This window comes from Leopardus geoffroyi, chromosome D2 (genome assembly GCF_018350155.1).
Source record: "Leopardus geoffroyi isolate Oge1 chromosome D2, O.geoffroyi_Oge1_pat1.0, whole genome shotgun sequence".
Classification (NCBI taxonomy): domain Eukaryota; kingdom Metazoa; phylum Chordata; class Mammalia; order Carnivora; family Felidae; genus Leopardus; species Leopardus geoffroyi.
In genome coordinates this window covers 74,292,810-74,355,560 of record NC_059334.1, presented here as the reverse complement: position 1 = coordinate 74,355,560, position 62,751 = coordinate 74,292,810, and the positions used below count along the sequence as shown (strand labels likewise).

Genomic DNA, 62,751 nt, shown 5'->3' with positions numbered 1-62,751 from the left:
CAATAATAGTTTCCAAACATAGGAAACAAAGCCAGACAGAATCAAAGGGAGAAAAAAAGACAACTTCGCAATCATAATTGAGGGATTCAACACCTTTTTCTCAGCAGCCAATAGAACATCTAGACAAAAAACAAAGCAAAACAAAAACAAAAAAACCCCAGCAGACATACAAGATCAAAACAATACCATCCACCGCCTTGGCTTAATTGATATTTATTTACCCTAAACAATAGCAAGCTTTATTCTTTTCAAGTGTTCACGGAGAGCTCTCAGCCAAGATCCATCCCATTCAGTTAAGACAGTTAAGAGTCTTGTGTGTGTGTGTGTGTGTGTGTGTGTGTGTGCGCACGTGGATTCTTGAAGCCAACTCTATCAGTTGCTGAGCATACATATAAATAACGAGGCTACAATGGGGAACCAATGCATTTCATTTCCATTTGTTTCCGCGTCCTTCTGCATACTGCAAAAGAACATTCTCTGTTTAAAATTTAACCAAACCTATTGTGGCTGAGGAGGGAATGGCCAAGTAAACGTCAATTTACTTGAAGGATGCCTTGCCGACTGCCGATCGAATTAAGTCATAGATGCTCTAACTTAATAATTCAATCACCGAATTAACTGGCTTCATGCAGCATTATCTGTAAAATGCAGGTCTCCAGGTTTGGCCACTTTAATAGAATCACCAACCTGTCTGAGGACATTCGCTGTAATTGAAGTCTGCAGAGGGGCCAGCCAGCTGCAAAGAGCAGTGTTTCATTAGCTTTATGCTTTGATTTTCCACGCTCACTTGGAACACAGCGGGTGGCCACCCCCACGGCCACCCAGGCCTCCCACAGTCCACTCCCCTCACCACCAGCTGGGGAGAGCCCCAAAACACCAGGGCGGTCATGCCACTTCCTGGTCTAAACCTCTTCAGTGGCCTTGCACTTGGGACAGCGTCAAACATCTTCAATGTGGCCCAAGGGGACCCACCTGTCCAGCCTCAGCCACTCCCTCCATTTTCACCTGCCACGCCGCCCTTGCCTCTGATCCGAGATCAAAATCCCTCATACTCGCCTAGGCTTCCACATGGATTCAGGTGTCTTTGTGAGTCCCGAGGGCCCCGGCATGGCAGCTTGAGGACACCTGGCCTGAAAGGCCCTCTCCACTCTGGGCCATGCAGCCTCCATACCACTGAGGCCACTCTGCCCTGCCTTCCCTCTCTAGCCACAATGGGCTCTTCTCAAGGTGGGTTCTCTGCCTCAGGGCCTTTGCACACTCCCCTCCTTCTGCCTGAGAAGCTCTTCCTCTTCCTCTTTGTCTGGTTATCTTTCTCATTCCTAGTCTCCCATCTGTCCATACATCCTGTGCTCCTTCTCACCCCAGAGCCTTTGCTCAGGCCATTTCTGCGGCCTAGAGGGTCCTACTTAATTCCCCCTTAGCCTTTATGTCTCAGGTCAAGACACAAGTAAGTTAAAAGTACACGGATGGACTTTTAACATAAGCAAACCTCTCATTTTAAAGGATTCCATAGAAATTTAGTTATTTTATCTTTTTTTTTTTTTAATTTTTTTTTTCAGCGTTTATTTATTTTTGGGACAGAGAGAGACAGAGCATGAACGGGGGAGGGGCAGAGAGAGAGGGAGACACAGAATCGGAAACAGGCTCCAGGCTCTGAGCCATCAGCCCAGAGCCCCACGCGGGGCTCGAACTCACGGACCGCGAGATCATGACCTGGCTGAAGTCGGACGCTTAACCGACTGCGCCACCCAGGCGCCCCACAGTTATTTTATCTTTTAGCCATACGCTAGTTTTTATTTTTCTGCTTGCCAACAACACGCGTAAAAGGGAGAGCCAAATACAAGTGCGAATAATGTGCTATTTTTCTGTAACTAAAGTCTTGAAATGTTCTGTAGTGTTAAACAAAGTCTCCTCTTGCTGGATCCTAAATAAACTTTTGAAAGAAGAAAAGGCAAATGGATGGAAAAGTATTTCCTCTCGGGGAAGTCCTCGCGGACCCTTGCACGTATGACCCCCAGCGATGCTGATAGGTCCCTAAATCCATCATTCCTGGCACTTTACTATAATTGCAGTTTCAGTGAAGCTGTGATTCATGTCTGACTTTTGCATCCTCCTCCGTGCAAGCTGAGGTCAGGGCCTCTGGTGTTTTGCTCGCCACATCACCCCCCCCCCCCCCGGCCCCAGAGCCTCTCTGCCTGGCACAGAATAAGTATTCAGTGCAGGCTGTGGCTGACTCATGGTCCCGGATCATCTGAGGGTAACTAACTGAACTGCCCCCTTCTCTGACAGGTGTCTCCTCTCCCGCCCAGTACGTGCTACGCCCAGGCTGGCCCCTTGCCTCCCTCCCCTTACCACAGTCACCTTCTTCTACCTGTCGAAGCCCTGTCTCCTCCTGCCTGGTTTGACTTGAAAGCCCTTTTTCTCACCATGCCACTGATTCACCAACAAGCCCAGTTTATGATGCCATGAGGAATGGCTGTCTCTGCTTACTCAAGCCCCGTGTAATTGACTCATTCAGGCCCCCTCCCCTGCAGCCATCCTGGCCCCCTGATCCCCCGACCTCTGTTGTTCTTGACTCCGAGACTTTGCTTAGGCAGATCCATCCACCTAGAATGACCTTCCTGCCCTTGGGTAAGGGAGCCCAGCAAGAAGTAAAATGCCCAAGATGTCATCACGCCGGACACATTTTCCCCATCAAAGCACGGCCGCGGCACAGGCTTCCTCCAATTCCACGGAATGGCTCTTCTTCCCACTTAGCCCCCAATCCCCATCACCAACTCCTGCTCCGGCAGCCCCCTGCCCGGCTTCCCTGGCGCCGGGTGCTGCCTCCAATCCTTCAGGAACCCAGCGGATCTCCGTGAGCCACAGCTTCCAACGAGCCCTGCCCCAGCTCAAGAGCCTAAGGTGGCTCCCTGACACTTGTCTAAACCCTTGTGCCTAGTGCTTATGGGTCTGCAATTTCCCCACCTCACCCTCCAGCCCCCACCCTCTGCTCCGATTGGACCGGCCCCTCCAAGCCCCAGCCACAGACGTTATTCACGTTTTCCTCATCCCTCATTCCAAATATTCTCGGCCCCAGAGCCCAGCTCAAGTCCTCTCTCCACCCTCCCTGGGTTTCTACTTCTTTTTTTTTTTAATATTTTTTTTCAACGTTTATTTATTTTTGGGACAGAGAGAGACAGAGCATGAACGGGGGAGGGGCAGAGAGAGAGGGAGACACAGAATCAGAAACAGGCTCCAGGCTCTGAGCCATCAGCCCAGAGCCCGACGCGGGGCTCGAACTCACGGACCGCGAGATCGTGACCTGGCTGAAGTCGGACGCTTAACCGACTGCGCCACCCAGGCGCCCCTGGGTTTCTACTTCTAAGAATACATGAAGCCCTGTGAGCCTGCTCCCCACTGAAGCATTGCCAGGGTGCAGTGAGCCAATTGGTTCATCTGGGCTCATTCTTCTCTCCCCCCCCCCCCCCCGCAGGATCATTAACTCCTTGAGCGCAAAGAAAGTGATCTTTTCCTCCTCTGTCTCCCCGAAGAAACTTGCACAGAGCTACGCAGAGAGTGGGGCCACAGGACTAGCATTGGATGCCTGGTGAGGAGCGTTGGGGCCAGAGCCGACTCTGCCCCAGCCAGCTGGGCCTCGGTTTCCTCATCTGCTGGGCAGCAGATGAACCAGCTGGACGTGGCCTTGGGGTGCTTGAACACGACCAGGCTTGAGACGTGCTATCAGTACTTATATTGTATTTGTTTTTAAATACGAAATGTATTGTCAAACTGGTTTCCATACGACACCCAGTGCTCATCCCAACAGGTGCCCTCCTCAATGCCCGTCACCCACTTTCCCCTCTCCCACCCCCCATCAATCCTCAGTTTGTTCTCAGTTTTTAAGAGTCTCTTATGGGTTGCCTCCCTCCCTCTCTAACCTCCTTCTTATACTGTATTTTAAAAGACACTGAAGGGGCGCCTGGGTGGCGCAGTCGGTTAAGCGTCCGACTTCAGCCAGGTCACGATCTCGCGGTCCGTGAGTTCGAGCCCCGCGTCGGGCTCTGGGCTGACGGCTCAGAGCCTGGAGCCTGTTTCAGATTCTGTGTCTCCCTCTCTCTCTGCCCCTCCCCCGTTCATGCTCTGTCTCTCTCTGTCCCAAAAATAAATAAACGTTGAAAAAAAAAAAATTAAAAGACACTGAATTGTGAAGGCTTAGTACAAAAACTGTAAAGTGTTTCATAATAACTTCTGTATTATCTCCATGCTGAAGCGATACTATTCTAAATACCCTGGGTTAAATAAAATATATTATTAAAACGAATTTCGCCTGTTGCTTCTTCTTTGGATGTGGCTGCCGGAAAGTTTTAAATTACTCACACGGTTCAAGTGTGTGGGCCTCGTTCCATTTCTTCTTGGCAGTGCTGGGATGGAACATCAGGGCTGGAGGGGCCTTGGAGGTGACCGGGCCTCCGAGGGATGCCCTTTCCACACAAGGAAACACCCAGAGAGGGACACCGCCTTGCCCGATGTCACACGGGTGTGAAGCCAGCGCAGTGGAGACTGGAACTCTGCTCCCTGGACCTTTATGGTTTGGGGCAGCTGGTGTCTGATCCTGGGGGTGCCCACAGGTGGTCCTCAGCAGCAGAGGACTCGGCGGGGGTGGGGGGGAGCACAGATTGGGGACGCAGCTCTGTGGAGGCTCACCCCCACCTGCCCCCACCCCGCCCAGAGCTGTCTTTGCCCGCTCGCCATTCTGACTGCGCACCCAGACATCCTCAGGGCGGGAGGTTTTAGCGTATAATCAATAGTCCAATAGGGCAGGCTGCAAAGACCCAAACCTAATTATTCTGTTCAGAAACTTGTCTGTAACTAAAAGGCGTCTGAGAAATCACTGTCACCATCTTGGTGGGGGGAGAGAAATTCAGTCATTATGTCCAATTGGATTTATATTGACTGTTGTCTTCTTGTAGAAGATGTTGTCTCCATGTAAAACCAGTGCCAGATGCTGCAGGGAAACACGCACGTGTGCACACACACACACACACACACACACACACAGACGAGCGAGAGTTTTCCCTTTTCCAGGAGGCTTTGGGGAAGGTTCTGGCCCACCCTTTTTTTTTTAATTTTTTTTTTCTTTTTTTAATGTTTACTTCGGAGACAGAGAGAGACAGAGCACGAGCAGGGGAGGGGCAGAGAGAGAGGGAGACCCAGAATCCAAAACGGGCTCCAGGCTCCGAGCTGTCAGCACACAGCCCAACGTGGGGCTCGAACTCACGGACCGCAAGATCATGACCTGAGCCGAAGTCAGACGCCCAACCGACTGAGCCACCCAGGCCCCCCATCTGGTCTACCCTGTCTGCCCAGGTGGCCCCGGGCTGCTGCTACCTGCGTGACTTTCCAGGTCTCGTTTTTCACCTTCCAGATTTCGCAGCCCTAATTCCTCCGAGAGCAGAAAATGAATCCCTCTGAGACGGCAGCATGGACGAGGTCTCCTCTGCCAGCCCAAACATTCACCAAACCCCCTAAGTGGGAGGGAATGCCTCTGGCCGAGAAACCTTCGGAAAGTTAGTTAAGACGTTTCTACGTCAAGTCTCTTGTGGGATTTCAGAAGCGCAATAGAAAAATCTGGAAACCTCCCTCGTGTCGGAACATCGTGGCCTCCGAAATAGGTGGTGGTCACCCGTACGGTGAAATACCAAGTGGCCACTTAAGAAAACTAGGTAAGTTAGTGCAATCAGAGCTCACAGGACAGCACGCCTGCTACAATCCAATTTAGGAAAACACACACACTTATTAAAAAGGCTCTACGTGCACGTGGTGGTGTAAAATGCCCCCAGATCAGTTCTGGATGGCTGTTGCTCAACCCCCGAGGGTGCTGATAGCAATCAGTTCCAGGGACTAAAAGGGGGGGGGGGCGGGAACCTGTAGGAGGGTGAAGGGTTTCATTTTCCACTTGTGATTTTATGCCCTTCTATATTTTGGGAAGTGTTATTTACCACAAGCTTCCATTGCTTCTCTCTCATATTTTTTTTTAAAGTTTATTTATTTATTTTGAGAGAGAGAGAGAAAGGGAGAGAGAAGCCCAAGCAGGCTATGCACTGTCAGCACAGAGCCCGAAGCGGGGCTCGAACTCACAAACCATGAGATCGTGACCTGGGCCGAAATCAAGAGTCGGACGCTTCACCGACGGAGCCACCCAGGCACCCCTCTCGTATTTTTTTATTACGACAGGTACATACAGAAGACAGCACAAAACGTATTTACGGTGAAAAGAACCGCGGTTCCATGAAGCCCCAGGTCAAGATGTAAAAGCCCCAGGGGTGCCTCTCCTCCCTCTCAATCACCTCCCTTCCCCTGAAAGTAACCACTCTCCCGGCCTATTCGATTACGTTTTCCTTGTCCTTCTTCTGGCTCCTGCTGTGCACCATTGCTGGTGAGGTCAGCCATATCACGTATAACTGAAGTTCATCCGTGTTCGTTGCTGGGTAGTATTCCCTCATGTGACCATATCACATTTGCTTTGTTCATTTGGCGAGTGGACACCGGGGCATCCCCCGTTTGGGGCTACCAGTGGCAATGCTGCGGTGGAGACGTGTGTCCCACACCCCGGTGCACTGTTCCCTGGTGCACGCGTTCCTCCAGGGTCTGTACGTGGAGGAAGCCGCTGGACTATGGGGTAGGCACAGCTTCACTATTCCCTGGCAATGCCAAATGCTTTCCCAGATAGTTGTATGAACACATAATGCTAATTTTGAAGGTTTCTGAAGGCCTTCGTGCAAATGAAAAGAAAGGGGGAGGGAGGGGAAAGTAAGAAGCCTTCCTCGAAATAACCTCACCCCTGCCGCCGACCCGCCCCTGCTTGCACACCTGTATCCCGGCACCTAGGAGGCCGCGTGCCCTTTGTTTGCACCTGGCTATCCCACCACCTGAGAACTTGACCCCAAGTCTACCTGAAGCTTTGCCCTTCCCCGTCAGGCTTCGCTGCCTCTCCTCTGCTGCCTCATGGCCTGACCCAGTCAGCAACCTATCAGAGCCTGCCCACCCACCTCTCTCTGTGAACCTCCAGGGGAAAGGCTGTGTGTCACTCAAGTCATGACTCCGCACAGAGCTTCGCACAAGGCTTCGCACACTTGAGTATTGCCCAGTGAGTTTAACTTTAGCAACGAGGTCCTTTTGTGGCAGCCGTCCCAATGATTTGTTTCTAAGATTTTTATTGTGCTTTTGCCTTACTCCAGAAGTCATATATTGATTGCAAAAAGTTTCACTTTTAGGGGCGCCTGGGTGGCTCAGTCGGTTAAGCGCCAGACTTTGGCTCAGGTCGTGACCTCACGGTTCGTGGGTTCGAGCCCCGTGTCAGGCTCTGTGCTGACAGCTCAGAACCTGGAGCCTGCTTCAGATTCTGTGTCTCCCTCTCTCTCTCTCTGCCCCTTCGTGGCTCACATTCTGTCTCTCTCTCTCTCTCTCAAAAATAAATAAACATTTGAAAATATTAGAAAAAAAAGTTTCACTTTTAGCGGTTCAAGGGAGTCCAGTGCACGAATATGCAAGGATTCGCCTAATTGCTCTCTTTTGGTGGACACGCGCATTGTCGGTCAGGGATGGATAATGCCACAGCGCACAATGCCTGTGATCGCGCCTTTTCATATCCGTGCAGTTATCACCTTCAGGAAAACCCCTAGCAGTGGCATATGCGGTGGGATATGGGGTCAAAGACCAGGAAATTTCCCAGCGTGGGTAAAGCTCATTTCAACCTTCCACGGCTGGTATTTGCAGAGCACAGTTGTTAGGAGGGCTTAAGGGAGGCACTGGCTGGCATCCTCCCTTCCCTTTAATTTGTTCCCTCTAAGACCATAGTCACCTCCCCTCGTCTCCTGAGCGTCTGTGTTTCCTCCTCTCCAAAGGAGACGATTGGGACACCTGGGTGGGGCATGATCGACTTCAGCTCAGGTCATGATCGCTCGGTTGCTGGGTTCGAGTCCTGCATGAGTCTCTCTGCTGTCAGCGCAGAGTCCTCTTTGGATCCTCTGTCCCCTTCTCTCCCTGCCCCTCCCCAGCTCTCTCTCTCAAAATAAATACACTTAAAAAAAATAAAAATAAACAAAGGGAGACGATAATTACCACTGGCCGGCCCCAAGTAGCACAACGTCCAGAAGGGGCCGGAAGCCTCACAACTCCAGTAGGGATGGTTCCCATCTAGGGTGTGTCCGGGCCAGCTGTCCATGTCACAGAGCCTTGGTCAGGATAGCCAGAAGGCCCTAGAAGGATACTGGGTAAGGAAAAACCATACACGTGTAACCACACCACCCCTCCTGCCTCTGATCCACACTGCCAGCGCCGTGCCTCACAGACACCAGCCCCTGGTCCTGAACACCCCCGTCTCCCTGGAAAAGAACTCTCGTTCCTTTTAAAACTCCAAAGTCTCTTTGTTTTCTCCAGGAGAAATCTGCGTTTTTATTTTCTGTTGTCTATTGAACACCGCTCCAATTGAGCAGTTGCCAATGTTGTGCCAGAATATTCTCTATGAGAGACCAAGGGAAGAAAACCTTCGAAGAAATGAAACAAGGATGAGGCTGTTAAAAATGGTGGCATTCACCATCGGTCCGAGTGTCAGTGCCTCTCCCCGACCAAACCTTAGACAGGCTCCTCTGAGCCCTCTTTCCAGCAAGGCCCTGCCCTGGGACCTGTCTTCACCCAATCTGATCCAGCTGTAGCAAGAAATCTTCTCCATCAGTTTAGCAAGAACCGCCCCCACCATCCTTGATATCTGATCACCCTCCATATGGGAAAATTCCACACCCCTCACTCTTGATGTCTAATTGGCCTGGTCTGTCTTCATCTAAAATCGTGTTAAGCAGGGTCAGCAAGAACCCCCTCGACCCTTGCTGTCTGCTCGCCGAGATTTTCCCGTTCCCTGCCTTTGCTCCTTGGCTACCCAGCCCCAACTGCCTCTGCAGGATTTGGAAATGAGCCAGTCCCGGAGATCGATGTCCAGCCACCGAGGAGGGAAGGAGCCCCCATCCTTGCAGAGAGCCCTGCCCTGGGAGCCCGGCTGTGGGTGGACATCACCGTCCGCAGGCCCCACCCCCACTCTAGGAGGATGGTAATCACCCCGTCTGGAGTCACGGAGTTCCAGAAAGCTTCAAGGAAATGACACTAGAAAGGGCCGTGCGGGTGTGTGAGCACAGAAGCTTCCCCCTGGTGCTGGCTGTATGGATGCTTCTCCGGGGCCAGAGTGGCCTAGAGGAAACCATCTGTGTTGAGATTCACAAGCGAAAGTGTCATTTCCTCCAAATGTGTCGCCAGCTGTTCCCGCTTCCGGGGCTCATCCTCAGGCTGCGGCAGCCACGTTAAGAAGGTGAAACACGTCGTAAAATACGCGCCCACGGCCAGCTTCAGGTCTTACACGGCCCTTGCCCTCTGCCCCCCTGGAATGCTGGTGACCTCGGTTCCACACGTTCCCCAGAACAAGGGGTCGCTGAACTCACGTGCCCAGCAGCAGAGGTGCTGTCTCGGCTCCAGGCCCACGGTGCACCCGGGACCCTGCAGTGCAAAGAAGGGATGTGGCCTCCGCTCCCTGGGAGCCGCTCATCTCTGGATGCAGCCCATGCTGATAAGGCAAGAGAGCAAAATTTCAACAGCCCCACATAGTGGGATGACTTTGCCAAGTTCAGGGTGTTTTGAACACGAGCTGTTCTCTAATCCAGAATCTCTCTTTGTTTTTTGCATCCCTTTGGCCTTCAGGGGAAAAGGTAATGTACATTCCAGAGAAATAAATACAAGGCGACTCAGCCCAGGGGTAAAAATATCAGCTTGGACTTCCAATGGGCCCAGGCGGCGCGTGACCCTAAGTGAGATTGTTTGGTTTTGCTGTGTTCACAAAGCTTTCCTGCGGCTCCTCAAGACAAGAGACAGTCAATAAAACACCCTGTCCTCGACCTACTTCCCACTTCATGCCCAGACAGTGTAAATGGCTTTTGGGAAACACTCAGGTCACCTTTGTAATGGGGGCCTGGCGTCCTTCCGCCGCCTGTCGGGGAGGGAAGGAAAGCGACAGAAGGCTTGCTCTGCCCACTGCCCACCGGGCTCTCCTGCATTTCAGGAGAACACCCAGGAAGGGCCCGGATGAGGGGCGGGACCCCGAAAATAAGCAGCACAAACAGGGCTTCAAGCACCTCCTCCAGTGAGTTCTGAGACTGCGCAGTCCAGCCAGGCGGAGAGGGCAGACCCCAGACCGCCGCAGGGCAGGTGCGCAGAGGGCCGGGCGGGCAGGGGGAGCTCCGAAGAAGGCGTGTCCCGGAAGGCTGCCGGCTCAGGCCAAGTTCCACGGGGAAGGCTGGGATCCCAAGTCTGAGAAGGGCAGGTGCTTAAAGCCCTGGGTCTGCTCTCTTTCCAACACCAAACAAGGTTCCTCATCTTATTTCAGAGGAAGGCAGGATGTCAGTCATCCCGGTGAGTAAGCACCTAAAGGCAACCTCGCTGCTTCTGTGTATCCGTCTCTATGTGTCCTAGCATCCTGAGAAATCTGCAGTCTCCTTAGCTGTCAACATCACAGAACATCCCATCTGGAAAAAGCCATGGGGAAACCTTGGCCAGTGGTTTTCATTCCTGGCCCACCATCCTTTTTTTTATTATTATTATTATTATTGTTGTTTTCAGTTATAGACTTCTTTCTTTAAACAGAATGTTATAGGGAAATAGAGGATGTACAACAGAGCAAAGCAAACCTACTCGGGCCACAAGCTACCGCGGTCACAGTACGTGACTGGGATCCTCGCCCAGGTTTCAGAAAGCACCATATGAAAACCCCTGGGCCGAGTCAGCCCCCCTGGGGAAACTGAGGCAGGGAGCAGAGCTCTGGTCAGTGTGGTACCACACTGAATCCCCAGCACCTCCCTGGGCACTGGCACGTACTAGGTGTTCAGTGAGTATTGGCCGGATAGTAACACACGGGAGATACTCACCGCCTCTGCTTGGTCATCTGTTTTACTACGCAGGCGATTGCTTTTTAAAGAGACTACAGGGGGGCTGCAACCACAGAGAGGCCCCTAATTGCCTGTGTTTTGAATTTATAGCAGTTGAAAGGGTTTTATTCTCTGATCTAAATGGCAAGAACAAAAGCAGAGCATAAAAGGGCCGAAGAGGATGAAAAGAAACCACAAATGATATCCAAGATGGCGGTGCCCTTTGTTGTCAGGCGCCCAAGCCACTCCAGAGTTCTCGGCCCCACAGATGCACATCCATCACCATGGCAACAACCAAGCGCCCGGGGCCTCCCGACCCAGGACATCCCAGGGCTGGCCACACTGCCTGGCTTCCAGGGAGCTGGATCAGGGTCATAGGGGCTACGGTAGGTGGGGAGCCTGTGGGCCCGCTCAGTCTGGTCCCTCTCTCATCCATCTGTCCCGCTGGTTCTTCGTTGAGAGGAGGGGAGTGGTTCTGGGTCAGCACCTTGATCAGACATATCTTTACCTACCGTGTGCCTGTACATCAGAAACGCTCTTCTCGTTTCAAAAAATTTTTAATGTTTATTTATTTTTGAGAGAGAGAGAGAGAGCACAAGTGGGGAAGAGGCAGAGAGAGAGGAGGAGACAGAGGATCCAAAGCAGGCTCTGTGCTGACCGCAGAGAGCCTGACTCGGGGCTCGAACTCGCGAACCGTGAGATCATGACCTGAGCCTAAGTTGGACGCTCAACCGACTGAGCCACCAGGCGCCCCAGGAATGTTCTCTGTAAGGGCTAGGCTTCTAGTGTCCAGCCCACAGTGGTCACTGAACAAGGGCTTGTGAACAAGCAGATGGATGGATGTGCAGGTAAACCAGAGTCAGCAGAGTTCCTAAAACATAGAAATGAGGAGCCTTGCCTGCAACTGGCTGCATCCGAATCTCTGGGAGTTACGCTCAAGATGGTGGTGGGGGGTGCTTCTCAAAAGCTGCACATGTGCCTCTCAAGTCAAAGCAGAGAAGAGGAAGGCCAGGTGAAGACAGCCTCCCAGGCTTCTGTCTTGAGCAACTGGAAGGCTGGGGCTGCCCCTCCCTGGACGGGGAAGAGGGGGACCCGAGGGCAGGCTGGCTTCCCTCTGGGACATGGCAAGTTAAGCTGCTGGGGAAGCAGACATGAATCTGGGGTTCTGGGGTGAAGCCAGGCCCGGAGATGGTGTTCATATCCACGAGAGGGGATGAGACCAAAGGGAGGGAGTGGAGCCAGGGAGAAATGAAGGGTCTCAGGGGTGAGCTCTGGAGCACGGGGGACAGCGAAGGCCACGTGGTGCAGTGGAAGCCAAGAGAAAGTGACATGCACGGGCTGGAAAGTGCACAGTTGAGCACAGGGACCCCAGAGCACAAACAGGGGAGCTGGGAAAGACAGCCTCCCACCCCTGGTGCGCTGGGGTGTTAGCTGCAGAATGTGCCCGACCTGCGTGGGGACATACTGCCTGAGCCCCCAGGATCCCAACCACCCCCGAATCAGCAGGGGGCTCGTTGAGAACGTCCTGCAAACTGATGCCAAATTCACCCTTTCCCCCAATCACAGGCAGCGAGGGGGTGCTGGAGAAGACTGAAATGTGCCATTTTTTGCCTCCTACTCATAGAAATGGGGACCATTCGGATTTTTTTCTTTTTCCTTTTTTTTTTAAAATGTTTATTTATTATTATTGAGAGACAGAGAGAGACAGAGCATGAGCAGGGGAGGGGCAGAGAGAGGGGAGACACAGAATCTGAAGCAGGTTCTAGGCTCCGAACTGCCAGCACAGAGCCCGACACGTGGCTCGAACGCACAAACCGCGAGATCATGACCTGAGCTGAAGTCGGACGCTCAACCGACTGAGCCATCCAGGCGCCCCAGTTCTGATTTTTTTCTTAATGCTTGCAAAACTGGACACTGGGCTACGACACGTGCCGTGGATTATCTCGTTTTCTTGTTTGACCCTCGTGACAACCCTTTAAGGTAGGTCCTACTTTTATGTCGAACTGACAGGTGACGAAAACTACCACGATTCAAGGCTGGCCAAGCAGCCTGTCGCACAAAGGTCTTAACCGCTAAGCCACTGCCGCTTCCTGGCCAGCATGACACGGAGGGGCCCTCCAGAGAAAATTTCTGGGCTGGCCATCTGATTGCCCTCCTCGTCACCCTTTCTAGCAGTCACCTTCTTTCTGGGCGTCCCTGGACAGCGGGCAGCCTACTACCTGGCAGAAACCAGGGCACGGATTTTGTTAGTTTGTGACCCCACCCGAAGGTTATTTTACTGTGTGCACAGGCTGATGCGCTGGGAGGGGACCTGATGCCCAGTGGAGACGGGACTGGACCTCTGTCTGGAGAAGATGTTGGAAAAGTCAGCAGGATTGGACATCACTTTCTTCTGTTTAGTACCTCCCGGCTCGGGTGAGGGGGAGTCAGGTTTTCCGGGTGCTTATTCAGCCTAAGGGACCCTCTGAAAAAGAATATAAAATTACCCATTCAAAACTAAGTGTGAACTTGAATATTTGTTGAGAATGAGAAAAAAATAACAAATTACGATGCTGACAAATACGGCAATGTGCACCTGTGCAAGCCCATTGTCAGAGCTTCTCCCGGCCACGGCAGGTCCCAAGTAAGCCAGGGACCCTGTTCCCTTAGCTGCCGCACGAATCACCTCTACCCTTCATACGCTGACCCTGATCAGAGTCGGGGGAAGGCTCTGATCCTTTTTTCCAAGCACTACCTTCTGGGACGTGGTGCAGGCCCACCCAAACTGGGGAAGGAGCAGTGTTAGGGAACGGTCCAGTAGTTCTGAGCTGGGCCCACCCCAGTGGTTTGGCACAAGCATTCAGGGGCAAAGGCTCTGTCCCAAACACCAAGTTTTATCTTCTCTGTAGACTACTCACAGGGATTTATCCACACAACAGATGTTTGCTGAGTACCTACCACGAGCTAGCCTTGTACTCGAGCCCGGGGTATATCGCCATGATGAACCACACAGATAGAGCTAGGAAGGCTTAGATGTGTAACGTGGGCAGAGAGCCTGGTACATATTAGTTGCTCATTAAATGTCGGTTTCCTTCCCTGCTTCCCATCTGCCGAGCACCCTCAGAAGCTGCGGCCCAGGTCAGAGCAATGCATCCAGCAGCCCACAGACTAGTGTCGTAGGAGTCACTCCTCCTGCCCCCCCCCCCCCCCGCCATCCAAGCAGGTCACTCCTCCTGCCCCCCCCCCATCCAAGCAGGTCACTCCTCCTGCCCCCCACCCCCATCCAAGCAGCAGCTACTCTTTCGGTGACAAGGCAGGACACTCAAACCCCAGAGGTAGGCAGGACCACAGGGGCTGTCCTGACCAATCCTCTCCTCCAAGGGACCCAGAAGGAGGCTTCCAATTGTCTGAGTCACTGAGCAGAGCAGGGTCACAGCCAGAACTAGCATTCAGCGAGGTCTCATGACTCCCAGACCTCTGTCCCCAGTGGCCCATCCAGAGACCCTCCCCAAGCCTCTTCCTGTCCCAGGTGGCCTGGCCCTGGCCCTCCCCACTTAGGACGATAGTTCTCAACCCCACCAGATGAGAATTACCTGAATGTGGTGTGAGAAACACAAAGCAAACCACAGCTGGGCAACACAGCTGTTCCTGGGCACCACTCACAGAGCCTCCGACCTAGTGGAGACAGGACGTCTGCGCATCGTAGAAGCTTCCGGATGTCTTTCTCGCAAGCTTCAGACAGTCTGCAGGAAGACCCTGTTTTCCGGGGTGAGGCTGGTAGATCGGGAAAGAAGTGTCCAAGGTGAAGGGGCACTCGTGGTGGAATTATTAACACCTGTTAAGTGGCCGGGACTCAAGTGCTAACATTTCAGACCCTGACATCAGCTTGGCAGGACGTGTGCTTTGAGGAGCTGGGGACAGCGGTCCTTGGTGGCCCCCACTCTGGGGGTCATGGCCAGGACAGGAGTCCAAAGCGCCCTCTCTAGACAGCTGCTCCGAGGATGAAGATCCAAGGTGCTCCCTCTCCAGACGTCCTCGGCGGGGGGGGGACAGAGGTCTGAGGAGCCTCCTCCTTGGGAACCGCGGTGAGGACAGAAGTCCGAGGCACCCGATCTCAGAGGGCCACGGCGGAAGACAGGGGCTCAGGCTCTCCTTCGTGGGGGACCACCCCTGCAGACAATCCCTCCCGGAGGCCTCTTCCTCCCAGGCATGGAGCGGCGGGCGCGCCACCTGCTGGCCTCCGAGCGCGGGGCCCGCGCGGTCTGGTGGCGCCACCTGCTGGCCACTCTGGGGAGCGCGGGCTGGCTGGCCGGCTGACCCCGGGGCAGCCTCGCAGGCAGACGCCGCGCTTATGTCTGGGAGAGAACTTCATTTTCTTCTGTTTAAAACAAAAATTGGTGGGGGCAGGGGAGAGCAGGGCTAACGCCACCCTGTGCTGGGCTGGGGGACAACTGGACAGGACCACCTCCCGGCTGCACGGTCAGCGCCTCCCACCAAAGGCTTTGGTCCAGGTGCCCGGAGGTGGGAGACAGGCTGTGAGCTGGGCCAGAGAGGTTCTGCCCCCTGAGTGCGAGACGCAGGAGGTGATCACCGAAGTACCCCCTGCTGCCTCCTGCCCAGAAGCTTCGAGGCACCTTCCAGGCCCTCTAATTCCCCAGGCAGACTCTAGCCCAGCTGAGACCCCGCAGCCCTCTCTGGAGCCCCGTGCTGCCAGGGAGTTTGATCACGTTCCCCCAGGTGAGGCCCCGCCAGTCGGGAAGCAGCCGCCTCTGATCACAACAGACACCCTGCGCGTGGAGAAGACAGAGTGTTAGCTCTTTGGGGAACAAGGTCCCTTCCAGTCTGAAGAGGCCTTCCTGGCCAGGGGGCCTGCCCCTTCAGTACCCTTTCCCCTTTCCAGGAGACCTTATGCCTTCCCCCGGGTGGCTGTCCCCACAGACTATCAGGGAGGCTGTGAATACAGTAGTTAGAGGCGTGGTTTCCCACCTTGAGAATCAAACACCCTGAGTCAAACATCAGAAGCATCTGGAGGCCTTGTTAAAACACCGCTGAGCTCACTGCCCAGGCTTTTGATCCAGTAGGTCCCGGATGGAGTCGGAGAACGTGCATGTCTAACAAGCCCCCCGGGGATGCTGATGCAAGCGGTCCACTGAGAACCGAGAGTCGGACTAGACCTGGGTGTCAATCCTGGCTTCGCCACTTACTAGCGGGGGGTCCCGGAGCTCATTCCTTGACCTCAGCCTCCTCACTTGTAACGTGGGGACCGTTCTCTCAGCGCTGCGGGGAGCGTCAGATACGATGGCGCACGTGAGGACTCAGCGCGGGGGCCCGGATGTGGTGGGTGTGCGGGAAGGGGCGGCCGCCCCCCCCCCCCGTGGCATTTGTGTGCACCTGAGACCTGCCCTCAGTTCCCCGATATGGGGCCGGCGCTGCGGAGCGGGGCTGGGGGATTACAGGGAGTAAGAACGATAATGGTGGACAAGGCACGATCATTTAGACCCGGGTTTGGAGAGCGTCCAGCTGCAGTACTCTAACAGAGGAAGGGATCACAGTGGGTGCAGTGGGAGCCCGGGGGAGACCACGGTGACCACTCCCAGGAGTCAGGTGTCACTACCCGGAGGAGGTGCCATGGGGGCTGCACCTCGAAGGTAAGCCTCCATCCAAGGTAAGCCCTGGAAGAGAGAAGGGCATGCAGGCCAAGAACGCGGCTAGTGCCTTGATTCTCCACTCTGACCACACACTGGGGTCACCCCAAACCCACCGGCACCCCCAGATCAATGACTGAATCTCTTGGAGAGTGGAGGGAGACATGTGAAGTCTTGGACGCCCCTCGGGTTTCAGAGTATAGGCAAGGTTGAGAACCCCCAAGCAAAGCCTTGGAGGAATGAATTCACATTCCTGCACAGGGAGGAAGCAGTGTATAACCCAAGGCGGCTGGAATGTGGGGCGCAGACGGGCCAGAAATGAAAGGCAGGAAGGCGGGCTGGGCCATTTCCCAGAACTGCGGAAGAATACCCACTAGCAAGTGAAATAAGCCAATGATCATGAGGTTGAATTTGCATAAAACTGCACGTTTGCATTTGAACAGCCTCAAGAAGGGCGTGGCTGAGAGATTGCACACCGCCTGTAAATACCTCCGTGTTTCAGAGGACATACCTGATTCATGTCTGGAATCCTCTTTGAGGCTGGAAAGCAGCAATCACTCAATGAATGTTTGTAGAACTGAACGAACCTTGAACAGCCCTTCGGTCCCATCGCTGATCTCATTTGAGTGGCCAGTCTGGATTTACCTTTGAGTTCAAGGCGCCCTGCTGCACCTGGGCCGCTGTGATTTCAGGGATGTTGAGAAACTCCATGGAAACCCTAGTCCTGGTAGCTGCTGCTGCCTGAGGTCCCACTTTTGGGGCTATTTATGTCTTTCAGGGGTTGTCGCTCACATCCTGTAAATTCCATTTCCTGAGGTGGGTCTTAATGAGTTGAAGGGGCAGAAACCTAATAGTTGGGGGGAAGAGGAGGAAAGATCCAGAAAGGAAGATCCAAGACCCATCTGAGATCTGGCCCTTGGCACTGGCCTGAACCCAAAGCAGACCAGAGAAGCTTCAAAAGATAGGTGTTTCCTTTCCTTTCTAATCGGACCCTCCCGGACTTTGTGCTACCACTTACCCAGGGTCTGACTAATTTCGTTAATCACAGGATTCCCAAGATTCTCGCAAAGAAGCTGTCAAGAAACTTGGATTCTCTGCAATCAGACATTCCTCATGACCAACCAACGAAATGGGAAGACCCTTGCAGTGCTCCATGCAGTGGCGACTAGTTCCTACACTGACTTGTGACATCCTCTCCCCGGCCGGGGTCCCCGGGGGGGTCACTCCAAGACAAGGATTTGTGTGCAAGTGGGTTATTCGGGGGTGATCTCAAGGGGAACGGAGAAACGACACGGAGAAGAAGGAGGGCCAATGCAGGGGGTGCTGATAAGTAACTGAGGCTCGATTCCACTGGGGAGTGCCGACCCCTTCCTCCACCAACGATCACCCAAGTCAACATTTTCACATGCCCGCTCATTCAGGAGCCACTCTGGTGGGAACACGGGTCTACACAGAATCGGGCAGTTGAACTATCCCAGGCCCCCGTGAACACAGGTGACAGTCACGTTTCGTGGCACCAGTGTACCTTACATGGGCTGAGATTGGGCTGACCCCGCACACATGCATGAAGTCATTCAAGAGAAGAGGTCGTTCAGACTAGCTCTGTTTCACCGAGGGTACGTTTTAATTTAGGTGAAAGTATGAACTGCAAAAACAAAGGTTCATTTTTCTTCTGGTGTCTCAGGAGAAGCTATGACATCCATAAGGTGGTTTCATTTATGTAAGGTGGGGCTTTTGACAGACGAAGACAGGACAATGAACTGGGCTTCGGAGGATGGGGAGAGTTTTTGTCCAATGCCTTGATGTGAAAGGCATTGGCCACATTTCTGCAGGGCCTTGAGACGAAAATCAGCTCTCGTGCAGGATTTGTCTCCAAGCCCCACGGTCTCAGGTGACAAGCTGCAGGGCCACCCGTTCCAACTGCACTGCCCTCAAGAGATGAGGCAAGGAAAGTGGCTCATCTGGCATCTGTCCCACAAGAGATGGTGGAGATCTCACTTTTTAACAGGATGGTAAAATGCCCCTCTCGCCAAGAACAGCATGAGATTTTTATAGACGTGAATCAGCCTGTTTTGCACCAACTTAAAAGCAATGCACACGATCTCCATCCCGATGATGATATAAATGGAGAAGAACAAGAAGAAGTGAGGGTGTTCCAAAACGGTGTCCCCAAACCCAATGGTGGTCAGCGTGACAAAGCAGAAATAGAAGGCGTTCTCGAAGTCCAGTTTCTTCTCCCAGATGGGGAGGATGGCGGCTGCACAGGAAATGTAGGCGAAGACGAGGAGGGCGATGACCAGGAGGGGGACGTCCAGCTTTTCCACCTGCCGTCCCACCTCGTCCAGGTTGCTGATGACAGAGTAGGAGAGCCTCCCTGACGCCAGCTCTGGACACGAGGTGCTCCTCTCGACGGCCCGCGGGGGCGGTTGCAGCGCGTTCTGCTTCTCCCGTGCAAGAAGTCTCTCGAACAGATCCACGTTGCTGCCTGGGGCTGAGGGACACGTGCCGGGTTTGGGGTCCGGAAGCTCTTGGGTTTCTATGACGATCCTGGGGACGGCTCCGGCCGCAGGCGTGGTGGCAGAAACAGGCTTGGTGGCAGGCCTTCCGCAGAGCAGGCGGGAGCACCACTCGGGAAGGTGGGGCCGGACGAATGGGAGTTTTTGGAACCGATTGTAAGACGTGGACAGGAGGGTGGCCAGGATGTCACCCGTGTCCGTGAGGACGAGGAACATCAGGGGGATGCCAAAGAGGGCGTAGAGCATGCACAAGTATTTGCCGAGCCTGGTGACAGGGTAGATGTGGCCGTAACCTGAAAAAAGAGGACAGACCCTGGGATGCTGGTCTGCTCTTCCCCTTCCCGAAGAAACTTTTAAAGAGACCTTCTGCCATTTCTCCTCCTTGGTGTGATGGTTTACACAACGTGTTTGAAAATATTCATCTTAAAACATTCATCCGGGGCACCTGGGTGTCTCAGTCGGTTAAGCGTCCGACTTCGGCTCAGGTCATGATCTCGCGGTCCGTGAGTTCGAGCCCCACGTCGGGCTCTGTGCTGACAGCTCAGAGCCTGGAACCTGCTTCGGATTCTGTGTCTCCCTCTCTCTCTCTGCCCCTCCCCTGCTCATGCGCGCGCTCTCTCTCTCTCAAAAATAAACATTAAAAAAAAAAAAAAAAAAAAACCCATCCACCATCTGGCATTGGGCCCGTTTTGGTGGGGGAAGCAGGAGGTGAAACTCAGCTACTCCTCAGGATAAGGAGCAACTCATGTCTAGGTATGTGACCCAAGATGTCCTTGGCAGGGGACAAACGTGTCTGGGAGTGGGCTGATTGCTTTTCATTTTGCTGCGGCCACTTCTAAGCATCCGTGTGACCGGATGAATGCAGGGGAGAGGCCATGGATGGCTTTGCCATCATACCCACCGCCTCCTTCATCCTCCACGGAGGCACCTGTTTTTAAGAAGCCATGCTTGTCCTCCCTGGGATGTCTGGGCCTCTTGGTTTATTTGTTTCTATACAACAGGCTATTACTATGTGCCATCAGAGCACAGCAGTGTGCATGGAAGGAGGGAGAGGGGACAGAAGGACTAAAGTACAGCTGTTGCCCTCAGGGCCATTGTGGTTTAGTAGATTGGACAGACGCGGTCACGAGTGCTAGTGAAGGGGTTAGGTTCCCAGCATCTAGAATCTTCCAACCTGAGTGCAAACCTCAGCTCTGGCATTTCTAGAAAGTTACTTGACGGCTCACATTTTCAAGTTTCTTAGCTGCAAAACAGGAACGGCAGTCTCCGCTTTGTGTCCTGACTCGCTGGGAAGATGACACGAGACCAGTGCCTGACCCATAGTGGGCAGCCGAGAATCGTCGGCGTCCCTGCCCTCAGGAGCCCATAAGAGCAGCCAGCAGCATTTACTGTGGGCTGGTGTCAGCCCACCTGCCTAGGTAGGCGTGGTTGTCACCATTCACAGGCGGGGAAACTGAAGCTTGGAGGAATGAAGTAACTTGGCCAAGAGCACTCAGTAATAGGCTTGGCAGTCAAATCCCCAGAACCATCTGGCTCCCATGCCAGCATTCATTCCCACGGGGTCTGGAGCACCCAAGGGGGCAGAACCTTCCAATCATTAAGAACCAGTCAGCCAAGCAAAGGGGGTGGTCACGATCTTGCGGTCCGTGAGTTCGAGCCCCGCGTCGGGCTCTGGGCTGATGGCTCTGAGCCTGGAGCCTGCTTCCGATTCTGTGTCTCCCTCTCTCTCTGCCCCTCCCCCGTTCATGCTCTGTCTCTCTCTGTCCCAAAAATAAATAAACGTTGAAAAAAAAAATAAAAATAAAAAAAAAGGAGTCTTCTCTGTCCATCGCCCAATCCCCCCCCCCCCCACCCTCACGTCTACAGCAGGGCAGGAGCAGAGAGCTATCAAACCCCCACAGCACAGAGAGTTGGATCTTCTGGAGTGAGCGAGCTCAGTGACTTCAACAAAACGAGGGAAAAGCTTTTGTATTTAATGCCTGTGTTTAATTTTTGATGTCATAAAGGAGGATTAATACAGAAAAACCTAGGCCAATTATGTAAATTGATTTGAAGGCACTTCCCAGGCTGGCTATGCCCCAGCCTCCTCCGGGGCTACGGTCCCCTGTGGCGAACTCTGGCCTCAGGCTCTGCCTTCCAGGAGCACAGAGGCGTTCAGGTTGCCCACCCTCACCAGAGTCCTGGGAGAAGGCTGTGGACCTCAGAGGGGCTCATCAATGGGCACCCATCCCAGGGCACTCTACGCCACACTGGGTTGATTCCACGAGGCCCCTTTTGGGAGGAGGGACAGTTAATTCTACGTGTGTTCATATGTGTGCGCCTACTGAGTGCTTACTGCATACACAGTGCTGAGCAAAGTAGATATGGTATCCAACCTCGCTGAGGTTTAGTGGGAGAGGCAGATATGAATCGAATCACTACACCAGTGATATAGGCATAGCAGCTGGAGACCGATAACAGGATGTATAAGAGCAGACTGTCCTATGAGCGTTGAGAACAAAGGCATCTATCCTGGATTCGCATTTACTGAGCGCCTACTTTATGCCAGGCACTTGTGGGCAGGGCTGGGGGCACAACGGGAAGCAGGCAGAGGTCCTGCCCTCTAGGACTCCTGGCCTTGAGCTCAGCTCTCCACCAGTGGAGTCCTCCACCTGTGACGAGGACCCAACAGGTATCTGCACGAGGGGGCGGGAACGGGGGCCGCATTGCCTAAACCTCCCGTTCGGAAACCCAGGTGTGTTCCAGGGGCAGGACTCGCCGAGAGAGCGCTGACGGTTCCAAGTGCCTCTGTTTCCCTTCCCTGTTCCCGCAGGGTCTTGAGCAGTTCCGGCTCTCCCCTCAAGGAGAAGAGGTTGCAGAAGTGGCCTCAGCTCCTTGTCCGGGCTTCAGTGAAAGCCCAGAACCACGAAGGAGAAGCAGGTGGGGGTGGGGACCTAAGGGGGAGAGGAGAGACAGCGGGGAGCCATGGGGCTGAGGGGTTTCCCAAGACACCGGACTTTCTATGCTAAAACTGTGGTAGTCCCAGGCAAACTGGGCGATTGGTCGGTCCAGCCATGAAGGAAGGCGTGGAAAGATTCTCTGGAGCGGGGAAGGTGAGGGAGGAGGGCACCCAGAACCTCCCCTGCAGGGGCAGGAGCTCAGAGAGGCCTGGCCACAGAGTCCTGGTGGAGCCCAGGCCCTGCGTGTCAGCAAAGGTTCCTGTACCAAAGCTTGTCACGGGCCCCACAGAGCCATCAGTCCTTAGGGATGTTAGCAGCAGCCACAAAGTCCCATAGACGGAGACCACCCTGTTTTCTAGATGGTGGATAAGCCCCCTAATTCTTGTACACCCCCAGGAGAGACAGGAGAAGCTCCCCAGTAACAAAAAAACCTTTAAAAAAAAAAAAAAGAAAGCAAATATCAGACAGTGCATGGCCCCTGTGAAGGAAATGTATTAACCGTACCAATTACCAAATGCTGAAATGCATAATGGAAAATCCTACCATTTCTTATAATGCATTCATACATTCCAGTACAGTCAGTCCACTCCACTTAGGCTGTATTGAATAGCCCATGCACTTTACTTTCTAATCCAAGGGGACTGACCCAATTGGAAATGACTGGGGATTGGCCAACCTCACACCTGCCAGGTGTCCCCTTTTCAGCATTAAGGCCAGGTGCATTAAGAATGGCCCAGAGATGTAGGGCAGGAAGCACTTGAAACACAGTATTGATTACAGGCCGTGGAGAGCCTCTCCAACATCCTCTTCCACTTGTAATTACTGGACGGCGTGACGTCCTAATTGATTTGATAGGAGCATCGCCTTCTTGGGATTTAAACCAAGATAATGCATTTCCATTAGATCAGTGGTTCACAGCCTGGACTCCCGTTAGAATCACCTGCAGGGCTCTGAAAAATACTGATGCCTGGGTCTGTCCCTAGCGACTCTGACTTGATTGGCATGGAGTCCGGGCTTGGGAGCTTATAAAAGACAGCCAGATAATTGCAGTGTGCAGTCAGGGCTGAGAATCTTCACATCCGGTCAGCGCTTTGCAAACGTCAGCATGCATCAGGATCACCTAGAGAGTTTGTTAAATACAGACTGCTCGGCCCCACATCCATAGTTTTTGGCTCCGTAGGGCTAGGATGGGGCCTGAGAATTAACTCTCATTTCTGTTTTTTTTAAGTTTATTTATTTTGAGAGAGAGAGAGAGAGAGAGAGAGAGAGAATATGAGTGGGGGAGGGGCAGAGAGGGAGAGAATCCCAAGCAGGCTCTACCATTCAGTGCAGAGCCTGATGTGGGGCTCGATCCCATGATCTGTGAGTTCATGACCAGAGCCAAGATCAAGAGTTGGACGCTTAACCTTCTGAGCCACCCAGGTGCCCCTTAATTCTCATTTCTAACAAGTTCTCAGGTGATGCTCATGCCACTGGTCCAGGGGCCATACCTTGATAACCACTGCATTACATCAGTTCTCAAGGGGGGCAATTTTGCCCCCCCTCCCCCGAGGGACACATGGCAATGTCCGGAGACACTGTTGGCTGCCACGACTGGTGGAGACCACAGGGGAAGAGGTGGATGCCTCTGGTAGGTAGAGGCCAGGGACGCTGCTGGACAAGCCCCCATGACAAAGAACCATCGAATTCAAGATGCCCATAGTGCCCAGGCTGAGAAGCTGCATTAGGCCAATTCCCCGAAGTCCTTGAGGAAAAGGAACACAAACTGAACCCCTTTGCTCATCTCCAGTATCTTCCTTGGAGTTGCAGCATCCCTGTAACCGTTGTTCCATTGAGCCGTGGGTTTCCCTGAAAAAGTCCAGCTGGGCCCCACCCCTGCTTTCCCGATAGTGACTTCCCTCTCCAGAACCTTAGCTCACGGCTAAATGTCACGGCACCTACCCCTTGGGTTGTCACGTCATGAAAATTAAATAAAATAATGCATATAAAGCCTGTGAACACCATGCCCAGTGCTGGCAAATGCTCGGTGCTGCGTTACTGTTGGTACTCTCTCTGCCCATGACCAGTCCCCGCCTGCACAGGCAATTTAGGTGAAGGACCAGTTCTGAAGGAAGCCACATGGGGGCGCCCTTGGACACACGCGTGTGCCCATTCATAAAGCAGACACTGGCTGTTCCCCCCACAACATTCCTTCATCTTTCCTGGAATGCCACTACCCACCCCCCCCCCCACGCGACCCCCTGATTTAGGGATAGATCCAATTGGTCTAAATCATTCTGGTAATGTAACCCCCTTGCCAGGACTGGCTCGGGGTGGGAAGTTTCCAGAGTTTTTTTTTTTTTTGCTGATGGTGACAGCCAGCCCTTTTTCTGTCTACGAGACGCAACTATGCCCAAATGGGAGTGGATATTGGTGGCCGTCTTGTGACCTGCTGAGCAGGACGGGAGAGTATCTGGTGCTCAATGTCATGGCTTAGCTGCACATTGACCAGCCCTAGAGCTGTCCCCCACTGGACTTGCGCTCCAGAGGGAACACATTTACACATTTTCCCGGCTGTTTAAGCCAGCACGGTTGCAATTTGTGGTAGAGGCATCTGGAAGGATCCTGACGGCCACTTAGGTTTATCCTCACGCTGATCTGAAAGGCAGGACTGGGAGGAGCTACAGATGAGGGGACGAGGCTCAGAAGGGCCACATTGCTCCCCGGAGGTCACACGGCTGACCCCAGGCGGCCAGCCTCCAGAGTCCACAGCTGGCCAGCGTGCTCCCCAACCCCACCCCCAAGTGTGAGGGAACCTCAGCACGAGCACCCAGCCACGGCTGGGGGCCTGGGACCCTTGTGGGCCCATCCCTCGCAGGGACCGGTACTCTCTTGAATGAAGACGGGACCTCAGTCCTTTTCACTGGCCGAGAGGGGTAGGGGCTGAGCAATGGGTTCCACTCCTGGTGGAGACGCTGACCCAGAAGCTTCTGAGCTGTGGCTGAGGTCAGCTCCACCATCTCAGCTCCTGTGACCCTATTCCCAGCAGGGGAGACTCCTGCCCGCCCCGGGGAGGCCCCTTCTACCCGCCCGTCCTGCTGCACCACCGCGGAGGGAAGCCAGGGGCCCTTAGTTGGGCGAGCATCCTCAGACAGGGCCCAGGGACACGGTGCCCGAATGCAAGAGCAGCCTTGTCCCCGTAGTTCAGGAGGCAACTGCTCGTGCCATGTCCCCCTCTCTCCTGTCTGATCCCTGCTCCCAGGCCACAGTGGTCTGTTCCTCCAAGCACCTCGAAGCTTCGGAGTGTTGTACGACTGTTTCCTCTGCCCGGAAAGCTCTCGCCCTTCTTTGCCTGGCTCACCTCTCCACATCCTTCAGCTCTGTCACTCAGGAGCCCACACTTTGTGTGGCGGCCAAGAAGAGGGTCTGTGGCTTGGGGAGTCCACAGAGCCCCTTGTCAAATGAGCAAATGGTCACTGTAGAGGGCAGCGCTGCCCCTGCAGCCTCCCCTCTACCCTGGACTCTGGAAGGGACTGGTCTGGGTCAGTGACGTTCACGTAGGAATCTTACCTTTGTTTGGGGGCTGAAGACACGCATAAAGGGAACGCGGGGAAATGGGGAGAGGCCGGCTCCTTCCCTGCAAGGACCTTCCCTCCCAGCCACTGATATCGACCCAGCCACACAAGGGGTCTCTGGGAATCTGAGCTGCCCCTGCCACCCAGGCACAGCCAGACTCTCCCTGGGGCTGCCCAGGCAGGGGTGGGCAGGGGTGGGCAGGGCTCCTGCAGCACCCCACAGACCTGCAAGGCTGGCAGACTATTTCGGGAAAAGAGCACTGGACTTGGAGTCTCGCGGCCTATTTGTGGGTACCAGCCCTACTCACGGCATGCCCTTGGCCCCTGACAGCACCCCTCTGGGCTCAGGCTCCCCCACCTGATTCATAAGACCACTGTGAGCTTTAAAAGTCCCCAAGGGGGGCGCCTGGGTGGCTCAGTCAGTTAAGCGGCCGACTTCGGCCCAGGTCATGATCTCGCGGTCCGTGAGTTCGAGCCCCGCGTCGGGCTCTGTGCTGACAGCTCAGAGCCTGGAGCCTGCTTCAGATTCTGTGTCTCCCTCTCTCTGACCCTCCCCCGTTCATGCTTTGTCTCTCTCTGTCTCAAAAATAAATAAACATTAAAAAAAATTAAAAAATAATAATAATAAAAAAAATAATAAAAATAAAAGTCCCCAAGGGTTGGGGCGCCTGGGTGGCTCAGTCAGTTAAGCGTCTGACTTCAGCTCAGGTCATGATCTCACGGTTGGTGAGTTCGAGCCCCACATTGGGCTCTGTGCTAACAGCTCGGAGCCTGGAGCCTGCTTCAGATTCTGTGTCTCCCTCTCTCTCTGCCCCTCCCCTGCTCATGCTCTGTCTCTGTCTCAAAAATAAATAAAAACATTAAAAAAAATTTTTTAAAGTCCCCAAGGGTAACTGTTAGTTCCTGTCACTGCCTATTAGTTCCTCCCTCACCTCACCATTGGTGCTCCCAGTCCTGCTCTGGCACACCGTCCTCCCTCTCCACACCATGCCCCACCCCTCCCCAGTGCTCCCCGCCATTCCCTGGGAGTACAGTTGTCATCTACACGCTGGTGACTCTGAAACCCACCTCCCTAACTCCACCCAGAGCTTGGAGCCCCAGAACCACATTTCCGGCAGTGATGGGTGTCTCCACCTAGAATCTCCACTGGAGCCTTGGCCTTGACTGGCCCTGAATCACCACCTCCCTCCCCAGACCCAGCGTCCTCACCTCCCCCCAGCCTGCCGAGCCCACCAGAGCTAGAGACAGTGGTGTCTTCCCCATCCCCCCGCAGACTTTCCTGCGAAGTCCTCGTTCAATCCACCCCTTTCTCGTTCTCATGACCATTGTCCTGGATGAGGCCATTGCCATCATCGCCCACCCAGGCTGCTGCAGAAAGCCCCCTAGGGCTCTCCGTGCTGCCAGCCTTACTCTCTCTGGTCTACCTCCGTGCTGCAGCGGGGGTGATCTTTCTGGAATGCTGAGCCACCATGCTCTTCCCTTGCTTAAAACCCACTGGACTCTCCCCACTGCCCTCGGGATGAACCCAGCCTCCTCGGCCTGGCTCACTGGCCTTCCTGGGGACTGGTGCTGCCTTTCCCTCCCACGTCTCTTCACCCAGATTAACCTCCTGACAATGCCTGCCATTCCTTTGGCCCGGAGTCCTTCTTCATGGCCACCTTCTCCCACGCTGTTCCCTGTCGGACCCAGCAGGCCACCAATCCCACCAGGGAGCCTTCAAAATGTTCCTACCACTTAAGCATTGCCTCTTGGACCACCTCCAAGCCTACGGCAGGTGCCCCTTCTCCGTGCTCCCAGAGTACCCTGAAGGCCTCATAGGCTGACCACGTTTGGTTGCCTGAGTTCTTCTGTCTTGCCCCGAAGTCTGGGCTCTGGCAGGTACCATTGGCAAGAGGTGTTCTGTACAAAAGCATTCAGCCAAGGAGCGGGAGGGGGCTGCAATGCAGCCCCTGCCTTGCTCATTGGGGTCCACACCCGGGCACGGGGCTGCACCCACCTGAAGCAAGGGCCCTCTTTCCTAATCCCCACCAAGGACCCAACATCAGTCCTGCTCACTGCTGTATCCCCACCTCCCCCACCATCCACCACCCCCAGCAAGGAGCAGCGGCCACTCAGCAAAGGAGACCCAGCACGAGGTAGGCATTTCACATCTGTTTCTTGACCAAATGAATTGAACGTTCCAGCCTCCCCACCAAGGGTCCTCAGCCTCACTCTTCTCCCCCCTCCTCCCCCAGGTCTCTCTCCCAGGCCTGCCCTTGCCTTTGGACTTACCCACAGTGCTGATGACTGTGCAGCAGAAAAAGAGTGAGCTCAGGAAGGACCAGTCTGCAAACGTGTTGAACCAGTGGGGTTTCACCTTCTGCAGCAGCACCCTGAGATCCTGTTTCCTGCCTTCCTCAACTGGGAAAGAGTGAAGGAGAGGGTTTTGCTCAAGACAGGTCCCACCCAGGCAAAAGGGTCTTCCCCAGGGACCAGGATGGCCCCTGCCCTGTGGCGTCATCAACACCAGAACTTGGCTCTGCTTTTGCACATCTCTTGCATTTAGTGCCTGCGGAGATTAAGAGGCCACATACCCCATGAGATGAGCACCCAAGGGAGAGGCCCTCAGGGGTCCGGCCCGAGCTCAGCCATAGCATTGCTGCTATGGGGGGCTTTCTGAACTTTCTGAGCCTCTACATTTTTCACTTGCAAAGAAACATACTAACTTCTGCTCAGTCTCTCCCATGGGGCTCTTGAGCATTGAAAGCAAAATGGGTTTTATGAGCTGTAGGCTGTTATATGGATGCAAACCATACCCACTCCCAGAGGTTATTAAGCCTGATGGAATTTGGTGCTCATACTTGGATCTGTGCGCACCAGTCGCCTGAAGATTTCTGGGAAGCCTTGGCTTTCCAAACATCTGCCCCAGGGTCAACGGAGCCGGATTGGGGTCCTGGTTCCTCAGGGAGGTTCCCAAATAGTTCTGTTGGCCTTGGTGGCCAGTGGCTTTTGAGACAGAAGCCACCTTGAGACTCTGGCACATGGCGGGAAGTCACTACTCTGAATGGGCACTGACCTGGGAGTCCAGACACGAGCACTCTAGACCCAGGTCTGAGTCTCCACCTGTGTCTCCCTCTCTCTCTGCCCCTCCCCTGCTCATGCTCTGTCTCTCTCTGTCTCAAAAATAAATAAAAAACATTTAAAAAAAAATTTAAAAGGAGCCTGAGTGGCTCCTGAAGCTGTGGACAAGACGCTTCCTTCTGAGGCTCGGTTTCCCCATCAGGGAGGCGGCGTGGTGTGGCAGTGAAAACTTGGGCTCTGGAGTCCCAATGCCTAGGGTAGAATCCTTGGCTCCACTTTCTAGCTTGTGACCTTGGCAAGCTGCTCAACTCCCAGAGCCTCCGTTTTCTAATCCGTGAAAGGGGACAACTCATACAACCCTCTCGGGCTGGCATGAGGATTACGTGAGGTGATGCACCGAAACGTGCTCGGCAAAGGGTCCTGCACTTAGCTAGACCTCTTCAGCGCTTTAATCTCCAACAAAAACCAGTACAAAACGAGGTTGGAGGGGCGCCTGGCTGGCTCAGTCCATAGAGCGTGTGACTCTTGATCTCAGGCTCGTGAGTTCGAGCCCCACTTTGGGCAGAGGGATTACGTAGACAACAGTAACAAAATCAAAATGGGGCTGGGCCAGCTCTGTGTTCCCGTCGTGTTCTGTGCATCAGGATCATCCAGGAGACTTTAAAAATAAGATTCCCTACCCAGCCCCAGAAATCCTGATGAAGTGGGTTTGGAGAAGAGCCTGGGAATGTATATTTCAGGCAAGCTCCCTGGATGTCTGTGACCTGTCAGGTTTGGGAGGCTCTGAACTTGTTGACACGCGAGAGACTAGACGGGATGGCTCAGAGTCCCAGTAGCAATGGCAGAGGACATCTCCTGGGTCATCTGAGTTGGCGCGTGTCTGTCTGGTAGACGTGGACAGAAGGAGTGGGACCCTCCTCGGAGGAGAGACACTGTGACCAGCCTCCAGTCAGGTGGCCTCAGCCAGAAGAACCTGCCCCCAAAGCCGGGCTGGGCGGTGGGAGGGGCTGTGAGCAGCCCGAGCAGAGGGACACGTGAGGACATGTCACACTGGGGAACATCCTGTTCTTCCCCTCACCTGTAGGCTCCGTTTTTCCTTTGTCTTTAGTTATTTACTCTCTGTATTTTATTTTGCTCTGCTAAATACGTATTTGCAAGCTTTGGGGAGCAGGGCAGTGTAGAAATAAGTGACTAAATACAAATGAAATGCAGTAAGGCCATAAAGTGCCTGCAAGAGGCTTCCTGTCCTTTCTGTCATCTGCTTCCCACAGGGTCTCTGTGATTGGCAGGCCTGAGATTGTGGGCCGCCTCTGTCCAGCACACTGAGACCCAGAGAGGGCAAGGGCTCTCCCGTAGATCACACAGCAACCGGGACCCCAGGTTCTTCCCACAACCAATTCCCCTCCCCTGAGCCCAACAATAGAAAAGCCATTGGAAACAGGAAATGAGAGAGAAAGGGGACAGGCTGCTCCTCCTGGGGGTCCAAATCCAGTTGGATTGCTCTTGAATTCTAGTCCCTGTAAACTGAGTCACGGGGCCAGGCAGGCAGAGTTCGGAGGACGTGCCTAGGAACCCCCAGCCCCAAATCCGGTCACCCATGCTGCCCATCCAACCTCACCAAATCTCCAGCAATCCACCCTCCTCAGAACCTGCTGGTCTGGGTGGGGCTGGGCGAAGAGGCAAAGAGAAGGGGGCTGGACTTTCCAGAGCCCCTAGTGGGTCCTCAGGGCTTTGCCTACATTCTGCACAGCAACCAACCCTGACAGGCCATTACTCTCCCTATTTTACAGAGGAGACAACTGAGGCTCCGAGAGAAGTCATTTGCCTAAGGTCCCGCCCAGGAATGGGGAGAATAGGAGCAGAGAGTGTAGGGGCGCCCCTGCCCCACCCCGCCCTCTGCTCCCTGGGGCTGCCCCCACCCACCCGGAAAAGGCTGCCCTGTCCCCGGGGGAGCCACCTACCTGTTCGGTTGCATTTCAAGATGCCACAGAGCTCCCCCAGGAATTCCTCAAACTCCGGGTCATTTGGCCCCAGGTCCTGGCCGCCCTCGATGGCCGAGAAGAGGGCAGCACCCAGCAGCGCGTAGGTCACCAGGGAGCAGAGGAAGCAGAGGCGAGGGAACAGCTTCTCCAGGGCCTCCTGAAAGCACCTCCCGGCCTGGGGTGGCCCGGCAGCCTCCATCCTCCCAGGAGCGCCCGCCCAGAACAGGAGTTGCTGATGGACGGAGGTAGGAGCGGGGCCCCAGCAGGAGGAGGACGGAGAGGAGGAGGGGGAGGAACGGGAGTGCCCAGAGAATGGCCAGGCTCCAGCGCTAAGTGGATGGTGCGTGCGCTTCCCCCAAGGACTGAGAAGCAGCCGGTACTCATCACGGTTCAGTTACTTAGATGGCGCCCCCCGCCCCCAGTGCCCCAAATTGCTATTGATCCGCCAGCCTGGGAACGGCCCTGTGGCGGCTTTGGGCAGGCGCTGGGGTGGTTGCTCTGTGCTTTGGCCCTTCCCATCTGGAAGCTGCGATTTTTGACTTCCAGGTGCCAAGTCTGACTTTTGCTTTATAGTCAAGCAACCGTCCTTCCGGAGGTTGGACTACCTGTCTTGGACAGGTAATAATAATGGCAATGAGTCTGGCCGGAGCTCTACAAGTTTACAAAGGGCCTTTATCCTGCATGGATCCAACTGTTGGTCATAATTCTCCACTCCTCTGTAGCATACCCACCTTTGCGGTGGCCTCTCCGAGGGCAGAGCAGAATTCCATGCCCCCTAGTGTTGACGCAGGCCATATGATTTGCTCCGACCAATCAGGTGTTAGCAGACCGGAAGTAAGCAGGGGCTTGGAAATGTGCTGGTGAAGCGGAACTTGCTCCCCTGGGCCCTGTCTCCGCCACGAGAAGAATATGCCCGGTGACAGACATGGAGATGTGTGCACATGAAACCCCCTCCCCCACCCCGCCCGCCTTCATAAAAGGATGTTCTGTGAGGCTTCAAAGAACTTGGGTCATGACAGCCTCCGCTATTCATCCTTTCAGAGCGTCCCTCAGCTTCCCAGGCCTCTCCTCTGGCAAGCCCTGAGCAATGACTGAGCAAGATGGGGGTACAAGAACTTACCCAGGTCCGTCCGCCCCCGGAGGGACTCCTCCAACCTGCAGGCTTTGTTCCAGAACTCCCTGTTGGTCTGCCAGAGATTGTTGTCAGCTCTGCGTCATGATCTGAAGGCTTTCTCTATCCCATCCTGCATCCCAGTAAAGATCCCAGCAGAAGATCCAACCTGTGGCAGTTGGCGCCAAAGTGTTCCGAGAGAGCAGGCTCTAAGATGGAAGTTTCGGACTGGGTCGCTCAGTACCCAGCTGGTCAGGAAATGGTGTGGAGACAGCTCTTGGCTCAAGGTGGCGGTCCAGTTGTTAAACATCCGCCAGTGGTGAGGTAGAACGGTGAGCAGGTGGAAGGTGCTGACTAGTGCAACGATTCGGGCATTTAAAACATACTGGAGGAAGGATAAATGCAAGGACAACAAGTTTGGATGGTTATCATGAAGTCAAATTAGTCCCCCGAAGGCAAACTTAGAAGAGGGAGGTTAGTAGGACAGAGTACACAGCCTCTGCTGCAATTGGCCTTAGGCCGGCAACTAATGTTCATCATCTCCTTCCTTCACTACCTATTCTAAATTCCCCTCACCCTCTGCTAACTCTTCAATTCTCTCAATGTCTTGCCCAATGGCACGACCCAAATCCTCATTCCTAGGGCTTCTGAGTCCATGGTAACCACATACTCTTCAGTTTGGAGGGGTTTGGGTTTGTCCATTCACAAATACAGTTGGGTAAGGAGTACCAAGAGGTACCCAAGTGAGTCACCCGAGCTCAGTTCCTATTCCTTCCAGTGCGCATCGTGTGAAAACAGCCCTACCTCCTTCCTCTGACCAGGTCTGTGGCCCTCAACAAGATGATCACCCCTGTCCTTGCTTTCTGGCTCCTGGATGTGAAGATCCCAGAATGCCCAGGCAGCAGCCAGAGAGTGTAGTTTAATGGACCCCTTACTAGGTTTCCTAGTGAATATGTCCCCTTTGGGGATAAGAGCCTCTAACCAACCCTACAGAGCCCAGAGTTGGGGGATGGAAGATAGTAAAGGCATGTGCTCATGCAATTCTCAGTTTGAAATGGAAAGCATCCAATTCTGCTTCTTCGCTGCCCTGAAGAAAGAGATGATCCCCAAGCCTAGAACAAGCCAACTACCCCGCATCCCTACCCTCACCTCAACATCTGTATCCAGCCTTCTAGATGAGGTCAAGTTTAAGAACTCTTCACCTAGCCCTAGATCCCCAAGATTTTCTTCTGTTTTCCTATACAAGTCTTATAGTTTTTTTAAGCTTATATTTAGATCTGTGATCCATTTGAGTTGATTTTTGCCTGAGGTGTGACATTTCAGCCAAGGTTCATCTTTGTTTGTTTTTGGCCAATGATATTCAATTGTTTCAGTGCCACTTATTGAAAAGTCTGTCTTCACTCCGTTGGATTTCTTCATCTTTATGAAAAATCTGTTCAGTAAATTTGTACAAATCTCTTTCTGGGCTTTCTATTCTGTTCCACTGATCAAATAGTGGTCTATCTTTCCACTAATACCACACTGTCTAACTACTATAGCTGTGTAGTAGGCCTTAATATGAGGTATAGTGATTCCTTCTACCTTATTATTCTTTTTTAAGAGTGAGCTATTTTAAGTCCTTTCTATAGAAGTTTTAAAATAATCTTATCTACGTCTACATAAAACCTAGCTGGGATTTTGATAGGAACTTCATTAAACCCATAGACCAATGGGAGGACATTTAACATCTTTACTGTGTTAAGCCTTCCAATCCATGAACATGGTATGTTTCTCCTGGCCATTTCTTTGGAACACCACTTTAATGTGCTCCCATCATGCTTTACTCAAGCCAAGAACCAACATTTTAAGATAAGAATGCATAAGTCATTTGTTAAGGGCTATTTACTGTGCTTGGGGCAGTGTTAAGAAATGAAAGCATTAGATGGTGGAGGTCAGAAAGTGTATTTCAATCATCTTTTTAAGTCTTTTTTTGGAAGACATGTTTCAAGCATCTAGAATACTGTAGAAAATAACATAATAAGTGCCTTTGTACCCATTACCCTTGATGCCATGAACCATCTGGAGGGAGACAGGGTGGTGGGTAGAGAAAGACCTTGTGATAAAACACAAACTGAGGACAGGTGAGCTCGAGCCCGTTAGCCACATTATCCACTTGTATGTGACTCAATGTTATATAGTTTTTAATCAGTGTGCAAGGGTCATTTGCCCACATTTGGGCCAGTGGGATGGCGGGGGCAGGAATAGGTGAAAACCCACAAGAGAAGGGACTCTTGTGGAGAAAGTCAGGGTTCTGAGATCCGGGTACTTCTCCTCACCTCTGAGGTGACTGAGTTTCTTTAGGTTTTAGGAGAGAGGAATTTTCCTACTTCCTATACATTATCCAGCCCCTTTTCCTAGGGAAGAAGGGAGACAGGTTATCAAGAGACTTCTTCCTGAAGTCTAATTCCTTCTCCTAATGAGGTATCAGATGGATATCAGTCAACTAGCCCAAAAAGCACTTCCCGAGGGCCCAAGAGAGGCTGGATGATTTGAGGCCAATAAAGGCCCCCACCATCCATGGAAAAAGGGGATAGAGATCCATGGATTCATATACTTAAATATAATAAGGCATGAATTAGGAAGTGACAGGCAAACACTATGTGGCTTATGGAGTCAGAAGAAAGAAATGCTGTGAGTCCAAGCAGCCTAGGCCAGCCTCATGGAAGAGAAGAGTTCAAAAGTTGTCCAAGGAGAAGCAGAATAATGGCCAGCTGAGAGCAGATCAATGGTAATAGGTTTGACCGAGGCAAAACCTTCTAGCTCTGGAGGTGGGGGTGGGTGGAAATAGCAGCAAGGGTTTTTGTTCCTCTAAATGAGTGATGTTTTTGCAGACAACACAGGAACACAAGATGCAGGTAAAGCAAAATCAAACTTTAAAGCCGCCTCTTGGTCTCCTAAGACCTAGTAGGGTACCTCACCTCAGGCAGGTACAGTGTATGCAAATAGTGGAAGAGGGGGATGGTTTATTCCAGCAGCCAAGAAGGAGTCCTTCTAACCCAGGCAGAGGAGGAAGAGTGTCACCAGGGCTGGCCTCCTCAGGTGCACCGGCCCATGTGAATTCTGGCACAGGCTTCCCTGGAGGAAGATACGGCTGCCATGCTCTCTCCCCATGAATGTGTGTGTGTGTGTGCGTGCGTGCGTGTGTGCATGTGTGTGTGTTTCTATCTCTCTCTCTTGAGAGAGGACAAGCATACAGGGCAGGGTGGGGGCTTCTCAGTCACAAAGAACCCACCAGTTCTTTTAAAAAGAATGGGGAGCCAATTACACTCCTACATTAAACATGGCATTGGTTCCTAGAATCAAAGTGCTGTGTTACAATCAAGTCGTACAGCCCACTTTGTGTTGACGACCTACAGACTTGACCACTTAGGGGAGAGTGTGGGAACTGAAGAAAGAAAGTCTTAATACAGAAAGGTTGGCAGAGAGGAGGCAGGGAGGCGGGGGTGGGGTGTGCAAACCAGGCCTTCAAAGATTGTTTGCTTCATCCAGCCCACGTCTGCATGCTGGGTGGGCACATCTCAGGTTAGGTCTCCACCTGTGGTCCAGGTGGCTTTGCCCCAGGCTTAGGGCCATGTGGCCTGCCAGCCACACAGTAAGGCCTGCAGGGAAGGGATGACTCCTTCAAAGAGAGGTAAACATGCAGACCAAAGAGGAAGATTGAACGTTAGGGCTGTCACTGACCAAAGCCCTGACTAATTTGGCAATCACGTGTGTCCTGCTTGGGGTGAAGGCAAAGTTGCTTTAACAAGAGAACCCACAAATATACACAGTGTTTCAAAAAAGATGGAGGTTTGGAGCGCCAGGGTAGCTCAGTAGGTTAAGCACTCGACCTTGGCTCAGGTCATGATCTCACAGTTGGTGAGTTTCAGCCCCGAGTCGGGCTCTGTGCTGACAGCTCAGAGCCTGAAGCCTGCTTCGGATTCTGTGCCTCCAACTCTCTCTGCCCTTGCCCCCCCCCCTCAAAAATAAACAAACATTTAAAACATTTTTTAAAAATTATTAAAAAAAGATGGAGGTTTATTGATCTCTTACATAGCACTCCAAAAGCAAGAGTTGCATGTCGTTGGGGCAGCCCTGCTCCATCCAGGCACTAAGTACTCAGGCCTGGGGTCTTTCCATCTTGTCGTTCCACCCTATCCTAGGGCAGCAGTTTTAAGAGGGTGGTCCCTAGACCATCAGCATGACCACTGTATGGAAACTTCTTAGACATGGAAATTCTTGGGACCCACCCCAGATCTATAGGATTCGGAATTCTGGGGATGGAACCCAGCAGTCTGACCAAGGCCCCCGGGTGATTCTAAAGTATACTGAAGTTTGAGAAGCACTACCCTGGTACTACCCTAGGACACGGTCGTCACCTACACACTTAAAACTGGCCTCTTCAGCTCACCTCTGTTCTAGCCAAGGGAAGGGAAAGAGGAAGTCAGGGCAATCAATTTCTTTGGAGCCTGTAAGGTGGAATTTGCACACGTCACCTGTACTCATATTCACTTGATAAGAACTTGGTCACAGCTATACTCAGCCATAAGGTCAGCTAGAAAATGTAACCTCTAGCAGGCGACCATTGCCCGGGAAGAAGAGGGGAATTGATTAGGAGGATATAACTGACCACAACCCCACCAAGACCACAGCAGGAGACACCATCCTTGCAGACGTTGGATGGAGACTCACGTCTCTGAGTCTTTGTCCAGGCCCTTCACAAAATCACCCTTCAGAGAGGACTTCTTATAGCCTGCAGTTAGTTGTCCTGGTTGGTGGCAGGTAGACTGAGAAAAGCCAAAAGACGCATACATGAGAAAGTGCTTGGAAAACTCCAAAGTATGGTCCAAACTCAGCGATGCTGTTCATGTTTTTGTGGTGCTGGTTATTTTTCTTACTCTAAAACGTTGGGGTCTGAAGGTGCCCACACTTCCCTTCCCGCAGGTTCAGCATGCAATAAAAAACCAACAGACACACTGAGGGGAAAATGTGACCATCATCAAATGGGGAAAGAAGCAAAAAGTAGACTCATAGATGGTCCAGATGAGGGAGTTAGAGGACAAACAGTTTAACATAGATATAATACGTTAAAGAAAGTAGAAGAAAAGGTTGAAAAATGGATGAAGGAAAATTTTTAATAGTATCTATATGTTATAAAAGACAAAAGGATATTCTAGATTTATGACTAAAGTAGATGAAATTTAAAATTTACTAGATGTCAAGAGAATGAGAAGACAAGCTACAAAGAGAAAATCTCTTCAAAAGATATATCTGAGGGGCGCCTGGATGATGCAGTCAGTTCAGCGTCTGACTTCGGCTCAGGTCATGATCTCACAGCTTGTGAGTTCGAGCCCCGCATCGGGCTCTGTGCTGACAGCTCAGAGCCTGGAGCCTGCTTTGGATTCGGTGTCTCCCTCTCTCTCTACTCCTCCCCTACTCGTGCCCTGTCTTTCTCTCAAAAAATAAAATAAACATTTAAAAAAACAGCCCTATCTGATTAATGATTGGTTGGACCTAGGGACAGTTTATATGGGGCTAGTGAGGTATGTGGGGGTTAGGGCAGAAACTGGTTGGGTCTTGAAACCTTTCAAGGGGAAGCTGGAAAGTTTTGAGATTTTGTACTGTTTTGGACATCCAGGATCCATCGAGGGGTCCTGGTATGTCACATGTTGTCTGCATAAGAAGACATTATCAAATGTCCTCCCTTTTGGGTTCCTGTGGCTAGTACTGGGGGGGGGGGGTGGGCAGAGAAGAACAATCTACACGTTTAATCATTCTTGCAAGGCTGTGGAGGAATGTGCTTATATCATGAAGAAAATTCCTGCCTCGCAAAGGTTAAAATGAATAAAGAAGCACATACCCGGTTCAGGTCTCCACTCCGGTTTTTAATTCTTCAATCATGGGGAATAGGGTGGTGACCGTTCTCAGCTACTTCTTGCTGAAAAGGGGCAAAGGTTGGGTTTGAGGAACAAATCAACTTTGCATCTTGTTAAAAATATTCTCTGGGGCGCCTGGGTGGCGCAGTCGGTTAAGCGTCCGACTTCAGCCAGGTCACGATCTCGCGGTCCGTGAGTTCGAGCCCCGCGTCAGGCTCTGGGCTGATGGCTCAGAGCCTGCAGCCTGTTTCCGATTCTGTGTCTCCCTCTCTCTCTGCCCCTCACCCGTTCATGCTCTGTCTCTCTCTGTCCCAAAAATAAATAAACGTTGAAAAAAAAAAATATTCTCTGATACTTGGCTTAAGGTGTGCATTTTGCATGACCAAAATATTCAGAAACCACATTTAATTATCACATAAGCCCAGATCTTAGTAGTCCCTATAACAGTAGTCCATCGGGGAATCCAGAAAAAGGGTTCAGTATTTACTACGATTGCCTTGTTTTTCGCATAATGGAGCCCTCTGACTTAATTTATCATAAGTGGGAGGCCTGTATAAGAACCTGTCCCATATCTGAAATAAATTTTTATCAAAAGTCCCTGTGGGGTGGTCAGGAATTAACATTCCACCCTTTTGACATGATTTATTTTTCTTAGGAAAACATCCTATCTCCTATACTAACAATTGTTTCCTCCCAGCTGGAGTTTAACTGTTCTGTTCTAGATCTTAGATAAAAATCCTACTCTATATCTCATGAACCAGTCTTAGTCTTAAGGACAGGTCAGTTCAGGGGCGCTTGGGTGGCTCAGTCGGTTAAGCATCCAACTGTTGGTTTCAGCTCAGGCCATGATCTTGAAGTTGTGGGATCGAGCCCTGTGTTGGGCTCTTCACGGAGAACACGGAGCCTGCTTGGGATTCTCTCTCTCCCTCTCTCTCTCTCTGCCCTTCCCCCCTCTTATGGTGACTCTCTCTTTCCCTCTCTCTCGCTCTCTCTCTCTGTCAAAGTAAATGAATAAACATTAAAAAAAATAGGTCAGTTCAGTTAAACAGTTGTCTCATTTCAGAAGATGACCCTACTAGTGGGCTCTCAAAGGTAGGCCGGTGTTGTACAAGCAGCCAGATAATTAATAAAAGACATTTTTATGAAAACAAAAGAAAAACACAGGTTAAGGGTTGGAGCACATTCTAAATCTAGTGTCTGAGTCTTGAGTACTGCCGGTGAGAAGTTTGCTGGATGTCAGGCTCAAAGCATCCTCAGATGGCGGGGGTGGGGGCAGCGGCAATCTGATAGATTTTTCTAGATTGTAGTTCAAATATGAACTTTGAGTGATCCCTTTGAGTGGCCTGAAAAGCAGCAGCCATGAAGATTGACTACATATGAACTGTTGTAGCAATTTCTCCAAAGTGTATCTCAAGTTATCTAGCTTCAGTTTGCAGGGCTTTAGGAAAAAGGGCAGTTTGGGTTCTCAAGGATTCCAAGCCAAGAGAATGGGAGAAAATTGGAAACCTTACTTTGGAGAGTCTTAGCTGGATATCTGAGGAAATCAGAAGGCTCCAGGACCCAGCCCAGTTTTATAGGCAAAGAAACATTCCAAGATAATTAATCAGAAATAGAATCTAACATCCATAAAGGTCTGTTACTGAAACATATTTTGTCTCTCTAAAAACACCCTCATTTCTGCCAAAGATGGCCAAATTAGGACTAATTTGTTTGTAAAATCAAGTGCAGTTTTAACAACTTGGCCTAATTATTTATATAAGTGCACCGAAACCAGCAAGAGACCATATGAGCTTTTTTATTCTTTTTTTTTTTTAACGTTTATTTATTTTTGAGACAGAGAGAGACAGAGCATGAACAGGGGCGGGTCAGAGAGAGAGGGAGACACAGAATCGGAAATAGGCTCCAGGCTCTGAGCCGTCAGCACAGAGCCTGATGCAGGGCTCGAACTCACGGACCGTGAGATCATGACCTGAGCCAAAGTCGGACGCTTAACCGACTGAGCCACCCAGGCGCCCCCATATGAGCTTTTTTAAAACCTGCCTCGCTGGAACCTTTCATAAGGAATTTCAGGTTAAACTTTTCACAGCCTCTCAAGGCCAGAAGCTAAGCCAAGTACTCACTGTCAGATTCACCTGTAATACCTGTTGCTTTGGGTGACGTCCTCTCTTCCCAGAATCCCCCAAATATCTGGAAGTTCCCGCACCTGCCAGGAATTCCTTACTCGGTAAATCTGCTGGGAACTCTGTAAGCAAGATATCAGGCCAACCTTTCCAAGGAACTCTGTGGACTCCATAAAGTCAACCTTCGTTCCTTAAAGCTGTCTGGTCATATTTGAGTCTATGCCTGTCTCTCTCAAATATGACATTCCAGTCAAAGCCTTGATAATATGACCAGTGTTTCCAATGGTGTCCTGTTACAAGGGGAACAGATTCTGGTGAATTTGTGTAAGCAACCATAAGTGCCGTGAAAGACAGAATACTCACTGAGAGTTTCTAAATTCTGAAGGGTTCAGGTAGGGAGACAAGATAAATATTTACATTTGTTTACAAAGGAATATTTTACCACATTTCTGTAAGTCGTAGATATCTTGGGAGAGAAAATTTCCTTAAATCTGGAAGAGAAAACATTGGAGAACCAGCAGCGTTTTAAACAAAAGTCATAAAAACTATAATCATCTTCTATTTAGTCTCATGTTACTAATTCTTGCCCTGCTTGAATGCAGCTTACCTATTAGTTCCAGAAATTCTTAATTTAGTTTTATGGCCTTACAGATATGAGAAACCTCTTTGTCAAAAGTCCTTTCCATGAATCTCTTTGAAGCTGAAATACATTTGCAAGAGCATCAGAATAGAACAATATGCAGTTGACAAAGAAATTTGGTTATTTCTGTGACACACAACACTTTAATAAGTAGCATTACAAATGGTGATGTTATACTAGGACAGATCAGGAATTTTATGTACTAGGACATTATACTAGGACAGCTTAGTAATTTTATATAATTTCTGGAACAGTTAAAGCATTCACTCATGCAATCTATCCTAAGAAGATTTATCATCATTTGTCCAACATACTTCCCATGTAATTGGACATATCAAATATAGAAGCCTAATTAGTCATAGAGACTTCATTTAGAATTTGCATTTTGGGAATACTGTCAAAAATATTAGAAGGTTATAAAGCACATGCCTAAATAGGATCACAGATCATTACAAAACTTAATGCTTATGGGGCGCCTGGGTAGCTCAGTGGGTTCAGCGTCCGACTTCGGATCAGGTCACGATCTCGCGGTTCTCAAGTTCCAGCCCTGCATGGGGCTCTATGCTGACAGCTCAGGGCCTGGACCCTCCTTTGGATTCTGTGTCTCCTTCTCTCTCTCTGCCCCTCCTCAACTCATGTTCTGTCTCTCTCTCAAAAATAAGTGAACATTTTTGAAAAATTACAAAAAAACTTAATATTTAAAAAAATTTTTTAACATTTATTTATTTTTGAGACAGAGAGAGACAGAGCATGAGCAGGGGAGGGTCAGAGAGAGAGGGAGACACAGAATCTGAAACAGGCTCCGGGCTCTGAGCTGTCAGCCCAGAGCCCGATGCGGGGCCCGAACTCACGGACCGCGAGATCATGAACTGAGCCGAAGTCGGATCCCCAACCCACTGAGCCACCCAGGCGCCCCCCAAAAAACTTAATATTTAATTATCTATTTAGCCAAGGTGGTAACCAGAGATTCTAAATGCAGATACAGAGGGTTATGCAATTGTTAGCAAAACTAACTCTTTTAATGTTGACAAGATTCAACGTTTTTAAGTAATCAAAGACCTGATAAACACAAAATTTAGGAACTTTGCTTTTCTAGGCGGATATCTTTAAAGGAAAAGAAAAACTTTTGTTTACATTTTCTTATTATTAATGTTTATTTTTAAGAGAGAGAGAGAGAGAGAGAGAGAGAGAGAGACATAGTGCAAGTGGGGGAGGGGTAGAGAGAGAGGGAGACACAGAATCTGAAGCAGGCTCCAGGCTGTCAGCAGAGAGCCAGAGGCAGGGCTCGAACTCACAAACGGTGAGATCATGACCCCAGCTGAAGTCTGACACTTAACCAACTGAGCCACCCAAGCACCCCTACAGTTTCTCATTATTAGAAGGTGGAAGAGAGTCAGTAATGTATCCTCCAGACTGAGAAGGCGTCCCAGGACTGAAAAATGAAGCAAGCCACTCCATAATGTTTACACAGCCTCCTTATTCAGGGTAGCTTACAGACAGGAGCAGGCGATCCAGGCTGCACACAGCCCCCCTCCGCCCCTATTCGCCACCCAAACCGGCCCTTAATTCCTAGCTTTTATAGAGCGAGGGGCATGGTGGGGAGGTCATGGGGTAGTTATCTAAAGTGGGGCCATCTGTGCACCAGTGGGTCTCTGCTAGTTACCTAAAGTGGAGTCTTCTGTGCAACCCTTTAGGGAAGATCAGAACAAGCTTTTCCCCTTCCAGTCCGGGCATACATTAACCTCCATGGGGGACTGGAGCACAGCCCTGAGCGGGGGTGGGGGGGTCACTGTGCGAGCACAAACAAGATGGAGAGCCAAAGATGGTGTCGGTGTTGTCAGCACCTCTGCACTTGTTAAGAGTAGACCGATAATCTAAGAACACTCTGTCACAATTTCAACAGAGAGGAAAAGCCAAATTTCAATTCTATACCAGTGTGCTTTTGACAGTAAAACTCATAAATTCTAATAATTCTGATCTAACTCATAAATTCTAATTTGATATTCAAACTCATAAATTCTAATAAATTCAAAAATAAATTCTCATGCATCCTGACCATGCGTAAAATTCTTTTCCAAAGATGTCCTTCTCATAAATCTTCCACGACCTTCTTGTTTACATGTAGATATCGCCCTAAGTTTTCCCTCTTTAAATATCCACTCTCAGGGCACCTGGGTGGCTCAGTCAGTTGTGTGTCCAACTCTTGATTTTGGCTCAGGTTACGTATGCTCCCAGGGTCATGGGATCAAGCCCCAAATCAGGCTCTGTACTGAGCATGGGGCCTGCTTAAGATATTCTCTCTCTCTCTCTCTCTCTCTCTCTCTCCCCCTCAATTAATTAATTAATTAATTAATTAAACATAACCACTCTTATTCTAGGACAAAATTATTTCTTTTCCGTAAACGAAAATGCCTCTTGTTTCCTCATACCTTTCTTACCAAAAACACATACCCTACTTTCCCTATGTGCAGAGTTCATTCCCTTATCATTTCCAGCAGTCTTAATTACATTTATTGAAAATTTTTAAGTCTAGGCGCTTGGGTGGCTCAGTCCGTTGATCATCCAACTTTGGCTCAGGTCATGATCTCACGGTTGTGGGTTCGAGCCCCGGGTCGGGCTCTGTGCTGACAGCTCAGAGCCTGGAGCCAGCTTCGGATTCTGTGTCTCCTTCTCTCTCTGCCCCTCCCTTGCTCACGCTCTGTCTCACTCTCTCAAAAATAAATAAATGTAAAAAAAAAAAAATTTTTTTTAAATTTTTTTTAGTTCTTAGAAACTTCAGTCTCTGGTGAAAACTAAGTAGTCATCAACTGTGAAGTGTCTGTTATGCCAGAATTCTTTATATTGGCATACTTATGCCAATATTTCATAATTTCTAGAAACACATGTTTTTGAATAGCACAACTTTTTCAATAAAGCATAAAACATGTTTACTAACAGACCCAGGTATCTTTAGTTTCTCCGCAATAGGAAGCCCAAAGCAGATAAACATATGTTTAGTAATTATTGTTTCAGGACTTTATCTTATTTGCAAATGATCTAAATATTTTATGGATTTAACGTTACTCATCATTTAACTTAGCAAAACTTTAAAGTTCATCTGTTTATTCTTAACAATTATGTTTAGATTAGTCATGAAATTTTTATGGCATTAAACAGCTAACCCATTATTCTTTTTTTAAAAAAATGTTTATTGGGGCGCCTGGGTGGCGCAGTCGGTTAAGCGTCCGACTTCAGCCAGGTCATGATCTCGCGGTCCGTGAGTTCGAGCCCCGCGTCGGGCTCTGGGCTGATGGCTCAGAGCCTGGAGCCTGTTTCCAATTCTGTGTCTCCCTCTCTCTCTGCCCCTCCCCTGTTCAAGCTCTGTCTCTCTCTGTCCCAAAAATAAATAAACGTTGAAAAAAAAAATTAAAAAAAAATGTTTATTTATTTATTTATTTATTTATTTATTTATTTTGAGAGAGAGAAAGCCCATGTGAGCAGGGGAGATGGGCAAAGAGAGGGGGAGAGACAGAGTCCCAAGCAGGCTCCATGCTCCGCGCAGTGCCCCCTGGGGCTCGATCTCATGACCACGAGTTCACAACCTGAGCTGATATCAAGAGTCGGATGCTCAACCGACTGAGCCACCCAGACACCCCAAAACAGCTACCCATCATTCTTAGGTTACTTTTTTTGTTGACAAATTCTGTAGTAGCATAACATGAGCTCATCTGACCCGCGGTAAATCTTGGTAGAATAGAAATTCTGTGTTTGATGCTGATAACTCTAAATGCATGTCCCTATTAATTAAACCAACAACCTTGAATTTGCTTTAATACTGAATATTTTTCCAGATCATGTGAACTTGAAACATATGTGGGTTAGTTATTATCAGAGTTTTAGAATGCCCAGTTTTTGCAAGTGTTTGCCTTTAAGCCAATTAAATAGAACCTCCTTACAAATTAATTTTAGCAATACCAACCGAGGTAGAGAAAATATCTCATACTTATAACCCATATAGACCTATATCCACAAACAAGATGCAGACAAAACCTAGCCTTTGTTTTACTAATATTTGTGGAGAGGATATTAAAGGTTCAATTTCCAAATATCTCCCTTTTATAAAACAAAGGTAATTGCAAGACGGCATTATAATTTGTGGATCCATTAATTGTTCCACTTTTCTCCAGAGTGTCATAAATATTATAGCCAAGCAGTGTTACCAAAAAAGATCATCTTTTTCTGTAAAAAAAAAAAAAAAAAAAAAAAAAATTTTTTTTTTACTGTATTTATTTTTGAGAAACAGAGTGAGACAAAGCGTGAGCAGGGGAGGGGCAGAGAGAGAAGGAGACACAGAATCTGAAGGAGGCTCCAGGCTCTGAGCAAGCAGTCAGCACAGAACCTGATACGGGGCTTGAACCCACAAACTGTGAGATCGTGACCTGAGCCGAAGTCGGACGCTCAACCGACTGAGCCACCCAGGTGCCCCAGATCATCTTTTTCTTTTTCATAAGTTTGTAACCTAAACCGGTTTTGGAATATGCAGCCCAAGGGGCTATAGTCCCGAATCAAATCAGCATTCCACATGGGGCAAGCAAGACAAGTGAACAACACACAAAGACAACAATTAAGGCCTTGTAGGAGGAAACATAATTGAATACGGGTAGTTAGAGGACTTTTTCCATCTCTCAAACTATGAGCGTCCCTCTTACCAACGCCCTGTCAGAAAATTTCCCCAAAAGGACCAAAAGCAAATAGGAACAGTCACTGATTCCGCACTCCAGAAACTCGCCCTTCGCCGAGTCCCTCACCCGTGGCCAAACAGAGGCTGTTCCACTCCCAACTGTGGCTTGACGCTGAACACAGTGGATGCTGCTTGGGGAGCCTGCCAGGAGAACTCCCGTGGACTCAATATGTGGTCCAAGCAGCTTCGTGGAGTCCCCCAAGTCACTCCACTGCTCAGGGTGGTCTGCCTCTAGCACACGACCTCCTGACTGGCTGGCCAAACTGTGACCGAATCCTGAAATAAGATGTGCGGATGTGTGATTTGTGGTAAGCCAATCTCTGAGTCACCGTGTCTGAAGCAGAGAAAGATTTTTTTTTATCAGAAAGGTAGCCCAGTGAGAAAGCAGGGGATTGGCCCCAAGTCTGCCTTGTCTTTGCGGAACCTTGGGATAGTTTATATGAGGTTAGCAAGGTATGCAGGGGTTAGGGCAGAAACTGGATGGGCCTTGAAAACGTTCAAGAGGAGGCTGAAAACTTTTGAGGTTGTGCGCTGTTTTGGACATCTGGGTCCCATTCAGTACGTTACATGTGGACCCTGTGTCTGTAAAACAGAGATTAACAGGTAGCCTCTCTCCTTGGTTCCCGTAGCTAGTACTGGGCGGTGGGGGGAAGGGCAAAGAACGAAGTCAGTAAGTAATTCTTGCAAGGCTGTGGAGGAATGTGCTTGTGAGCAGTGTGTGAGGGTATAATGGAGAAAAAGCTTACCAAAGGTTAACATGAACGAAAAAGCATATACCTGGATTCAAAGCTGGGGAATAAAAGAAAATAAATCTTAAAATAATTTTTTTTAAAAAGTGCAACCTGGGGGTGTCTGGGTGGCTCAGTCGGTTAAGCGGCCGACTTCAGCCCAGGTCATGATCTCACAGTCTGTGAGTTCGAGCCCCGCGTCGGGCTCTGTGCTGACAGCTCAGAGCCTGGAGCCTGTTTCAGATTCTGTGTCTCCCTCTCTCTGACCCTCCCCCATTCATGCTTTGTCTCTCTCTGTCTCAAAAATAAATAAACATTGAAAAAAAAATTTTTTTTTTAAAAAGTGCAACCTGGGGCGCCTGGGTGGCGCAGTTGGTTAAGCGTCCGACTTCAGCCAGGTCACGATCTTGCGGTCCGTGAGTTCGAGCCCAGCGTCAGGCTCTGGGCTGATGGCTCAGAGCCTGGAGCCTGTTTCCGAGTCTGTGTCTCCCTCTCTCTCTGCCCCTCCCCCGTTCATGCTCTGTCTCTCTCTGTCCCAAAAATAAATAAACGTTGACAAAAAAAAAAAAATTTAAAAAAAAAAAAAAAAAGTGCAACCTGACTTAAAAATGGGCAAAAGATGTGAACAGACACTTCAAAGAACATACACTGGTGACAAACAGGCACATGAAAAGATGTTCAGCCTCGTGTGTCGTTAGGGAATTGCAACTTAAAACAATGAGGTACCAATGCACACCTACTACAGTGGCCAAAACGTGGAACACTGACAACACCAAATCCTGGCCAGGATGTGGAGCAACAAGAATTCTCTTTCACTGTTGGGGGGAATGCAAAATGGGACAGCCACTTTGGAAGACAGCTTAGTGGTTTTTTTATAAAACTAAACATGCTCTTGGGGCGCCTGGGTGGCTCAATCGGTTAAGCCTCCGACTTCGGCTCAGGTCGTGATCACACAGTCTGTGAGTTCGAGCCCCGCGTCGGGCTCTGTGCTGACAGCTGTGAGCCTAGAGCCTGCTTCAGATTCTGTGTCTCCCTCTCTCTCTGCCTCTTCCTTGCTCATTCTCTCTCTCTCTCTCTCTGTCTCTCTCTCTTTCAAAAATAAACATTAAAAAAAAAAAACCTAAACATGCTCTTAACACACAATCCAGCAATCGCACTCCTTGGTATTTACCCAAAGAAACTGAAAACCTGTCTCCATAAAAACCTGCATTTGGATGTTTATAGCAGCTTTATCCATAATTTTCAAAACTTGGAAATAACCAAGATGTCTTTCAGTAACTGAATGGATAAATAAACTGTGACATATCCAAGATAATGGAATATTATTTGGTGACATGATCTATCAAGTCATGAGAACACATGAAAGAGCCTTAAATGAGCCTTGCCAAGTGAAAGAGGCCAATCTGAAAGAGCTACCTACTAAAAAATATCAGTTATGACATTCTGGAAAAGGCAAAACAATAGGGACTGTCAAAAGATCAATGGTTGCCAAGGCTTAGGAGGCAGGGAAGTATCGATAGGCAGAGCATCGACCATTTTTAGGGCAATGAAATTATTCTGCGTAATACCATATTGGTGGACACATGTCATTATACATTTATCAAAATCCATAGAATGTACAACACTAAGAGTGACCCCTAATGTAAACTATGGACTTTGCATGAAAATAATGTGTCAATGTAGGCTCATTGATTGTCATAAATGTACCACTCTGGTGCAAGGTGTTGATAGTAGGGAAGGCTGTGTCTGTGTCTGGGCAGGGGCAGGGGGTATATGGGAAGCCTCTGTACTTTCTGTTCACTTTTGCTATGAATCTAAAAGTCTTTTTTTTTTTTAATGTACTGAATAGGTTTAACTAAAGACTTGGATACAACAGAAGATAGAATTAATGAACTCAAAGACAATCAACAGGCCCAGTCAAAACAGAATAACAGGGATAAGATTTACCCTCTTACCAGAAAAAAAAGAAAAATTATATAAAATAATATTTTTAAAAATGGACATCAGGGACACCTGGGTGGTTCCGTCAGTTAGGCATCCAACATTTGATTTTGTCTCAGGTCACTATCCCAGGGTCCTGGGATCAAACCCTGCATCAGGCTCCATGCTGAGGGTAGATCTTGTTTAAGATTCTCTCTCTCTCTCTCCCTCTCCCCCTCTCCCCCACTCATGCTCTCTCTCTCTTAAATAAAATAATAATAATAATAATAATAATAAACTGGACATCAGACAACAAAGGATAGTGATCCACAAAGAAAACAACAAATAAGACAAATGAAAAATAAATATCAAGATGAGAGGCTGAAACCTAACCATAACCATAATGACGTTAAGTTAAAATATACCAATTAAATGGGATAGATGGTCAGACTGGATAAAAAAGCAAAGCCTAATGAGGTGCTGTCTACAAGAAACACACTTTAAACATAAAGACCCAAATAGATTAGGAGAATGGAGAAAGATATACCATGTTAAAACTCGTCAGAAGAAAAGGCTGTGATGGCTATATTAATACCAGATAAAGTAGATTTCAGAGCAAAGAACATTACCAGAGATAATGAAGGTCATTTTGTAATGAGAAATGTGTCAAGTAATCAAAGCGACCTAAGAATCTTAAGTGATATGCTCCAAATAACAGAACTTCAAAATACCTGAAATAAAAACTGATAAAATTCAAGGAGAAATGAACAAATCCACAATTATAGTTGGCAATTTCAATATCCCTCTCTAAATAACTGATATGAGTAGGCAAAAACATCAGCAAGAATATAGCCGACTTGAATGACACTATTGACCAAAATTGAATAATTGACATTTGTAGAACATCCCTCCGCACGACTGCCGAATATGCATCCTTTTCAAGTGCACGATGGAACATTTATGGAAATCAATCATATTTGAGGTCAAATAACATGCCTCAATAAATGTAAAGGGATCCAAGTCATACAAAGGATGTGCTTTGGGCACTGCGGAATTAAATTAAAAATCAGTAACAGAAAGCTATCTGGAAGTCCCCAGGTATTTAGAGCCTAAATAACACACTTCTAAGCAGCCCATGGATCAAAAAAGAAGTCACCAGGGAAATTGGAGAGCACTCTGAAGTGAGTGTAAATGAAAATACAACAGATCAGATATAGCAGGATGCCTCTACAGCATTGCGGAAGTGCTACAGTGAGCAGGTGTGGGTTTTAAGTAGGGGAGTAAATCATCAGGACTTTCATTTTTAAAAGATCAGTCTGGCAATCAAGTTTGGAAGGACAAAAGAGAAAGTAGGGAATAGGATATTACATCAGCCAAATAATCCATCAATCCTTATTGACTACCTACTCTGTGCTAAGCCTGAAGGTGCTAAGGTGGCAGCAGGAAACAGACTCCCTGCCCTCAAGAGGCTTACGTTTTAGTGAGGGGAGAAAGGGAAATAAGAGCATAATTCAGATACTGTTAGGCACGAACTGACAGTGACTGGTTGGGGGGGACGGGGGGACGGAAATCGAGGCGGAAAGGCAGCTTTCCTGAAGGTTGGTCTGGGAAAGGCATCTCCCCAGGGCTCACATTTGGGCTGACCCATCACTGATGAGAAGGAAGTAACTGTGCAAAGATCAAGTGCAAAGTCTTTTGAAGCCGACAGAACGGCAAATGAGATGGGAATGAGCTTGGCGTGTCTGAGGCAGAGAAAAATGTGCAGGTAGCTGGAGCACAGTCAGCAAGGTGACAAATGGAGAACAGCGGACATGGAGTGGCAGACAGGGGATCATCAGGTAGCCTGGCCATTGGATGTACTCCAGGTACAACTGGAAACCTTTGGAGAGTTTTGACACGAGCGGTGAAGGGGTTGGTTTACTGTTTGGAAAGATCTCTGTGGGCTTGCTGAAGGAGGCAAGGAGACCAGTTGTCCACGCAAGAGATACTAGAGCCTGGACAAGGGTCATAGAAAGGAAGTATTGAGAAGTCATTGGAACCCAGATATATTTTGGAGGTAGACAGGAGTTGCCAGTGGACAAATGGGAGAAAAGAAGGCTTGAAGAGGAGTAAACGTGAGGTCTAAGAGAGCAAACAGGAAGTCCAAACGGAAGAAGGCTTGTACTAGACTAGTGGGGACAGAGATGGAAATGGATGGATGGACTCTTAAGCTTCTGTATTTCATTGACTCTAAGATCCGCATTCTCTTTCACACTTACCCTTCTCTGAAATCAGGATGAAGTCCTCAACCAACAGTATCTTCCAATGGCGATCTTCCATGGAACGATTACGAGACGATTGTGTGGTAACAACATTCCATTGACGCCTTTTGCGACGATTTAAAAAGTACCAACAGCCACGCATCTCGGATTTGATAGAACGTTGATATCATACTACGTGGGTATATCAGTTCCGTAGTTAGGTGGATGGTACGTGATGGTACACAAGGATGGTAAAGGACCAAACAGGACTTCCTGGTATTTACAGAGTGAACAGAGAAGATGGGCCAGAAACCCACAGAAGCCACGGAGGCAGGGCAGCCAGAACAGGAGGAGGAAAATCACGGAGAGGCCACCCCTGAAGCCAGGGGGACGACGCGGAGTAGTCGACCCCGTCAAATGCCGCTTATACGTCAAGTAAGATGCCAAGACATGTATCAGTATAGAGAAAAATCTGCAGGATTTTACACCGCACATCACCAAAGATGATCTCTGACAGCTGGGAGGCAAGGCACTCTTATTCTTTTTTTTTATCTTTCACTTTCTAGTGTCATCTATTTCTCTGATATATTAGTTATTCAAAGGGAAAACCCAATAAAGCAGGTTTGTAAAACCCTGTTTATCTTGCGCCGATGATGCGTCCGTGTTTGATAAATGTTAGTTTACCTCCCCTCCTGAGTTTCTGCATTCTGAAAGAAGTCTTCCAAAGAGACAAAGCCCTCAGAATGGATTTTAGAGAGAGAATGAATTTCTGATATTTCAGCCAACAGGTAGAGAAGATCTTTTTGAACAGAGGGTAGGCCCTGAGGTCCCACCACAGAAGTGGCCTCGGTCACGCCACTGAGGAGCAAGGCTGAGCCCACCCACTCCCTCACCTCACCCCACGGAAGAAGCTGCATGGGAATCTCCACACGACTTAGATTCCTTCTCCCCTGAATTTGTAATAGTTAGAAATGCCCGGCCTTTCAGAAGGTGAGAAAAGGTCCAAACACTGAAAAGGACTGTTGTTCATTTCTGAGAATGTTCCTGGAGGTGAATAATTTATGCCCCTTATCGATTCCTGTCTCTTAAGAGGCCTGGGTTAAAGGAGCCTGAAGCTTTCCACTGAGTGCAAGCCCAGCTTCCCCAGAGGAGCTCCCGGCGGGCGGGACATCTGCTGCCCAGCCCTGTGATGTGAGTTCTCTACCAACAAACGTCCCACCGTGCGAACACATTTGCATCAAGATCATGAATGTCTTTGACACAATGTAAATATGACATAGAGAAAGTAAATTACGTACTTCATAGGACCCCAGCCCCTTACAAAGAGGGAACCAGTCTCACTGGGGAGGGTGGGGAACACAACCGCTCCTGGCCTGTGATACTCCGAAACACCCACACCCTCAGCCATATGACTTTGCAGTGCCTTCCACGAGACCCAGCAAGCCTTACATTCCCCTCGCCATTAAAGCTGGGCTTGGCCCTCTGATTTGGACCAGTGAAATGGTGGCTAACGTGATGTCAGAAGAGGCTTTTTAATGTGTTTGCACAGATTAGTCTGGCCCCCTGGGCACCCACCATGCACCTTAAAAAGAGCATTCTCTGGGAGCTGTTCATCCCAGACGTGTGGAGCGGACCAGAAACCCCCTACCCGCACCCCAAGCAATACCGTGCCAGCCAGCCCACAAATCGGAGGCAGATCCTGGATGATAAACAAGGAGGTGCCCATCTTGGAGCATGTCATTTAGAATGATATATCATCTTGAGGTGCCTGTGTGACTCAGTCGGGTAAGCGTCTGAACTTCGCCTCAGGTCTTGATCTCACGGTTCGTTGGTTCGAGCCCCACGTCAGGCTCTGTGCTGATGACTCAGAGCCTGGAGCCTGCTTCAGATTCTATGTATCCCTCTCTCCCTCTCTTTGCCCCTCTCCCTCGCAAAATAAATAAATAAACAAACAAACATTAAAAATTTTTAAAGAATGATATATCATTCTAAAGATTCAGTTCATCAAAAAGTTCAACAGAGGGGCGCCTGGGTGGCGCAGTCGGTTAAGCGTCCGACTTCAGCCAGGTCACGATCTCGCGGTCCGTGAGTTCGAGCCCCGCGTCGGGCTCTGGGCTGATGGCTCAGAGCTTGGAGCCTGCTTCCGATTCTGTGTCTCCCTCTCTCTCTGACCCTCCCCCGTTCATGCTCTGTCTCTCTCTGTCTCAAAAATAAATAAACGTTAAAAAAAATTAAAATAAAAAAACAAAAACAAATAAACATTAAATTAAAAAAAAAAAAAAAGTTCAACAGAATTACTCTATGCCCCAGAAGTTCCACTCCTAGTTATATGCTCAAAGGAATTGAAAACAGGGTCCCAAACAAATACTGTTTGTTCTTAGAAGCACTATTCCCAATGGCCAAAATGTGAAAACAACCCAAATGCCCATCAGTGGATGAGTAGGTAAACAAAATGTTGCGTATGTGTAATGGAATATTATTGAGCTACAAGCAGGAGTGAGGTACTGGCACCTGCTACAACACGTATGAACCTCAAAAAGTTTATGGTAAGTGAAAGAAGCCAGACACAAAATGACAAATACCGTATGATTCCATTCCTATGAAATATCTAGAATAAATAAATGCCTTGAGACAGAAAGCAACTTAGTGGTTTTCTGGGTGCTGGGGGGAACGGGGAAGGGAGACTGACCACATGGGCACAGGAAGTTTCTCTTAGGATTGTCAAGGTGTTTTGGAGCTAGATGGTTACAGACATTCCTCCAGGAAGCACCCTGATCAGGAGAGCCCCCTCCTAGATGCCGGAGGGAAGGAGGCATCCTCCACGGGTGATGAAGATGCCATCATTAATGTACTAAATGTCACTGAATTGTTCATTTTAAAATGAGGGGCACCTAGGGGGCTCCTGGGTGGCTCAGTCGGTTAAGTGTCTGACTCTTGATGTTGGCTCAGGTCAAGATCTCACAGTTCGTGGGTTTGAGCCCTGGGTAGGGATTCTCTCTCTCCTCTCTCAGCCCCTCCTCTTGCTCATGCTCTCTCTCTCTCTCTCTCTCTCAAAATAAATACATAAACATTTAAAAAATAAAATAAAGTGTGCCTGGGTGGCTCAGTCAGTTAAGTATCCAATTTCGGCTCAGGTCATGATCTCATGGTTCTTGAGTTTGAGCCCCATTTCTGGCTTTCTGCTGTAAGGGCAGAGCCGGCTTCAGATCCTCTGTGCCCCCCTCTCTCTGCCCCTCTCCTGCTCACGAGCACTCTTTCTCTCTCAAAAACAAATAAACATTAAAAAAATAATAATAAAATAAAACAGAATGTTTGATTTTATGTTACACAGTTCTTACCCCAATAAAAACAAAAAAAGAAATGTTCACACAAATTGATGTTTAATACCTACAAGGGCCATCTGGTCTTTGTGTCATTTCCCCTTATAATGAACCCACTCTGACGTGGGAGCTATATCAGTTCTCAGAAGCTTGCAAATGCTACTCTGTGAGTCCGTTTACAAGTGGATTTTAGTTATCTGGCTGTTAATCCATTTAAAGATTGCCTCTAAATTACTGTTTTGAGGTAAGGGAAAGGAGTTAAGGAGGTAAACGACTAAGGCATTTGATCTAGTTATAGGCATGTGCTTCTTCCAGGCATGAGTAAAGCTTTGGGGACATGCATTATCCAACATTCCCTTATCCCTTCATAAATCCAAGTTTATAAAGCCTTATCAACGGTCAAATACCTAATCACTACGCTATAAAATGCGATTCTCTGCCACAAGGGGGCAGTTGTGTCCAGGCAATGGCCTCACCAGGGAAGGAGGAAATCAGCAGAAATCCTGAGTTGGGGTTCTTGTTTTCATCATCAGAAGTGGTAGCAAACACCCACGGGCCGCTGAACACATCATCAGCCATTTAAAATATATATCATATTGGAGAGAATATCATATCTGGAAAAGAATCTTTGGAAAATGTGTTCAGCAAGGTTATTACGCAAATACAGATACTGCATTCAGAGAAGTTCAGTGACCAGCCCAGGACCACAGAGGCAGGCCTGGAACTAGGTCTAGTGTTTTCCTGTCTGATGCTCTTGGTGCAACAGCTTTCCGCTCTCTGGAGCTTTTCTCGAACGTTCAGTGCGAGTCCTATCTGCATATTGACACGAGCACTTGTCACGGTTATTCCCGCGGAAGACGTCCCTGCGAACCCCACGGTTGCCGTCACACTCCCACCCCGCTGCCCCCACCCATCCCCCAAGCCTACAGCATTAGCAGAAAAGCCCAGCGCTTGGAATCAGAGCTGGCAGTCCAAGAGCAGTGACTGGGGACAAGTGTCCACGTGGGGCTGACAGCTGTCACAACTGCCACCATCTGTCAAGACCTATGAGAATGCACACGGCACGGGGCCGGCGGAGCAGCTGACATGGTCGGTCACCCAGCATCAGACTCAGAGCCTCAGAGACGTACCGCAGGTCCCCTCGTGACCTGCCTGAGGCCCAGAGTTCCTCCAGAAAGCACTCCAGTCAGGAAAGCCCCCTACAAGATGCTACACAGGGAGGGAGGCATCCTTCAAAGATGATTCAGATGCCATCTCAGTGCTGGAGAAGGTGCCAGGCCAGTGGGGAAGCTGGGGCCAGTCTAAGAAAGGCTAGACTAGCCGGTCAAGCGCCAAAGTGGCAGCTAAATCCTCTGTACAAATCACTCATCCCAGGACACACGTGCACAGAGGCAGGGTCAGACACCCGCAGGAACTCCAGTTGCCCAGAATCCAAACTGCGGCCACCTTGCAGAGGGGGCCTACGGATCCTGTGCCCCATCCCTGAGAGGGTAGAGATCTTTCCTCCTTCTGCTTCTTACTGAATGAGTCCCCAGGAGGCCTCTGTGTCACTAACCCCCTGCAAATCGCAGAGGGCTTTGCTTATTTGGGGCACGTGTCACCAGGGGGGGCTCTAAGCACAAGTCTGGATTTTGCTTCCTTGGACTTGACGAAGGAAGTGGGGAGGAAAATGCTGTTCTCTGCTTCCAGGAAACCCAAACCCCTTGACACTTCAATTTCACTCCTATTTTGTGAAAAGTACACATGATAGAATGATGCTGGATCTGCAGGGTTACAGAATAGCGGTCCTCCACCATGAGTTTCCCACAAATATTCCGGACCCCGGCCCTGCCTCACACTCTTCCCTCCGGGGAGGAATCCCGCGTTCTCCCGGCCCGACGCACAGCCTCCGGAACTACTCTTCCAGCCAGAACTGGACCCCGACTCTGTCTCCAGCGGTTGCAGGAGGGCCAGCCCCACCCCTCAGGCTCCTCGCTCTTTTCCACACTGCCCTGCGGACGTGCGATAGCACGGAGGTGACGCCCTGAAATCGACGTGGAAACTACTTCCGGCTGCTGGATTCCACGTGCCCCTTTTCAGTGCATCTCGTCCCCGTTTGGGAATGGAATGCAGCAGCTGGCGTGCTCCTGCTGGACGAATCGCTGAGGTTTTCCAGGGAAAAGATGCCGCACTGTATCCAAGGGCACGACGGAGCCCACCTTCAAGGGCACGACGGAGCCCGTGGGTTAGAACAGCTGCAATTCTCAATGCTTCCGCCTCATTACCATGTGAGGGTGTCACAGTCGCTTTCCCCCTCTTCTCAGGATTATTTTGCTCCTGCAGAACTTCCTTTTTTTTTTTTTTTTTTTTTTTTTTTTTACGCATTTGGAGACAGAGCTGTAACGAGGGATCTCCTTTGGTTTTTATGCAGAACTCAGGAGGCAACCTGGTGGTGGGAGGGGAGCAGAGCGAATGGCTCCCGACGTTCAGGTTTGGGGGTTCAGCACAAATCACTGTTGTGAGCTACAGACTTGGAGGAGGCCAGCGGCAGGCCAGCGGGGAAGTGGACTTGTCAGCATGGCCTCGGGGGACACCCAGAGGAGTTCGTGACCACTCGGTAATGGCAGCTGCTTCTGGAGAAGTCTGGAAAAGCTACCAAAGACAGGCATCCCCTGGGCTTCTTCTGGAAGTGGTAATGCCAGCCACCACCCTGGACTCACCCTGCAGCCGACCCTGTCCCGGCCTGCGCTGACAGGGGTTCCCCGAGTGGCACCTTCTGAGTGCTGGCCAAGTCAGGTGACAGGTCAAACAGGGGGTCACTGCTGTCTTGCATCTTATGTCCTGCCCCCAGGCTTCATGCGACATTCACGATTCACACCTGAGCTGGGTGGGCGATGCCCTCTGGGGCATCTGGGTTCTAGCTCCGTGAATGAAGGGTTCACGTGACTTCCCTTTCTTCTCACGCTTGGTCAAAAACAGACTTTCTTTGAGGTGGTACATACACAGGATTTTGGTTCAGAGATGAGAAGACCCCCTTCAGCCGTGGTTCTTACCCACACATCAGCTCATGATTCATCTGAAATGGCCCAGCCCCTCTGTGCCATTGGCTTTGTGACCACGAACCCTGCCTCCCCCAGCCACCTTCGTGTTTCCTGAGTGGTATTCTTTGTTTTGCAAAAAGCTTTCTCTTTTGTTGTATTACTCCCATTAGACAGATGAGGACACTGAGGCTTGCCAGCTTTCAAAAGTCTATGGGGAAGTGGGAACCGGATCATAAACTGCAGAACTGGGAGTCCTAAAATCAAACGATTGATCTTATATAGCCCATGGAAGAGATAATGCTAATCCAAGGCACTTCATGTGGGTCAAGTAGCTGTGCCTTAACTTGCGGGATCTTTGTATAATGACCTGGATTCCAGAACTTGGGTGGCCAGGTGCACCTGAAAGGCTGGTGCTCAAAATAACATTTTGTGTCCAACTTCACATCTATGGTGGGTACCTTGTTTTTGCCGCCCAGCCCCCAGTCTGCTTTCTCCTCATACCTCAGTTTTCCTAAGAGAAACCACTCTGTATGAGGTTCTCAGGACTGCATCAGGAATGGACATGTAATTCACACGTAACCATTCCAGCGTTGCTCTCTCTTGGCCACAGTGACTGTAGCATGAGTACATGGCCCAGTCAGAAGCACTGAGACTCCCTTTATGATCATGAAGAGAGGGGCACTTAAATCTGGAAGGATGCAGACCCGGAGTGTCTGGCAGCAATCTTGTCGCCACGAGGAACCCAGGAGACAGAGTGTGGCTAGTTGATGATATCATTGGTCCCCGGATATGATACTGATTTCTGAAATCAGTATTCAGGATTCATCTGGACTTTTGGGGGATGTGATCCCATAAAGGCCTTTATTTCTTGGGCCACTTTGAGTTGGCTCAAATGTGCCACCCTATGTAATATCTCTTCCATCACAAAGGCTAATCATCCCATTTCCATAAAAACCTTCACTCCATTTCCTTGTCTGTGTCCCTCTTGCCAAGCCACATGGAAGCTAATTGAAGATTCTGGTGATTCATCCCCTGGTCAGATGAGTTCATTCATGGATTGAGGGCGAATTATAATGCCCAGAAGAAAGCAATGAGGCATCTTGTTCACTACCAAATGTGTCTGTTTTAACTTATTTGTACAAAGGTATGTTGCACTTTCTGCCCAGCAAGGCCTTTCGTGGCTTCTAGTCTACAACACGGACCAAGCGATCCCCAGAAATCCTCTACAGTTCTAACATTCTGGTTTACATTCATAAAGAAAATAAAGAAAAATGGCCTTATCCAAGAAGCGTGGCCTGTGACCCCAGGGCTTTGGCATTTGGGAAAAGCCAGAAGTTTCAGAAATATGTCACTGATGGAGATGTGCTTGCACACTCTCCATTTACAGTAACCTATGACCCTCAAATTGTCTCCATTTGGGAGAAAAAAACAGAGGAATAAGTGAGAATAAGCAGCGAGGTAGGTCCGTGCGGGGCGTTTTCTTCTTTGTCCAAAGCCTCCGATCTGTAAGCAAGCGTCTTCCAAATAGCAGCAGAGGCGGACCCTTTTCAGGAAAAACTTCTACTTACACCAAGGTTCTGGGAAAATTGCGTCTGGAGAGCTAAGAAGCTTGGCCGTGAGTAATTTGTTTTTTAAATAGCTCTGTTAGTTGGTCCACATTGTGTTTTTCATTCCACCAGAGCCGAAGGTGGTGTTTCTTTTGTTTATAGTATTAGTGTTATATTATTGGTGATCTCATTGTTCTTGTTTGTGACATGTTTACCTCGGTAGGACAGTTATTGTAGGAGGCAAGTTGGGGGCCAATCTACCCACCAAACCTGCAGAACGAAAGAAAAAGACGCCAATCTGTGCTGCAGGGTGCATATTACTCCTCTCTTGGATTGTTAAAGTCTAATTATAGGCTGTTGATCCCAGTTAGAACCATTTATAAGCCTAAACACTATTCTGCAGTGTCTTGCCAATAGGTGTGTTTTCATTGTTATTGTTGTGGAAAACATAACATTTGCACATTTGGGGGACTAGAACAGGTTAGTGTTCCCTGGGAAAGGCAGATGGAAAATAGGCCAAATAGCTCAAAACGGAAGGGGTGGAAGCGATAGATCTTGATGTTTATTCATCAGGAATTTCTGAAACCCCCAGGACTGGGGCGCTCTTCTTTGAGACCTCTACTCAAATGCCTCTTCTTCTGGGAAGCTCTCCCTGATAGCCCACCCCAAATTCTTGGGACGGCAGTTTCCCCTGCCCCCACTTTCCAGCCTTTGTCCTATTTCACACACGACTGTGAGGATTATTTGACTGTGTCTTTCCACTATATGGAAGGCTGCCGAGAAGGATGCTTAGCACATGGTGGGCGTTTAATAAATGTGTTGCACAATGTGTGCGTGGCGCATTATTTGAGAATATTCAATCGTGCTACGGAAGACAAGAAAAGCAAACAGGACAGATTAAACTCATGAGAAGTGCGAGGTATAGATAGTAAGCAAGTCAGTAGATTACGAAATACAAGCAAAAGTCATAGGATGTGTTCAGTACTGAGGATGAGTAACAAGTAGCCTGTGAGACACAGAATTCACATGGATGGTGAGTAAATCAGTAACCTGCATGGTATGTTAATGACGGTTGGAATTAACAGAACACATGGGAGAACACATTGGAGTGCGAAGTGTGGATAGAAATAGGTAAAGGGACCAAGTGACAAGGGATGCTCATGCTACCCTCAGGGCTGGCAGCTAGGTCGTCCCCTAAATTAGGCAGCCATTGGTGGGTCCCACTGGGGACATCCATTATGGTCCCAATTGTGTTCTGCCTAAGAAGCACAGTTAAAACCAGAGCTGTTCAGCAGGGTAACAGACGAGCTCCTGCTGGGGCCAGATAGACTTGGCCGGGGAGTCCCCCTGTAGTGATAGTGTAGGTCATTGCCTCAGGCACCTTCTGCCTCTTGGGTTGTGTTACTCTCAATTCTGGTGCTTATAATCACATGATTAAGGGGGAAGGTTTATATATATATATATATATATATATATATATATATATATATATGTGTGTGTGTGTGTGTGTGTGTGTGTGTATACACACACACACACACACACACACACACACATAGAGAGAGAGAGAGAGAGAGATGTGACCATTGCATTTTACGTAACCCAGGATTCAGGAGCAGTGCTCCCACCTGCTTACACCTCATCATATTTGTGCTAACCTTTCCTATCCCTTTTGTCATCCTTCCTGCTGTGTGTTTTCAATGTATTCACACATCGTGGTCTATGAGCCTTTCTATTCTGTCACCTCCAGGATAGCTCGCATGGCAGTGATCTTGGAAGCTAAATTTCCTTCACAACGTACTGAAATAGTACACTGTGAATTACCTACTATGACTGCTAATTAGGGCAAGGGATCAAATTGAACTAGGTTTTGAATTTACCTATTAAAAAAACCCATTTCGTAGTCATTCAACGATTATCCACTGCATTAAGTGCTGAGGATACAGTGATAAGAAAGCAGCCAGGATGCCTGCCCTCATGGAGCTTAGAGTAGAGAAATGATGAGAACCCGATGAGCAGAACACAATTGGGACCATAATGGATGTCCCCAATGGGTGCCTGATTTAGGGGACGACCTAGCTGCCAGCCCTGAGGGTAGCATGAGCATCCCTTGTCACTTGGTCCCTTTACCTATTTCTATCCACACTTCGCACTCCAATCTGATGATCGGGTGAATAAATGTAGTTTTAACAGTGGTAAGTCGTATGAAGAGAAGCTGAACGGTCCTCTGAGAGCGTATGGCAGGGGAATTTGACCCACTCAGAGAGGGAGGGAGTTTAATGAAGCAAAGGGGAAAGCATAAAGGTCCCAGGAGAGGGACTAAGCTGTGTAAGGTCATATGATGGGATAATCAAATCAACTCTTTATTCAGCAGGTTGCACTGACCCCAGTGCCTGGCCCCATGCTGAGCTGGAGAATACGGAGGGGACAGACCAACACTACCCCCAAGACAAGTTCAAGAAAACTGGTAAGCCTGGAAGGGCGCTTAGAGAACCTCGGTGTCCTAACCCCCAGCACCTGACAAGCATACTTACTCTCACTGATAACTAGCTTCTGCCACACCTAACACTCTTTGTGAGTTCAGCCCTCCCAGGACTAAAAGCTGACCTCAAACTAACATCTCTGGCTACAGTCTCTTCCTCCAGCTATTTGAAAACTTTTGATGCGCCAACTCAAACCCAGTTGTCAAACCTTCATCGGCTAAAGTCTCACTGAATTCCAGCTTTAGGAGAAATAATCAAGGTTCCATTCCCCGGCCTATGCTAAATTCTTTATGTGCATTAAGTTTTATCTTTACTACAGTACAGCATGGGAGGTAACACCATTGTAGTAGGAGAGGAAACTGATGCTCAGAGAGAGGCTAAGCCGAAACCATTCAGCGATTAAGCGACAAAATCACGATTCAGATCCAGGTCGTTCTGACCCGAGAGCTGCAACAGACATGAAAATGTGGAAGCTCTAACCAGGAATGAAGTTCCGACCACTGGATGTTCCATGTTTAGGAATGTGCATTTTCTGGGAGTATCTGGGTATTGTTTTTGTGTTGATGGTATCGTAGTTTGGGAAATAGGGCGGTCTTTTGACGATACATGCTGAAAATGTTTGCAGACTAAATACTACGATGTCTGTGTTTTGCTTCCAAATAATCTCTCTGAATGTGGGACAGGGGCAGGTTAGAGTCTGCTGGGAGAGGGAGGGAAACAGACTGGCCAAGAGTTGATTACTTGCAGATTGGAGATGGGAGCAAGGGGGGGGGGGGGTCATTATGTAACTGTGTCTTCTTTTGTGTACTTTTGAAATTTACCATAAAATGCTTTACAAAACAAGTAAGTTTGGGGTACATTCCAGTGCCCATTCCTCAACTCCACATCCCACAGAGCGTCACAGTTATATTTTCCTATAGAAACCAAAGCGGTATGGCTCTGGTTCAAGAATCTGAACAACCAGGGGCGCCTGGGTGGCTCAGTCCCTTAAGCCACCACTCTTGGTTTCTGCTCAGGTCATGATCTCATGGTTGGTGAGTTCAAACCTCGCATGGGTCTCTGCACTGACAGTGTGGAGCCTGCTTGGGATTCTCTCTCTCTCAAAATTAATAAGAATAAACGTTTAAACATGTTCAAATTGGATTTAAAAAATCTGAATCACTAAAGATATAATCGAGTCCCACCACCCAAATAGCTGGCAATAAAAAAGCACCCAGTACATTCTACAGACACATGGACAGAAGCCGACTCCCACAGAGCAGTCAGAACAGCAGGCCAGGTAAGAATCCGCTCAATTCTGATTCCAGCCCCCTGACTTGCTAACTCTGCAGCCTGGGGCTAGTTAACCTCTCCTGGGCCTTCAGTCTCCGTCTGTAAAAAGGAGTGGGGAGGAAGGCGTGGTAACAATAATCCCACCAAGGGTGTTTGGGAGAATTAGGCCACGCGGTGCCTGCGCCCCTGTCTCCCCGTTCCCTCTCCCCCCCAACCCTCCTCGCTCGCTGGGTTTCTGAGGCCCCCTTGGCGCCCTTTGCCTCCTAAGTCTGGTTCTCCCTCCATCGGGTCTGCCTGGCAAGTTTTTGAGGGAGAGAAACTGTTTCACATAGAGAAGTGGGCACAGGCGTGGGCAATGGGGAACAGGCGTGTGACAACTGAGGAGGCTGAGGCACAGCTGCCCTTCCTGTTCTTAAGATACAGGCAAGGGGCAGGGACACCGTGCGGTTGGCGGTGGGGGGGTGGGGGTGGGGGTGGGGCGATTTATAGTTCGCCTTCACCTCTGAACTTGGGTGGGTCTATCTGACATTGGTGGTCTCTAATCAGGACGACCAGGCCTGCTGCTGGGAAACGTGGCGGGTTTGGCGCAGTCCCGGAAAGCCTCGGGCGTCTCCCGGGCTGTTTCTGGCGACAAGGCTGACCACCTCCGCGGGAGGGAGCCGGGTGTGCGCGGGAGGCGGGCAGGCCAGGCCCCCAGCCCCTCGGACCAGGAGTGCACTCTGCTTCCTGCCGCCAGAGGGCGCCCAGCCCAGCCCAGAGGGGCCCGTGGGCGGGGGTGGCGGCCGCAGGTGAAGGGTGAGCTGCGGGGGGAGTGCGGATCCCACCCGAATGCTCACTCCGGCCGTCTGGGCCCCCAGGAAAGGGGCGGGGGTGGCCTGGAAATCGACAGTGACCGGGGGAGAGGGCTGGATGCAGGGCCTGGCACCCATTAGGCGCTCGTTAAGTATCTGCTGACCGGGGTTGCTCCGGCACAGCTCTGGGGAGTCCAAGTGCACTCTCTGGAGCCTCGGTAGCTGACAGCCTCCTAGTGATGTGCCCCACACCGCGAGCGCGAACCCGGGAGTCACACACCCGACTGACTCCGGTCCTTGTGAGCTTCCGTTTGGGGTAGGGGAGCG

General features: G+C 50.0%; 1 protein-coding gene across 1 annotated transcript; it reads right to left on the bottom strand.

Annotated features, from left to right (window-relative positions):
- Nucleotides 1-18,009: 18,009 nt before the first annotated feature.
- On the bottom strand, nt 18,010-31,385 carry KCNK18 (potassium two pore domain channel subfamily K member 18). Its single transcript, XM_045439090.1, has 3 exons — nt 30,601-31,385; nt 27,851-27,979; nt 18,010-19,379 (listed from the first exon to the last, which is right to left on the bottom strand). Exons 1-3 carry the CDS (start codon nt 30,818-30,820, stop codon nt 18,565-18,567), a joined length of 1,164 nt encoding a protein of 387 aa, XP_045295046.1. The 5' UTR covers nt 30,821-31,385; the 3' UTR covers nt 18,010-18,564.
- Nucleotides 31,386-62,751: the final 31,366 nt, after the last annotated feature.

Coding starts and splice junctions, on each gene's coding strand:
- KCNK18 (XM_045439090.1), bottom strand. CDS start 30,820: ATGGAGGCTGCCGGGCCACCCCAGGCCGGGAGGTGCTTTCAGGAGGCC. Junction 27,980..30,600: donor CTTGAAATGCAACCGAACAG/GTAGGTGGCTCC, acceptor ACTCTTTCCCAG/TTGAGGAAGGCAGGAAACAG. Junction 19,380..27,850: donor CACAGTCATCAGCACTGTGG/GTAAGTCCAAAG, acceptor CTCTTTTTTCAG/GTTACGGCCACATCTACCCT.